Raw genomic sequence first — 72,089 nt, forward strand, 5'->3', positions numbered from 1 at the left:
AATGTTTTACCGCCAACCAAACGGAGCCTTTTAAAGAAAGTATATTAACACTTCGTTTGGAAAGCAATCATAACAGGAAAGGTAGGGGAGGGCAAGGAGACGGAAGGGAAAGAAATACAAGGAAAAGGAAGAACGAGCTTCTATTTTCCTTCCAAAATGGATATCAAGAGGATAGGAAAATGGATCCTTCCCTTCCCTTCTCCCATGTTATATTCAAACAACATAAAATCAAGACCTCCCTTTCCCTCCAAAATGGACCCTTGCCAAACACACTATAATTTTCATTGAAGAATGTGTCATTTGTGGTTTTGTTACATTTTGATAGTTTAGGATATAATCGACACAGACCAAAATTTCCTAAATGCTCATTGCAGCGATTTTTGTACATAATTAGCTACAAACAACTCATGTTAATTACAACAGATCGAAACTTATCACCAACCATCATAAAGTCCCTGCAGAACTTCAAAGTTAAAACAACTAGAACGCAGAAAGAAAGGGGGACAAAATCATCTCTAGGCAGTTGAGTAAAAACTAAACAATTAAGATATCCTCACAAATGCTGTACTGCCAAGACAAATATCAAACTACGCCTTAAAGAACTGCGCACAGATACTCCAAGCCACATTCAGACATTCTTCCACAAGATTATCAGTAAAAAATTCATAAAATTCATGGTATCTGAAAGTTAAACATGTTATTTTCTTATTTAGCAGTACTGAAAAACAACTTGCTGAGAAATAAAACTATAAAAGCCTAAGCCAAATCAAAAGCATCAATAAAAATGTAGCAATCTTCTTGATATATTCAAGAATGATGAGTCATGAACCTACAGTTCATTCGTGGTCCTCTTCATAGTCAAGCCACATGGAAGATTTTAACCAATTAATTTGAGAATGACCTAATACCCTTTGAGACCCATTAGTAAATGTGTGAATATAAGAACCATCAAACTCAATCTTGCAACTTTGAGAGCTCCTTGAAAACATGTTCGGGGCTATTGTTCGAGTCGAAAACAAGATATATGTTAAGATGCTCCAAAACATCTGGATTACTTAGAACATATTTCAACGGCCTAACATCGTTTCTATCCCCATGAATTCCGGATATACGTATCCTCTTGAGCTTAGGTAACAATGCTGAGGGTATTGAGGGACCCCAATTCATACGTTCGTTAGAAACACCCAATCTAAGATCGGTCAGATTATGAAAGAGTGACCAAATATTTCCATCCATATGCTGAATGATATCAATTATAGGAAAACTATTCAGTAGGTGAATGGATCTAACACTCGAAATTCCTCGAAAAAGCTCCGGAATTTGAACAAGATAATCATTCCCTTCTCTATAACGAAAAGGCCACTCAATACATGCTTTCCTTAACATACATGGCTTCTTGACAAAGTTATAAAACGCACCAGAATCATGTAACGCAATCTCTTCCAACAAAGGCACATCAATCATAAAACGGCTCGCAGTCGATGATCCAAGCAAATAAATACTCAAATACTTCAAATTATGAGCTGAGATTTCTATAACTTCATCCTCCATCAAGTTTAGCTCTAAGAACAAATTCTCCAAAAGTGGGCAACACTTAAACAACGTTGTCAACCCTAGAGTGTCAAAGTTAACACCACACAAAGAAAGCTTTTTCAAATTAGGAAGATTAACAATACCAGTTTCAGGTAGCTTGCATTGAAAAAAACCGCGCAATTTGAGGTGTACAAGTGATGGTGTTTGAAAAACACAAGTTGGTAAAGAAATGAAATGCCCACAAAATTTCAACAAATCTAAGCATACATCGAAGTTGACAGGATTTCGGGCGCAAATAAGAGGAACCCATGAAGTAAAAAGAGCAGAGCAAAGTTGAAATTCAAGAGCATCTGAGATAGGGTGATAATAATGGAGATAGAAAGTGTGGTTTTGCGGGGAAGTGAGTTGCGAGAAGATGTGATTTACGGTGGTGAAGAATTTTCAGCGGTGGTGGTATCGGTATGTAAAGGGTGGTCGAAACCGCTGAGAAGAAGGTGGGGAAGGTGGGTCCAAAGTGGGACCCAACGTCGGGATAAGGCGGATGTTGCGGCGGCGGATTTAAAAGGGAGGAGAGAGAGAATTTCGATCAAAAGAGAATCTGGGAGAGAGCTTAATCTGTCTTCTTCATCACTATTGTTGTTGTTGATGAAATCGACTTCTTCAGCCATTTTTTCTTTTGCGTGAGTTTCTAGGGATTGGAAGTTGCGAGGGGTTTGAGTTTTGATCATGAGAAAGTAAAACATGGGAGGAGACTAGTTAATTTAGTAGGTTATTATACTTTATGTGCCAAGGTTTTGGGTCAGGTGGCGTTTGGTTCGCAAAAATATAGGTATAATTAGGTTATCAAAAACAGACTCGATTTACGGGTCCATTCGCATTCGATATGTTCCGATCCTAGAGAATCAGAATTCCCAATCAATTCATTTCACTTTGGAATCAACCTAGACCGGTTTTACCTGAACATATCGGAATCCAACCTAATTTCTTACTGACCCAAACTTAATTTGAGTCCAGTTAGACCCGAATACCAAAATCCGAACACAAACCTCATTTAACCTAAAGTCAACTCGAACTCAAGCAAATCCGAGAAAACCCATTTAGACAAACCCGTTGTAACTTGACTCATGTCAAACCAGCCATTTATCGACCTTACATTATGAATCAAATATGTTTTGCTCATAACTTTAGTTCATATTCTTATAAATATTTCTATATAAGATATTGAAAAATTGTTATTAATGAAAATTAAGGACATATTTGACAATATGATTATATTAACATTGGACAATTTTATTAAGTTGTTAATTACTTTATTGTGTAAAGTGATGTTAACTATGATTAACTTTATTTAATATATGCAAAAGTCAATAATCAAACATTGAACTATTACATATATAAAAAATGAAACAATACTTATGTGTAGGAAATTTTGGGGTAATAATGTGGAAAGATTAACAACAAATAAGTGGATATAAGAATTAAAGTGTTGCTCACATCTAAACACTAAACACACTTATATTATTTAGTGATAGAACACTCTTACATGAAATTCATAGAAATCATTCCTTAAATAGGTCTTGACAACATAACTTTTTCTATCCACTTATTTTCCAGGAATATATTTATGCATTTGTATATGATCATGATTTTTTTTGTGTGTGTGGAAGTTAAGTAATATTAAAGCTCTACAAAACATACAAACTAAGATTACCTAAGCAACCACCATCCTATCTGGACATGCCCAGAAATTTACAGACTTTCCACCCAGTTTCTATCTCTATCACTAACTTTACTGCTAAGTATTTGCAAACATCTATGTTTAACACTATTTTTAACTTGCTGTACTACATGCTCTATCATATTAACAGTGTGCTCCCAATAAGCTTGATTCCTATTTCTCCATATAAAGTAAGTAGCAGGAATAATAGTAGCTAATACTACTTGTCTTTGAACTCTGGTGCTCTTGTATATGTCTGTCATCCATCTGCATAAGTGGTTCATGTCCCTTCCTCTCCAGGGCACATTGAGCCATTCCATCAGACTGTTCATACATTGCTTACTGAAATGGCAAGCAAACATCAGATGCTCTACACTTTCTGTCATGGTTCCACAGACAACACATATATCATCCTGGCTAATCTGCATCTACTTTAGCCTAGCTTTAGTTTTAAGCCCGTTTTGCATTGCTAGCCATTGAATAAACCTGTGCTTAGGCTGAGAGTATCTATTCCAGACACTCCTACACCATTGCATTCTTTCTCCATTGCTTCGGAGCTTCAGGTAGTGCTTGCTGATGCTAAAGCTAGCATCTCTCATCCAGTGGTCACCTTGTAAGCTTGCACTCAGCTCATTTTTTGCATTAGTGATATACTTCCATGCCAACTAGCTGTATTTGGAGCTACATATGTACTCCATGATTGATCCTTAACATAAATCTCACTGACCCACTTAACCCAAAGGTTATCTTTCTTTTGTGCCACAGACCAAGCTAATTTGCCAACTGCAATTAAATTCCACAAATTAGTATCTCTGAAGCCAAGGCCCCCTGTTGCTTTGGTTTGACACAGCTTCTCTCACTTCACTACCCCAACTTTTACATGATTATGAACCCCAGTCCACAAAAAACTCCTACAGATGCTATTAATCTCCTTCATACACTCTTAGGGAGAATGAATAGCTGACCCCAATACACATGCATACTCATTAATACACTATTAATGAGTTGGCTTCTTGCTGCAAAAGACATATGTCTGGTACTCCAAAGCCTTATTCTACTTGTCATCTTTTCAATCATGACCTGACAATCTTTAGCTTTCAACTTAGTGATGGATATGGGCACCCTTAAGTATCTGAAAGGTAGCTTAACCACTTGGAAACCACTGACATCAGTGACCCTTTGGATCTCATTGTTGCTCATCCCTGCATAGTATACTTCTGACTTAGCCTTATTGACATCCAGTCCAGAAGCATGAAAAAACATCTCAAATCCTTGTAAAATTGTATAGATGGACCTAAACTCTCCTTTACAAAAGAGTAACAGGTCATCTGCAAAGCATAAGTGAGACATTTTCATATCTTTGCATTTCACATGGAATTTAAAACCTTCCTGATCCCCCACAAACTTCAAGACTTTGTCAAGGTAATCCATTCCTAGTGCAAATAATAGGGGAGACATTGGATCTCCTTGTCTCAAACCACGTTGAGCCCCAAAAAATCCAACAGGAGACCCATTAACCATGATGGAAAAATTGGGAGTGGTGATGCAGGTCATAATATGCTGTATAAACCAATTAGGAAATCCCACACCTTCTAGCATTTGCTGGATAAACTGCCACTTGATGGTGTCATATGCTTTTTCCAGGTCTAGCTTCATCATACAGCAAGCTCTGGATGATTTCCTATTGTACATTTGCACTAAATCCTGACATATCATCACATTATGCAGTATGCTCCTACCTGCTACAAATGCTCCTTCGCTAGGGGATACTATATCAGGTAGGATTCTATTCAGTTTTTCACTAATTAACTTAGTGATGCACTTATACAAAATGGAGCAACATGTTATGGGCCTGTATTCAGTTACATTTGCAGGGCAAGTAACTTTAGGAACTAATGTAAGAGTGGTTACAATAATTACCTGGAGTAATTTTCCTGTCTTGAAAAAGTCAAGTATGGCTTCAGTTACCTCCTCTCTAATCACATCCCAACTGAACTTGAAGAAACAACTATTAAAACCATCAGCCCCTGGGGCTTTCTCATCAGGTATGCTGAAGATAACCCTCCTAACATCCTCTCTAGTGTATTGAGCATTCAAGATTCTCAAATGATGCTCACTTAACATCTTGCCCCTCTCCATCAGAGTGTTTAGTGTGGCTTGTTGTTGCTTTTTTTTCAGCAAAGAGATTTTGGTAGAAGTCTAAAAAATCTCTATTCACCCCTTCTGCAGTTTTAACCCATTCCCCATCTTCTTTATGCACAACATGGATCCTGTTTTGCATTCTCCTAGCTTTTATGGCTTGATAAAATGTCTTGGTGTTTTCATCCCCATAATTTAACCACTGCAATTTTGCCTTCTGTTGCAACATAGAATAAACATTCTTTTTGCATTTGTATATCTCTCTCTAGCCAATTTCTCCTTGTTCTTCAATTCATCATTACTTGGGTCTGAGTGCAGCTCATTTTGAGCCTCAACTAACCTTTCTCTAGCTGTTATTTCCTCCTTTTCTGTATCCCCAAACCCTGACTTCTTCAATCTCTGCAGTCTAACTCTTATATTCTTCAGCTTCTCCACCACTCTGTACATTAGACAGCCATGAATCACTTTACTCCATTCCATTCTCACCACATCTAACAGCTCAGGGTAAGAGCACTAAGCATTACAGAATCTGAAAGGTTTTTTCCTTTGAACATCAGGGTACACACAAAGGAGTGTTGGTGTATGGTCAAAGTTACCTTCTGGAAGGAAAGTAGCTTTAGCTAACTCAAAGTTTTCCATCCATTTGCTATTAACCAGGACCCTATCAATCCTTGAGAACACTCTAGAATCCCCCTCCTGCTTGTTGGTCCAAGTATAGAACCTACCATTGGCCTTAATATCCATTAGTTCACACACACTCATACACTCTACCATAGGGCCTATTCAGACAACCTCATAGGGCTTCCCAGCCTATCATCAACACTGGATATGGCATTAAAATCCCCTAGTACCACCCATGGCCCCTGACATTTCCCAGCAATATCTTTTAGTTCTGCACACAGCTCAATCCTACTTTGGCTATCATTAAAGCCATACACAAAAGTACACCAAAAGTTACTTGGACCTTGATTAGGTGTAACAATACAATGAACATATTGGCTTGTCATACTTACAATGTTTACATGAAAAGATCCAGGCCACCACCCTATCGTAATTCTGCCATTTCCATGGTGAGCATTATAGTGAGTGAAGCACCACCCTGGGCATAAGTTTAGATATACTTGCCCATATTGTGAGACTTCACTCTTGTTTCAAGAAGGCTGAATAGTTTGATGTTGTGAGAAGATATAAACTGCCTCACTTCCTTCTGCTTCCCCAGACTATTCAACCCTCTTGTGCTCCAAGCTAATATATTATCCATTTGGCAAAGGGGTTGCCACCCCCTGCCCCTCCCATGTGTCATTCCCCACCTCATTATCATTGCTCTTCCTATTATCACCATCTAGCACCATAGCTTCCTCTTCCTGTTCTGAAGTGGTTATATGCACTGGCACAACAATCTTCTCTTGAGGCTTTTCCACTCTCCTATCTCCCACTTGCTGAAACCCATCTTGATCCACTGCTCTTTTCTGTTTAGGCACCCATATTTTTCTCCCTTCCCCTCTCCTGCATTCATCCTCCTTATGACCAATCCCAGAACACTTCTTTTACACGCACTATGGGCCTCCATTCATACTCAATCTTTTGCTCCACTTCAGTTCCATGTTCATTACAAAAAACTATATATCATCTCTGGCAACTCCTGTTTCATCTGAACTTCCACCATCACCCTGGCATAATTCAGCTTATCTCGAGCTTTTGTAGCACCATCTACCTTCATAGGTTTCCCCACAATACTTGCAATCTTGAATAAACTCCTTTCTCCCCAGTACTTGATTTCTAACCCAGGCAGTTTAATCCATATAGGTACTATTTCAACATTTGTTTTTTCCATTGGCATATCAGGGTCCCAAAGCCTAGTAATGAGTGATTTTTGATCAAAATATTGCACACCATCATTAATTACCTTCAAACTCGCCTCTACATTGTTAAAACGAATTAAAAATATACCTCTCCCAACCATAGCTATCTTATCAATTCCCAGTTTTCCCTAGATCCTTCTAAAATATCCTTCCATAACACTCAATGGTGGGTTTGCCCCTAAGACATAACTAATAACAGCCGATGACCAATATTCAACTTCTTCTTGTATATCATCAGCTTCAATGGTGATTACAGAGGTTTTAGTGTTTACCTGGACCTGTTCAACTTCATCCGCCCAGGACATCCTTCTTGCTGCGATTGGGTCTTTGGAACCACTATTCATCACATTCAACCACTCAGAGAAAACTGCTTTTTCAGTTTTGTGCTACACCTTCTCTTCTAATGTCGCTGGTTGAGAAACCGTCGTCATCCTCTCTATTTCCTCCTCTAGTTCCACCACCTTTTCCTTTGGAACAACTATCGGTTCTACTCCCGTAACCTCATCGACCGTTTTCATTTTCTTCCCTGGGGACGATGATGAAGGACCATTGTTCTTACCTTTCCCTTTCCGAGCACTCTTTTTTGCTCTCCCTCTTGCCATGGCGTCAACGCAAATTCAAGCTTATCGTGCGCCGAGAGAGAAAACGCAAAAAACGTGCGCCGTCATTTCATGTTTTTTACTTTATACCCTTCATTTTCATTACTTGTATATGATCATGATTTAAATAAATCGATTTTGTTGGAAAATTCGGGTAACAAGAAATACAGTTTACTAATTGTAAAGCGTTTAATTACTCGAATGTCAAATCATTTGATTCTTTTTGCTAATGATTCAGACCAAATGAAATTTTTGGGCATAAGAACAAAAAAAAGTTGTATTCGGAAATGATAACAGAAGGATTTGCAGTTATTGTGGAAATTCCATTTTCCCTTCTATTAATATCTTCCCTAGAGGGAAAAGAGATAATAAAATCTCATAATTTGCGATCAATTCATTTAATATTTCCTTTTTTAGAGGACAAATTCTTACATATAAATTATGTGTTAGATATATTAATACCTTACCCTGCCCATCTAGAAATATTGGTTCAAACTCTTGGCTACTGGTTGAAAGATGCCTCTTCTTTGCATTTCTTACGAGTTACGATTCTTTCTTTATGAGTATTTCTCTCCACTCAAGCTATCATAGTACTACTACTACTTCTTGTAGCTAACACTCAAAGTTGGCTGAGCACACAATTCCTAGATCTCGGATCGAATCGGTATATCACAATGCATACACAAGCACCTTATTTATACGAGTACATTACTATTTATTTGACAATTTTAACACTAGATTTTGTTTCTTTGTCAAAGTTTTGTAGCTATGCATGTAGGGGGTGGTGGTAAGAGTATTGGAACTCTTGTCGAGGCATTAATTTCAGCAGCCATGTTTTTACCAAAGTGAAGAAACTCAATAGAGGAGAGAGAGTGGACGGTGCACATGATTTTAACACTCCCCCTTAACGACTACTCTCTCTCAGAGTTAGTCTAGAGGTCATCCCAAGTTAGTTTCGAAACTTTTCGAACTTTGGTCCTCCAACTCCTTTTGTTTATATATCTGCAACTTAGTCTTCCGTGTTCACTTGCTCAAGTTCAATTTCACCTTATAGAACCTTCTCTCAGAGATAATGATAATGTACCTCCACATGTTTTGTCATGCCGTGAAAAATAGGATTTTTTTACTAAACGTATTGCAGACTGATTATCACACCATACCTTGATTCCCCGATCAATTTGTTGATGTATATCCTTGAGTAATTGCGTCAACCACATACACTCTTGTGTTGCCATAGCCGCCGCTCGATATTCTTCTTTTGTACTTGAGAATGACATTGTTGGTTGTCTCTTGTACACCAAGAGACTGCTCTAGCACCCTAGATTGAACATATAACCCGTAGTTGACCGACGGTGTCGAGATCACCAGCATAGTCAGCATCACAATATCCGACAACTTCAAACTCTTTATAATTGTGGTACAGGATTCCATAGTCTAGTCTTCACTTTGTATACCTATTTGCAAGAAATAGGTTGAATTTCTCGAGGCTTTGGCACTAATTCCCAAGTTTCGTTCTGGTGTAGAGCTTGAATTTCTTCTTCTATGGCTTTTCTCCAATCTTTGCTTCGAGCTGCCTCATCATAACTACTTGGCTCTTTTACATCCTCAACCATTGCAACATTTGCATATCTTGGATTTGGAATTCTCTACCTTGTGGACCTGCGTAGTGCTTGGTGAAGTTCTTCTTCTTCAAAATCTTCAATTTGACTTGGCCTTTCTTCTTCAGTGTTTCTATGATGTGCTACTATTTTCCATGGATTTTTCTGTCTTTCTTCTGATGTAGGTTGAGATATCTCAATCTCAAAATCTACCACCATCTAGACTAGACTGACCTTCATCTTTCTCGTCCATCTTTTCTTGAAGCTTTTCCTCGATCTCCTTCGAGTCTGGCAATAATACAGCTTGTGGTGACCACCATGATGATGTTTCATCAAACACCACATTTCGTGACACGTGACATTTATCTATTGTTGGATCGCAACACCTCCAATCTTTCCTATGATCATCATATCCCAGTAATCTTTCCTCTCCTCCGTTGTCGGTACGTAGGCACCGAATTTTGCAACTTCTTTTTCAACTGTTTCCTTAAACAGTTTGAACTTACCAAATGCTTCATATTTCTCTTTCATTAAATCAACTCAGACACATCTTGATTAATCATCAATGAAAGTGATCATGTAGCGTAAACCACTCACTGAATGTTGCTTTACTAGACTAAAGACATTTGAGTGAACCAACTCCAAAGGTTCCTTCGATTTGAACTTCGAATCTACATATGGAAGTTAGTGTGCTTTACCAAATTGACATCCAACACAAACTATATCTTCCTTGACTTCTAGTTGAACAAGACCCTTGAGCACCGACTTCTTCATCATTACCTTGAGCTTGTTGTAGCTCACCTAACCCAAGCGTGCATGCCATAAATCAGCTGTCTCATTTTTTCTCACCTTGTCTACATATGCCGTTTGAGCAGACATCACATAAACCCATTCAAGACGTCGTCCCTCTAAGATAGGAGAAAATTTCATTCCATCGTCTTTTACACCTTCACGTCACGAGGACCGAAAACAACATGGTGTTCGGATGCTGTCAGTTGTGAAGCTGACAACAGATTCTTTGTCATACCAGGAACATGGTAGACATTATCCAGCTGAACTTGCTTGTTAAATCGTGGAATCACTACTGCCTTGTCAAAATGGATTATTAACAATTCTGAGTTGTTTGTTGTTATCACAACTCGACCATGCTTGTACTCGGATATGCTCAGAAATTTCTCGTTGTCTCCAGTCATGTGATTGGAGCAACCAGAATCAACGATCCAATCATTTTTCTAATTGATCATCTTGTCGTTGACTACGACAAGTGCATCTTCCTCTGGCTCCGTGCTGCTTGTGCATACCACTCGACTTCACTTCGGCTTTCATGTTCCACTGAAGTTGCAGTATTCCCTTCTGCTGGTTTGAACCAATAGTCTCGAGCATAGTGTCCCTTCTTCTTGTAGTTATAACACACGACATCTCGCCGTGTTTGATTTTTCCCTTCCTTCTCGTCATGTTGTCGATCTTGTCGAGCTCGCGCTCGATGGAAGCCTCCTCTACATTTATCTTTTCTGAATCCCCCTGACTGTCTATTTGACTTGCCAGGTTGATTACTTGACTCGCCTGTCTTATCACCTCCCTTATTTGACTTCTCTTTGCCAAAAAGAGCTTTCTCTTCATCCTTGACGGAAACTCCAGACTTCTGATTTTCTAGAGCCTCCTGGTTAGCTAACACATTCTCAAACTCAATTAGAGATGGTTTTGTAGCCCAACCTCGGATCGCCATGATAAGACTACTATATCCAGGCTTTAAGCCACATACAATAATTCTGCGCATCATCGTCCCTGTGATGGGATTTTCAGGATCTGAGTTTGTGATTTGCTCACACAAAGTTTTAACTTTGGTGAAATTCTGGTTCACTGTCATGTTGTTCTACTAGAGCGACAACAACTCATTCTTGAGAAGCTGAAGTTGAGCATCGCTCTTCTTAGAGAACAAAGCTGCAAGGGTGTCCCACACCTCCTTGGGTGTCTTCGCATCCTTGATGCGGTATAGCAACTCGTCCTCGACGGTTGCTGCTAGCACGTACATGGCTCTTCAGACCCTAATCTTCCACTTCTTTAACTCTTCTGGATCAGTTGGTATTGTAGCTTCACTACCACCAACTATACCCCAAAGATCTTGTCCCAACAAATTGAAGTGCATACGTGTACTCTATATGTACTGTAATTTCCATTGTTGAGTTTCTCAATATTACTAGATGAACTAGCAATATTCGCCATTCGTGACTTGGTGTTGCCCGACAATACACAAGTAGGCTCGGTCCTCGACCAATAAGCTTCACAGTCCTAGACTATGCACTAATGGAAAATCACCTTGCAATACGGTCCCCGACCGTTAAGTTAACCAAAAATATTTTTGACTATACCGTTGAGATAATATCGGTCCCTGACCGATATTTGCTAAATAATGGTCCCGAAAAATTTAATGGAACGAATAGCTCTTGATACCAATTGTAAGATATTTTGGGGTAATAATGTGGAAAGATTAACAACAAATAAGTGGAAATAAGAATTGAAGTGTTGCTCACATCTAAACACTAAACGCAATTATATTATTTAGTGATAGAACACTTTACATGAAATTGATAGAATTCACTCATTAACAATTTCTCTCCACTCACAAATAAGGTATCGTAGTACTACTACTACTTCTTGTAGCTAACACTCAAAGTTGGCTGAGCACACAAACAATGCATACACAAGCACCTCATTTATACGAGTACATTACTATTCATTTGATAATTTTTCACACTAGCTTTTGTTTCTTTGTCAAAGTTTTGTAGCTATGCATGTAGGGGGTAGTGGTAGGAGTATTGAAACTCTTGCCGAAGCATTAATTTCAGCAGCCATGTTTTTACCAAAGTGAAGAAACTCAATAGAGGAGAGATAGTGGATGGTGCACATGATTTTAACATTATGTTGATGTTTTTGAAAAACTATAGAAGAAATAAGATATGAAAAATATGAGCTTTAAGGAAATTAGTAAGGAAGAGAAAAATGAAGTGTGTTTAGAATAAAGTTAAGTGAGTCTCTATTGATAAAGTCTGGAAAATAGAATCGTTGGTATTTTCTTCCTTGTGTTCCAACAACTAGTCATTGCAATATTTGAAATCACAGGTAATAATTTCTCTATCCAATAATAGAACGTGGCAAGTGGCGGAAAATTAGTTGCTCTAACATGTGCATTAAACTATTGGCTTTAAAAAAAATTCAATTTTATCTAACTTTTCCTTCTAAACAATGGTTTCACTCGAAGTTAGTGGATAATATAGTAAAATAAAAATAGTCTTTTTTCCCGGCTGGAAAAAACAAAAATAGTCTTAAGGAGCCACAAAGCAAATCTCATTATAGTCCCTTCTAAATCACGCTTTCTCAAAATATTTTCACACTCATGTGAGATTCATTTCGATTTGTATTTTTTGTTATATCAATTTTTTATATATATAGAGTAAACACAAGACATAAATGGTTCTTGGTGTATCATTATATTTGTCTTAGTAATCACATTTATAATTATAGTCTTGCAAATTGCAATGTTTATTAGTATAACTGAGAGTAATGAAAAGAAGTTCATCTTAAAACATTATACAAGCCAAATAAAAAATAGAAAAAGAAAAGTAGTATTAATATAGCCCACGATTTCAATACAATAAGTTTTACTCTCTGGTTGACATAGCAGCATATTGAAATTGAGCTCTATTTACTCCAACCAATGTCATAAAGTAGCTGCTGCGTCTTTTGCAGTTTAACCGTTTTATCTTCACTCCACGAAGATATTGAAAGCTCCAACTTGCTGGAAATAGAAAAAATTCGAAGCTTGGTTAGATGAAGTTTGAGTTTCTTTGTTTGCTTTATTTGCAACCATTTGACTTTCGTAATATTTATAAATTTCTGTTTTAATTTGATTATCTTTAATGATTTGTATGTAAAAGGAAATTTAATTACATGAGATCTTATATATAAATGATTATTTATGATGATTTATATATAATAAGACATTTAATTTTCTCAGTTATAGATGATTAAAGATAGAACTGGACCAATTATATATAAAAATAATAATAATAGTCCAACCTTTGCATTTGCCAAAAAAAAAAAGAATAACAAAGTATTAATTTAAAAAAAATTTAATTGATAAATGAGATAAGGCAATTAATAGCACTCATCACTATATGATTTTGTCATAAAGTAAATTTCTAAACTAATACTCCCTCCGTGTCAAAAAGATGTTCTTATTTCGAATCTTGACACTGTTCAAAAGTTGAAAGAATCTTTTAAATTATTTCCAATGTATTTCCTTTGTTTTTTTATATATATCAGGACTGACTTTTCTTATTTGGAAATATCACAATAAGTGATTGATTTATCTGAATGGCGATTTTTAGCGAGGATCGATGGGATCCACCACAGAACTCAACAGTTCATTTAGCTGCTGCTATCATCAAAAATTGCCATCACAAAAATGATCTTTTTTAATATTATTGGTCCCCCAATTTCTCTTTTTAAGTTTCTTAAGAATTGTGTCATTTCTTTTTTAGTCCCTGACTAAAAGACGTGAGGAGGTATACGAAAAAACATAGTCATGTGAGGTCTTATTTGTTTCGTCTCAATGGATACATAAAAAAAAACTTTTATAATTCTAACTGTTGGTGCAGAATCAGTTCGTTGACCTTGCAAACACGTCAATGAACACTCAATAGTTTGGTACTGAATGCCTTGGGAGACTTAGTGCCTGGGGGGTTACCAGTTTTGATTAGATAAAACCTTGCTAACGTAGTTTGTTGCAATTTAATTATTGATCAAACTACAACAAATTAATTTCAGGCAAAAAAATAAATAAATAGGGCAATCAGTAATCAATCTTTTAATTAAAATATAAATTCCCGTAAATGCCACAAACTTAGAGATGAATTTTACAACATACAAAGGATAGGCCATGCTGGACAACTTAAAGAGGAGACACGAAGGTTGTTACCTCCATGGTTCCTTGCTTCAATTGGAGAATTTGATATCTTGCCTAATGGCGCCAGAACATGTATGCCTGGATGCCTAAGCTAAATCTAAGGAACTAAACTATAACCTCGGGAGGGGGTTAGGCTATGCTAGTGCTAGTTGCGCTAGAGCATTGAGAAATGCTAGAGTTTGGTGGATTGTGTCTTTTATTATATAATAGTTTCTCTATTTATAGAGAATCGTAATATGTAACTTCCATGCATGTTGGGGAGGGAAAATGTTTGAATTATATTTGATTCAAACCTTAATCGTTTTATGGCACTGAATAACTGCTGCTCTCTAATGCACGTTTATCTTCATGTTAAACTGTCCTCTGATTATCTTCTTTCTGATTATTATTCTTTGAATTTCATCTCTTGATAATCTTGATGACCTTCCTTTAAATTTTGTTGACTTTGACCTCTGATGACTTTGCTTAATGGGCTTTATACTTCTACGGGCCCTTATGTTAAAGCACAAATTAAACCTTTTCAGGTTCGACTAAATGTACCACAATAAATGTTACATGTCATCCGAAAATGGTAGTAACAAACTCCCCCCTAATTTGTGGAGTGATGCACTCAGCACTACAAAAATTATAAGCATAAAGGGACTTCTAATGGTTATAACCAATATCCTCCGGTAGTATTCTGAATGTGACTTCTTTCATTGTTCTAATGTTATTAATAAATGTTGTTTTTGGATGACTAAAAGTAGTTACGAAGAATAACCTTTCATGTACTCCTTCACCTTTCTTTTTGGCTATTGTGAAATCTATTAAGAAAGTTTCTTCAAGATTCACACTTGCAAGGTTATTTGGTGATAACCAACAACGATTTACATTGTAGGTCATGAGATCATACCAAATCTGACATGCACATTTGTATTGTACTAAGACTCTTGATGATGATCCATCCACCATTCTGTAGACCTTAACCTTCTTTTAGTTCCTTTGACAAAGAGCCTTTTCATATATTTCAAAGGGATGTTAGGCTTCCATATCTCTTATGTGATGACTTTGCCCTATGATTTACAAACTAGAAGAGACGTCACCTGATCAGTCCTTTCAAGTTTCGAAAATATCAATTCTTTTACAAGATCTAGATTAGAACCTATTTGGAAGGCCTTAGATTCTCTTCTATTATCCGAGTTTTGTTGCATAACATGATTGTCTCCAAAGTATTTTTGAATAGAGGAAGTCCATATTATAGACTCATACTTACCAAACTCATTCCTATCTACAGATATGATATTCAATGCTTTGTGGTGATTCGAGCATTTTAATGGGTATGGCATATCTTTTGGAGCAGGTTGATAAAACATGGGAAGATATGTATAATCCATTTTGGTTTAAGCCTAAGATTCTTTGACGGTCGCCTATATAAATACTTAGGTGCTTTAACTGTTTGATAGTTATTTCCAAACTGCTTAATTTCGTTGGAAACTAAAAACAAGTTTTTAGGGTTTTACAGTTAATAAATGGGCTTATGACTGATTCAATTTGGTAAATCAAAAACTTATGCTAGAGCAAATTAATCATGTTGATTAAATATATTATTGACAAGAATATCATTTGAGGTAACATTGTTACATTTGTACTTTTATTTATCTTCTTAAGATAGTGTCACTAAGAATATTTTAATTAAAAGGAATTGTATCTAGAGACAACATTTTGAAATGTTCCCGACATAATATTTTTATCATCATTCTGTACTCTCTAGCATCTAACTCATAACCTGCATTGTTCCTGTTAACTCCGAAGTAATAGCCTTCTTCAATGGAGTACTTGAACCTTGCTTCAAAGAGATTTCTTTGGTGACTGTCATCCCAAGCATATCTCCTATCAATCAGCTAGTGAACATCTAGGAAGAGAAGTGTCTCTCTTGGATAAGCAGCTTCTATAATTCACACAAACACTTAAAATAAATTATTCTCCCTTGATGTTCATTATGACCCTCTTCCATCCTAACCACTTTGAGGGAGGATTTGATACCGGAAAGAACTAGTGTCTTTGTATACATTCAATTCATTCTTTGAGGTCTTGGGAAGTTGAAAGTAGCGGAGATCTCCTCCCCTACTTTTTGCAAACTGTTAGTAGTTTATCTTTTGGTTTTTCTTCCAACTTAGGCTAAATGTAGGTGCATAAGATATCCATGTTAGAACCAACCTTCGTAGCGCTTGATTCGACTACTTCAGGGTCTTCTGGCTCCATGATAGATTCATCTCCAAAAACCCATGCCGTATTTTCTATCCATCTGGGTCTTTGATTTATAATAAAAGATCCCTTAACTTTTATGTCATTAAAGGCATAACGATGATTAAAGCAATCATCATCAAATTCAGCCGCCAAATTTGCATATGCTTCATTATTCATCTTAATTTGTTTTGATGAAAATGCCATGATAGTGTGTTGTGGTACGTTTAACTTTTTAAAGAAATTTTGACTTTCTCGAGGATGAAGATGCGACTTATGACCAGGGGTATTTCTATGGATATGTCCAGAATATGGAGGACAATCAATCAATGGAGCCAATGGAGCATATTGGCCTTTTTAAAAGAGCTACAAGAAAGAGAGATTACAATTGCCTCTCTTCTTCCAAGGACATTCTATGATATCCATGGGGTCAATGGAGCAGACCGACCCTTTCAAAAGAGCTGCCAAAAACAGAGATTACAATTGCCTATCTGCTTCTAGACCTTGAATATATTCCAGCAGGAAACACCCTAAGTTGAAAGCTTCTTCTGAAGCACAATAGTATGTAATCTCTTCTGAGGAAGATGATGCTAAGCCAATATCTCAAAATTTTTCCTAAAAGGAAACTCATAAGAGTCAAAATAGGTAAAAACACATTCCTTACTCTTTTTAGAAGAATTTTACTCTTTTGTTTAGAATATTGACTATTTAATCTTAGGTCCTTCCGGCGGTGATGACATCGACCCTAAGACTCCTAGTGATCCTTCTTATGAGAAGTCATCACCTCTTAGCTCTACTAGCCTTCCTTTTGCTTGGGTGGTAGCTCTGCTAGCCATTTCTTCAAGCGATGCTGCCCCCTAGTTGGAAAATATGGCTACTCTATCTTTGGAAGGAAGTGTTCCCCCCCCCCCCTAGAAGATGTTCATTATCTCCACGTGGATTCTCCTGATGAGGGCTTATTTCATCAGTTTAATGAAGACCACCTGGTGCCCAGTCCTTTAAATGTTGGAGCTCCAAGCGTAGATGCTAATTCAACAAATTTCAAAGCAATGACTTTTATTGCTGGGAGTAAAATCCCATAAGATGTTATTCCTTTATATTCATGCCCTTAAGGAGAAACCCTGAGCTTTTGGTTACCTCTATGTGCAAAGGTTCTTCATCAACTTCACAATCTACTCCTGGAACTAGTTTGCCTTTCTTTCCTCATGGTTTCGTTTTAGACTTCTATATGGGTCCATGTTCTCATGATACCAGACTTCACTCTTTTTCTAACTTGGCTTCTCTACTTTATGATGTAGAGGGAGGCATTCAAGAAGCAAATGTGATGAAAGAGTCAGATGGAGGCAAATAAGCTAATTTGCAAACAGCTATGATTGTGATCGATCAGCCTATCATTACTAGCAGTGACCATTCTTTCAGTGTCCAATCTTATAAACATATTAGACAGGAAGATAGAATATGGGAACTCTGCTTAACCTTAACAGATAACCCTTATGATTAGGCTTTTGTAGAGACACTTAAAAAGATCTTGGAATCCCTATAATTTCTTAAGGTTTTGGGTATTGAATACCCTGTCTTGACTATGTCAAAGAGATCCCTCTTCTCAAACAATGTAATGCTGAAACAAGAGTTCAATCTCCAAAGTTCTCAGCTTAAAAAATTCAAAAAGAGGAAGCCTCTTTGAAAACTCAAGCCAAATCCTTCAAAAACTTCATTCATAGATTCAAGATTCTTTGAGTTCTTTTGATCGGAAACTGAAGCTTCTTTCCGAGGAAAGGTAATCCTTACAAAACCGCCAGGCCGAGATCAATAAAGAGGAAATCAACATCATTAATGAGAAGTATTCACTTTAGAACTCCATTGATACCGAGGAGAAAAAATTACACCGAGGACGCACCAAGCTTTCCAATTTGAGGCAAGTGATGTTCAAAGATATGGATATACATTAGAGCTTGGTTCTTGAGAAGGAAAAAACTTTGTAATGCTTGGTCAACCGTTAAAAACCTTAGTTTAGCTGTTAGACAATATTGGAATGTTCAGGACATAACATTTTATCATGTTGTAATTTAATTGGTCCTTATTGTTTGGAACAATTGTACATGTTTTTGTTGGAATATAAGATCATTTTGTTCTCATATAGATGGGTGATATTTCTTTAGAAATTTGCCATTCAAGGCTCTATCTTTTATGTTGCCATCTATATCCTTTAACATGTATGCATTTCAAGACATTCTCTTGTGAATGATAAAGGGACCTTGCACTTAAGTGACCATTTCCCTAATTGTGGATCTTTGTAAGTTGCTTTTGGCAGAAAGATTTTCCAAAATTTATCATTCTCCTGGAATTATTTAGGCACTACCTTTTTATTGTTGGCTCTAGTAACCCTTTCCTTTTGGATTCTCATTTTGGCTAGAGCCTCTTTCTTAGCCTTTAGAGCATCCATAATCTCAATGTTCATCACCTATGAATAGTCATCTCCTGATAGTCCGATTTGTTGGGCCACCCTTGATGATCTTACATTCACTTCAGTTAGGATGATTGGAGTGTATCCATAAACTATGCTAAAGGGGGTAACTCCTGTTGCTCCTTTTAGAGGTCCTGTAGGCCCATAGGGCATATAACAGCAACTCATCCCATTTTCTTAGATTGTTATATATCAGTTTTGAGATCCCTTTTACTATGATCTTATTGGTAGATTTATTTTGACCATTTGCTTGAGCATAGTAAGGTGTTTAATGCAACTTAGTGATCCCAAACTGATTGTGGTAATCCAGCAGGTCAAGATTCCTAAATATTGTGGCCTGATCAAAAGTGATAGTTTATGGAATTCCAAATCTTGTATATATTTTCTCTTCCAATAAGTTTATTACAACCTGGGTATTGAACTTGTTGAAAGCCCGTGCCTTTACCCATATAGTGAAGTAATCGGTCACCATTAAGAATGTATGAATACTTCTTAGAAGATGTAGGGTTAATTTCCCCTATGACATCTACTATCCATCATCATAAGGGCCAAGGTTTATGAATGTACTTGAGTTCCGAGGCTGGTCCCCTAATGATGGGTCCAAATCTTTAGCATTTTTTGCAACCTTTAGCATAATCTATACAATCTTTTTTCATGGTGGACAAATAGAACCCATGCTCGTGTAACAACCATCTCATTTTTAGGTCGTTTTGATGAGCTCCACATAACCCTTGGTGAATTTTCGCCATGAGGGTTAGAGCTTCTCTAGCATCCACACATCTTAATAATAATCCTTCTGGATCCTTTCTATGTAGTTCACCAAATTGTATACAAAACTTAGTTGTTGCCAATTTGACTCTATTTGGCACTTTTGTCCCAGTTGGGTTTCGGAGATATTGGATAATTTCATCCCTCCAGTCCTTTTCCTCTCTTAATATTGAGATTTTATAGACTTCCACTATATTTTCAGATCCTTCCTTATCAATCTCCTGGATAGGCTCTAGGACTTTCTCCTGAAGAATGATATCTTCAGTTTTTGAAGGTATCTCCTCTCTAGCAGAGGCTATTTGAGACAACTGATCTGCTTTATTTTCTCTCTGAAAATATGTATGAAAGTGATTTTCTTAAATTGTTTAGACAATAATGTGCTTTTTTTCAACATTTCTGTGATACTGATGATATATTCTTAAATTCTTCATTCATTTGGTAACCAACCGGGAATCCCCATATATCTTTGCTCTTTTGGCTCCTAATTCTAACAGCATCTCTAGTCCAATTATTAAAGCTTCATATTCAGCTTTAGTATTGGTACATGAACCTTTGAGGGTTCCTGCTAGCTTAGTTTGGATCCTACCATGAGATAGGACATCTTCATCGATAGAATTATGAGTCACAAAAAGGATGGATTGCCAAGAAATAAGCTAGAGCCTGACCCTTTACCGCTTTTATGGCACATATATTAGGTCAAATTGTAGTAAATGTAAACTACATTTACTTAACCTTTCTTTTATAAAAGGTTGAGATATCATATATTTTATAACATCTGTTGGAGATACTACTTTTACTGTAAAGGTCATGAAATAATGTATGAGTTTGACTGATGCATCATATAAACACAAACACCATTTCTGTGCCATGTTATACCTTTTTTATGTATCATGCAGGATTCTACTTAGATAGAATGTGGCATGCTCATGTCCTTTTTCATTTTCTTGAGTAAGGAGACCACCAATCGAATCTTCACAGGCAAATAGATATAGTCTTAATGATTTTCCATTTTGACTTAGAGAAATCAATACAGGAGGACTTGCCAAATCATGTTTGATTTGGTCAATGGCCTTTTGATATTCATCTTCCCATTTGAATTATGATTCATATTTTTTACTTAGCAGATGTAAAAACTTGTTAGTTTTTCAAGTTAAATTAGCCATGAATCTTCTAACATAATTGATATGTCCAAGGAATCTTTGTAATTCCTTTTTATTAGAAGGTGACTTGGTTGCCCATACTACTTTTTCCCTTATTCCGGTAAATTTTCATTCCATTCTTGTGGATGAGGAATCCTAAAAATTTACTAGCTTTAGCTCCAAATGCACATTTGAGTGGATTCATTTTTAGGTGATATTCTCTCATTCTAGTGAATGACTTAATCAAATTCTCTATATGTCCTAAAAAATCATTTGACTTTACAAGTATGTCATCCATATAAACCTCCATGATTTTTCCAATCATGTCCTTAAAGATTGCATTCATCGCTTGCTGGTATGTGGCTCTAGCATTTTTTGACCCAAACGACATGGCCACATATTCAGATAAGCCCAATGACTTTGGACATCTGAAGGTTGTTTTGATATAGTCTTCATGTGCAATACTTAATTACTGATATCCTACATAACCATCCATAGAAGATATATATTCATTTCTTGATGTTGCATCTATTAACAGATCAACTACTGGCATGGGATATTGGTCTTTAGGTGTAGCTTTATTTAGATCCCCAAAGTCAATGCAGATTCGTATTTTGCCATTTTTCTTAACCACTAGCGCTATATTGGAGATCTAGTAAGCATATTGACAGGGCCTTATGAACTTTGCCTTGAAGAGTTTATATATCTCCTCTTATATAGGATTTGTTCCTTCAGGCGCCAATCTTCTAGGGCTTTGTGCCACAAGCTTAAATTCTTCCTTAATAGGGAGTCTATGCTCCACTATTTTCCTATCAATGCCAGGCATTTCATGATGTTCCCTTGTAAAAAAGTCTATTAAATCCTTTTAGAATTTATATTAGTTCCTATTTTTCATAGTGAGTGAGGAGCTTACTTATGTAAGTAACACGCGATTTTCATCATCCCCTAAATATACTTCTTCTAGTGGATCATGAACCTCCTGTTTAATATCCTCACTCTTCACCCATACTTTTTCATCCTCCTTTTCTAAGGGTTCATTTTCGTACAAAGTTGAGCAACATGCATTAGAATTTAGAAGAAAATCCTCTTGATATTTTGTAAAAACCAAATATCTCATTACTTGATCAACAATAGGGGTAAACCCCTTACAACATTGTTCTTGGTTAATAAACATAATAAACGTATATGAGAAAAATACATCCTAACTCAATAAACTAATGAGAGCTAAGGGTTGATCATAGTTTGGCGCCTGTTAGAGCATATTCATATTTTGATTGAATGTCTTCAACTTCTGGGATGTCCTTGACTAATTTAATGAGGATTGCACCCGAGTGTTTCATCTCTTGATGAGTTTGTGATTTAATGCAACCTTAATTTTGATAGTAGGAATTGACTTCAAAGAGTCCCTGATAAAAACAGAATCAGGAGATGTAATTAGACAAACATATTCATCTGCTTGAACCATTTCATAAGTGTCACCATTCCACAAAATTAAAACTTGGTGGAGTGATGATGGAATAGCATAGTTACGGTGTAACCATCTCTTCCCATGCATTATAATTAGTGTCAATTTCGACTATAAAGAAACGAGTAAAAGTAGTTTTAGTTCCTATTATAATTTTAAGGATAGCCTTTCCTTTCACTCTTTCTAATAAACCAGAGAAACCGATTATGTTGATTTGTATATTATGCAAATCCCTTCTGGTTTTTCCTAACTTTTTAAACGTAGAGAGTGGCATAATATTAACAGTTGTCCTGGTGTCCACCAATGCTTTGCCTAAACGAACTCCCTCAAAATCAACATTTAGAAATATTACTTTAGTATGCCTATTGTCAACATCGATTGACCTAAAGTTTTTATCTATGATTAATTTCTCTAGGTTGGCTTTTAGAGAAGTCTTATTAGGCACTTTGTGAGGTGCATTTAAATAAGATGACAAACTTCGTGAAGAAGATACTTTAATTTTACATTCCCTCTCTTCTTTGTCAACTTCATCTACCCATGATGTGGTGTTGGTCTGGAATTCAGATTGATTTTCTGGCTTTTCAAACTCTGTTGGTAGCATGATCACATTATATTACATGTTCTGGCTCTCTCCCATTTATTCTTAAGGCTCATTCATCAGCTGGTCCCCATCTAACATCAAGTCACTGTATGACACTAGTAACTCTAAATCTTCAGACCCAAACTCTGAACCATATTCCTCTTTATTAAAGCCATTTCCTGGTAATTCATTCATAAGAAAATCACCTCATTGAGGCTGTTGATCATCATTTTGATCATTTTTTTGTAGATGATTCACCACATTGTTCCTCCTCCACAGGTAACAATTTATTAATGTCAGCTTGTAGGGCCTCTTCATCAATTATTACATTTGCAATGAGGGATTCCTGCGTATTTTAATTGCTAATTTGAGTCCTTGTTGTAGCAACTTTTGCACTTAGCTCTCTCATCTTTAATGTCCTACTCTTTGGTAAGTTGTGGACATCTTGTAGGGGCAATGGATTAACAGTGGGATTGATTTTTATCTCCCCTTGGTCCTATGGGACTTCGCCTCTCTTTTGAGAAATTTAAGAACAGGAGTATGACTTCGCTTCATTTCTTTTCCGTTTGAGGAAGAGCCTAAACTGGAGCTATCATACTTTCTTGTTCCTTGACTTCTAGACCTTTTTTTTTTGAAATGGACGCTGATAAGCAGGCACATAAGTGGGATCATTTTGAATGATCTAAGTTCTAACCATTTTGAAGGTTAGCCTATTTGCACATAGTGAGCACATTCCATTCCTTAGAGCCTTCAACCCTTCGATTCCCCTAGTCTGCAATGGGAATTTTTGCACTGCTTGCTTATAGGTTTTAGCTCTTTCCTCCTGCATTACTAGGTTTGGTGTTGGACTGGACTTAGCAGACAACTTAGCTTTGGCTACATTGGCCTCATATTCTTCTAGCTTCATGGCGTGTTGTTCCATGTCTGAGACAACCAATCTTTTAATATTCAATTGCCTAATCAGGAATCCTCTGAACACTTGGCAGTGGTCTGTTGTATGTGACCCATTCAAGTGTCATCTGCACATATCTTCCAACCCTTCTTCATTGGCTATTTTTGGCATAACCAAGATTTCTTCATCCCGCAATCTGTTGAAGAGCTGGTTACCTATTTCAGTAGCTTGAGATGTCTGCAAGCTAACAAGTAAACACACTATTAACCACTATCATACCACAGAAAAGTTCAAATGGTTCATCCATTCCAACTACATTCACATCTTCATTATCAGGACACATGATATTTTTCTTATCAATTTCATCCTGGATTTTATTTCTAAAAATAATGCACTCAGAAGTATCATGGGTTACTACATCATGTAAATTACAGTATTTTTTACCCTTAACTTCTTCAGTAGTTCTTACTCTATGTCTCCGTACCAATTTTATCTTTTTGTTAGATAACAACGAGTCAAAAATAGCATTAGATTTTTTAGCATCAAAAGTATATGTCCTCTTTTGTCCCAATTATATATCCTTTTGGAGCCCAAAACTCTTTCTTCTCTAAAAGAGAACATTTATAAGGTACTTCATGAATGATTTCTGCCACGTCCACTTCTTGTGCAGTTTCAAAGTAGAAAGGTTCGTCATTCTGAGCAAAGAAACTCTGGTGCCTTGCTGCACTTTCGCTTGTAGATCTCTCTCGTATCTTACAGCTAATTTCGCTAATTCAACAAAATCACCAAAGGTATGACCATCAAACCTCTTTCTAAACTAAATCAACATTCCTTCAGGTTATGCTAAAATGACACATAATCTTAGCCATCTTGAATCTAGATATGTAATCTTCCATAGACTTCCTAACTTCTATTGGATTTTGGCCAGATCACTTAGGCTCACTCTTGGTTCAGTGCGTGCAAAATGATTTGTAAATTGCACATGCATGTCCTCCAAGGAATGAATAGAATTGGGTGGTGAATTGGTGTACCACCAAAAAGCAGTCTCAGTAAGAGACATGGAAAACATTCTAAGTTTTAAGAAATCATTGCTAGCTGCTTCTCTACACTAACAATTGAACCTAACTAGACGTTCTTTAGCAGATTCTCTATCATGTCCAGAGAACAAAGTAAAGTCAGGTATCTTAAAAGTTATAGGAAATGGATTTATCTTATCAATCCATTCTGGGCAAGGTTTTTGGCCTATCTGTCTTTGATTTCTCCTAGAGGTATCACCCACTAATCTCTGAACTAGTGTATCAACCTGCACCGCCAATGGATTCTGCCTTCGTGGATATCCCATATCCCATGTTTCCTCCATGATCATATGTAGGATTAGAATTAGGGTTGAAAGGTTGGTTTTCATAATCTCTCATAGGAATTTCCTGATTGTGTATGAAGGTATGATTGGCTGCTCCTTGTGCCATTTGTGGCGGAGGTGTGTTTTCATTTGTGGGCATCCCTTGATAATAAGCACCAGTTGCTTGAGCAAATGGGGCTTGGGGCTGACCAAACCCCAGAACATTCCTATAATAAGAAGTACCAGTCATAGAGAGTCGGCTAGGAGGTATATAGGCATATGGTACGGTGTACTATTGTTGTTTGCAACAAAGTTAGCTTGCCTCTGTCCTCCTTATGACGATCCAGGTTGGTGTGCGTTGTCACTAACTTGTCCACCATCCAGGAAAAATGTTGGTTGATGATGTCCGGACGCCTGGTGTCAGCCTGGTTCCACGCCCGCTGCCATTCCATCACTTCTCCTAACATTTCCATAATTACCCTCTCCATGGCTCATGGGTACTGCCCTTAGCTTGTTTGATGCACATGAGAGGAAGTTTGTGGATCGCTTGGGATAATTGGATCCCTAGTTTTAGGATGGAAGAAATGTACCCTTAGAAGGCTAGTGGAGGAACGTCTGGCAATCCATAACTTCCCCTTGCTCTATTTAACGGAACCTCTTCTAAGGCATCAACTAGTTTCTCATTTAATTGATAGTGTTTTTCGACTAATGGTTCTAAGCGAGAAACTACTTCATTAGCAAGAGATTTAGACATTGGTGTGAAAGTTGCACTGATAGTATCATTGATATCCACAAGGATCCTATCAATATGCCTAAAGTTAATATCTCTATTCTCTTCACTTATCCTTTGGAGGATATCCATGAAGACTGTGGCAGACTCATAAGCTAGAGTTCTATACTTAGAGTAAAATTGTTGTCTCTAACTCTCTCTGACTTCTAATAGTAAATTATTTATTACGTCTGTGAACTTTTCATATATTTGGTGTATAAGTCCACGACCAGTACTACTTGGAGATAAGTCATCCCTTGATGCGATCTCTCCAACCGACTCCTCATGACCATAGTGAATTGGTTCATCGTTGTTACCATGCACCTAGAGGTGGGCATGGGCTGGGCCGGCACAAGCCTGCTCGAGGCCCAACCCGACCCGTTGTCCGCTACGTGGGCCGCGAGCCTGTCACGGTCAAGAAATTTTATTTCCGGCCCGCACCGGCACGAGCCCGCGTGGGCCGGCCCGCGGGTTGAACGCTTTTTTCCTTTTTTTTTTTACTTAAAACTGTTAAAATACAACATAAAATATGGGCCGGCCAGCGGGAAGCACGAGCCCGACCCGCGGGCCCGTGGGCCTAGGCTGGGCTGTGGATAAATTTTTAAAATTTCAAGCACGGCCCGCCATTTACTCAAGCCCGCGGGCCGAGCCCGTGAACAGGCCCGGCCCATGCCCACCTCTACATGCACCCTTGTCTCTGGAGGGGCAGAAGAACTAGTTTCCATGTTGTGGAAATTTGATTCACCCTGAGCAACTTCTTTATTCTTCTTAGAACGTGTTTCCGACATTTTCGTAAAAATAAAAATAACCGTTTTTTTTAGTTAGTTTTCAAAAATGTGAAGAAGACTTTTCACAATTTGACCTATGAATATTCTTCTCCCATTGTGGTCGCCAAAAAACTTGTTAGTGAAAAATCAGTTCGTTGACTTGCAAACAAGTCAATGGATACCCAATAGTTTGGTTATCGAATTCCCTGGGAGACTTAGTGTCTGGGAATTACCAGTTTAAATTAGATAAAACCTTGCTAACATACTCTATTGCAATTTAATTAATGATCAAACTACAAAAAATTAATTTCAGGCGAAAAGCAATAAATAGATCAATCAATGATCAATCTTTTAATTAAAGTATAAAATTCTCATACATGCCACAAACTTAGAGATGGATTTTACAACACACAAAAGATAAGCCAGGCTGGACAACTTAAAGAGGAGACACGAAGGTTGTTACCTCCATGGTTCCTTGCTTCAATTGGAGAATTCGAGATCTTGCCTAATGGCGCCAGAACATGCCAGGATGCCTAAGCTAAATCTTAGGAACTAAACAACAACCCCATAAGGGGGTTAGGCTATGATAGTGCTAAACTACGCTAGAGAATTAAGAAATGCTAGAGTTTAATGGATTGTGTGTCTTTTTCTTTATAATAGTTTCTCTATTTATAGAGAATCGTAACATTTAACTTTCATGCATTCTTAGGATGGAAAATGTTTGAATCATATTTGATTCAAACCTTAACCATTTTCTTGAATAACTATTTCTCTCTAATGCACGTTTATCTTCATGTTGAACCCTCCTCTGATCACATCTTCTTTTCTATTCTTTGACTTTCATCTCTTGAGAATCTCGATAACTTTCCTTTGAATTTTGTTGACTTTGATTTCTATTGACTTTGCTTAATGGGCTTTATACTTCTATTGGACCCTTATGTTAAAGCACAGATTAAACCTTTTGAGGTTTGATTCAATACACCGCAATAGATGTTACTTGACATCCGAAAATGATAGTAACAGTGTAACACTAACTAATATGTACTTAAAGATATTAATTACATGCATTGACAAACTTAAAAAAAAGATTGAACATTTTTTGGAAGGGGGGAGTAACATCATATGTATGTATGTATGTATATATGTATGTATGTATGTATGTATGTATGTATGTATGTATGTATGTATGTATCTTTGTATGTATGTATGTATGTATATATGTATATATGTATGTATATATGTATATATGTATGTATATATGTATATATGTATGTATATATGTATATATATATGTATATATGTATATATATGTATATATGTATATATATATATATATGTATATATATATATATATGTATATATATATATATGTATATATATATATATTTATCTTTATATATCACTAGTGGAAAAATGAAGAAGGGCTGCGCTTTTTGACAGCAGCCCTTTACTTTTTTAAGTAGGGCTGCGCTTTTTAGGTAAAAGTGCAGCCCTTCCTACCAAAAAAAATTAAAAAAAAAAATTTTTTTTTGACATTTTTTTACTCATAATCTCACATTTTCAGAAATTAAACAGAAGAGATGAGAAACAAAACGAAAATGAAATTATTAAACCCAAAAAAAAAAAAAAAAAGAACGAAACGAAAATGAAAAAAAGGAACAAAAACTAATATACAGAAGAGAAGAAATTATAGATCTAAAAATACAAGAACATTAATCAAAACAAAGATGAAAATATAAGAACATTAATCAAAACAAAGAGAAGTGAACAAGAACAATTAATCAAAACAAAGAGAAGTATACAAGAACATTAATCAAAACAAAGAGAAGTATACAAGAACATTATAGATCTGAAAATACAAGAACTACCTCCAAACATTAACCTAATAATGTTTAAATACATAAAACAAAACCCTAATACATAATTAAGGAAAAAAATTTAGAAAAACTTAAAATGCCTATTTGGAGGCTTAAACGAACTCAGATGGCTTAAAACGCCTAAACATCACAGCATAGCGGTAAGTAAAGGTCGAATCCACAGGGACAAACAGTACCAAACACTAGGTATCTTGACTCAATTTAACTAAACATGTGACAAACAACGATGAAAAGGATGTTAACTAATTCTAACAGTAAACTATAACAACTAGCAATAATACACGAGATAAAATCAATCAATAAAAACATCCAGAATTAAGTATCCCCCACTAGCATGAGTAATACATGAATAATTCTCATCCCAAATAACGCGACCAATAGTCCAAAAGGGGTAATGTATCCTAAAACTACCAAAGACATCTCCCGAGTACCAATGTCTACTCTAATCAAGCAATCAAACCTATTCCCATGAAATTATGCAAGAAAAGAAACATTAAGCAAGGCATCACAATATAAATTTCTAGTAATCCTATCTACTTATTCCCATAGAGATAGTCATACCCTTGATTGAATCAACCAATCCATCTAGATTTAATTTCCATTAAAAACAAGACACAAAGACTCAATTTAATATCATCTATCCCTTGTATGATAATGAAAATAAATGCAATTCAATCAAACAAGGACAATTAATCACATTAGATTGAGATTTGGGGAGAATTCATGCATTAAACATTGTTGGGGTTCAACTTAACCCTAGATTATAGAACTATTCACTCATAATTGCAATAACAAAACAATTCAATAAATAAAATAAAAACATGATAATAAATACGATTTTTTCACCATATACCCCTGACATTTTTTTTTGCACCGTATACCCTTTCAACTTTCCAAATTTACCATATCCCCCCAACATTTCAAAAAATACATCAACATGCCCTTTTGACTAACGGTGTTAGACTTCCGTTAGTCATTAACCCTTAATCTTCCCTTAAATCCTAATTAATTATCCTAAACCTAACTAATAAAAAATCCTAACCCTAAAAGCCCATTAGCCCCTACCCACCCCCAGCCCACTACCCCATCCCCATCCCCATCCCCATCCCCATCCCAGCCCACTACCCCAACCCACAACCCACCCATCCCCCTAATCCACCCTAACCCTAACCCACCCTAACCCTAATCAGCACCACCACCGGACCCACCACCTGACCGGATTTTCGCACTCACCACTTGACCCACCACCACCTCACCGGATTTTCACACAGCCTCAGCCCACAGCCCACCCACCCTTCCCCCTCCCCCTTCCCTCCCTCTTCCTTTTCCTCGCAGCTCCCCTCCCCCCTTCCGCCACTCGCAGCGCATCTCCCCTCCCCTTATCCCGATTTCAGTCGGCACTCCCACCCCAACCCAACCGGATTGTGATGATGCGGGTCGGATTGTGATGTTGTGGGTTTTGCGATGCTGCGCGAAGGGGGGGGAAGGGGATGAGGGAGGGGGGCTGCGCGATGACGAAGGAGGGGGAGGGGGTTGCGCGACGACGGAGGAAGGGGAGGGGGGATGCGCGACAACGGGAGAAGGAAGGGGGGCTGCGGGGAGGGTAGAGGGGGGGCGGGGTTGCAGGGGAGGGGGGTTGCCGGGGAGTGGGGAAGGGGTGGTGGTGAGGAGGTGGTGGTGGTGAGGGGGTGATGTGGCAGTGGGGGTAAGGTGAGGGGGTGATGTGGCAGTGGGGGTAAGGGGTGAGGGTGATGTGGCAGTGGGGATTAGTGTTAGGGCTTAATTTAGGTTATTAAATTAGGATTAGAGGGGATTGGAGGTTAATGACTAACAGAAGTCTAACACCGTTAGCTAAAAGAGTAAGTTGATATATTTTTCGAAATGTAAGGGGTATATGATAAATTTGGAAAGTTGAAAGGGTATATGGTGCAAAAAAAAAATTTGTCAAGTATATATGGTGAAAAAACCGTAATAAATAAAGAGAGAGAATTAGAAAACTTAATCTTGTACTTCAATGAAATTACTCCACGGTAGTCAAAGTGTAGATCTCAAAGTTAGAATGGAGTTTTCTCTTAAAAGATCTCTAAAAACTGAATAATAAAACCTAAGTGCCGAAATAATATTACTAAGAAGGTATTTATAGTTTCCTAAAGTAATAATAAAAACATCGGTTTTTTCACCAAATACCCCTGACAAAAAAATTTATTCACCAAATACCCCAACTTTTTTCAAAATTCACCAAATACCCCTAACTTTTTTCAAAATTCACCAGATACCCCAAAAAATTCACCCCCTCCCCCCTTTCCCCACCCCCCGCAGCCTCTTCCCCTTCCCCCTGCAACTGCGCAGCACCCCCTCCCCCCTTTCCCCACCCCCGCAACCCCTTCCCCTTCCCCTTGCAACTGCGCAGCACCCCCCTCCCCTCCCCTTCTCGGGAAGCCGCTAAACCCCAGATCTGAAGCACTCGTTTGTTCTTCGTCGGTGTTGATGGAGATCTGAAGCACCGCCGGTGGATGTTGCGTCGATCGAGTCTTGCGACGAGGGGGAGGAAGTTTCGTTGCGACGAGGAGGAGGAAGTCCCGTTGCGTGAGTGAGGGAGGAAGTTTCGGTGCGTGAGGGAGGGAGGAAGTGCCGGTGGTTGCGCGAAGGACGGGGAAGGGGAGGGGGCGGCGCGACTGGTTGTGCGGAAGGGGAGGGGGCTTCGCGACTGGTTGTGGGGAAGGCGAGGGGGCGGCGCAACTGGCGGGGAAGGGGAGGGGGGCTGGGGTTGTTGGGGGTGGTGGGTTAGAGGAGAGAGAGGGGGTTAGGTTAGTTAGGGTTTTTAGGGTTTGTTTTAGGTTAATTAGAGTTTTTTAGGTTTTTTTAGGGCTAATTAACACTAATGACTAACGGAGTTAACTGTCGTTAGTCATTAAGGGCATTATTTGTCATTTTTTTAAAATTTGGGGTATCTGGTGAATTTTTTAAAAAGTTAGGGGTATCTGGTGAATTTTGAAAAAAGTTGGGGTATTTCGTGAATAAATTTTTTTGTCAGGGGTATTTGGTGAAAAAACCGTAAAAACATAATAAAATCCCAACGGAAAAGCAGGTCGACACGAACCTGTTAAAAGTGACACGAACTTGTCGACCTGATAATACAAAATCAATCGCAAAGCCAAAGGTTTTCGATTTGGGAAAAAAGGAGCATCTCGAACGTGTCACACATGACACGTGCGTGTTGCCTTGGATAGCTGATATCAGTTTCAAACTGATTTGTGCAGTGCAGCGTGACACAAACGTGTCAAATATGACGCGGACGTGTCACCTTGAAATCAGACTTCCAGCAGCTAGTGCTTGTAATCCAGCGAAACGACACAGATGTGACAAATGTGAGACGCCCGTGTTGACCTGCTTCTGCCCATCTTCATGTCCATGCCATCCCCAACTCACCTCAAGATGGTCAATATGTTTGATTAACTTCAAAATTAACTCAAACACCAATGAAGTAACATGGAACTAAAAAGGGCCAATATAATGCAAGAGTTACTCCTAGATGCTCTAAACTAAGCTAAATGAGACTTAAAAATGCACATTAAATATGAACTATTATTGACTTATCAACATGTAACCAAACAACGGAAAACTAATTTTGGAATTGTGTTTTTATTGTAAATTGTTTTCCATGAAAATCATTTTACGCTGAAAATATTTTACCGCCAACCAAACGAAGCCTTTTAGAGAAAGTATATTAACACTTCGTTTGGAAAGCAATCATAACAGGAAAGGTAGGGGAGGGCAAGGAGACGGAAGGGGAAGAAATACACGGAAAAGGAAGAACGAGCTTCTATTTTCCTTCCAAATCATTGTAACACTGAAGGGTTTTAGTCATATCAAGAGGATAGGAAAATGGATCCTTCCCTTCCCTTCCTTTCCCTTCCCTTCCCTTCTCCCATGTTATATTCAAACAACATAAAATCAAGACCTCCCTTTCCCTCCAAAATGGACCCTTGCCAAACACACTATAACTTTCATTGAAGAATGTGTCATTTGTGGTTTTGTTACATTTTGATAGTTTAGGATATAATCGACACAGACCAAAATTTCCTAAATGCTCATTGCAGCGATTTTTGTACATAATTAGCTACAAACAACTCATGTTAATTACAACAGATCGAAACTTATCACCAACCATCATAAAGTCCTTGCAGAACTTCAAAGTTAAAACAACTAGAACGCAGAAAGAAAGGGGGACAGAATCATCTCTAGGCAGTTGAGTAAAAACTAAACAATTAAGATATCCTCACAAATGTTGTACTGCCAAGACAAATATCAAACTACGCCTTAAAGAACTGCGCACAGATACTCCAAGCCACATTCAGACATTCTTCCACAAGATTATTGTTAATTTTTAGATTACATGAAAATGGGCCTGGGTAACCCAATAAGGAGGAGGAGAGTTTAGCCCACTAACAAGTTAAGACGTTCCATCCTAAAACCAATTGGTGATAGGAGGAGTAACTCCTTATCTTATAAAGTGGCTTATTCTTTCCTCTTCCTCCAATGTGGGACACTCACAAGTGGGTATTTCATGAGTTTCAACAATTATCAGTAAAAATTTCATAAAATTCATGGTATCTGAAAGTTAAACATGTTATTTACTTATTTAGCAGTACTGAAAAGCAACTTGCTGAGAAATTAAACTATAAAAGCCTAAGCCAAATCAAAAGCATCAATAAAAATGTAGTCAATCTTCTTGATATATTCAAGAATGATGAGTCATGAACCTACCGTTCATTCGTGGTCCTCTTCAGAGTCAAGCCACATGGAAGATTTTAACCAATTAATTTGAGAATGACCTAATACCCTTTGAGACCCATTAGTAAATGTGTGAATATGACAACCATTAAACTCAATCTTGCAACTTTGAGAGCTCCTCGAAAGCCTGAACAAATACCTGCAGAACTTATATTCCTCCCATAGTCTCTGTTCGGGGCTATTGTTCGAGTCGAAAACAAAAAATAGGTTAAGATGCTCCAAAACATCTGCATTACTTAGAACATATTTCAACGACCTAACATCGTTTCTATCCCCATCAATTCCGGATATACGTATCCTCTTGAGCTTAGGTAACAATGCTGAGGGTATTGAGGTACCCCAATTCATACGTTCGTTAGGAACACCCAATCTAAGATCGGTCAGATTATGAAAGAGTGACCAAATATTTCCATCTATATGCTGAATGATATAAAGTATAGGAAAACTATTCAGTAGGTGAATGGATCTAACACTCGAAATTCCTCGAAAAAGCTCCAGAATTTGAACAAGATAATCATTCCCTTCTCTATAACGAAAAGGCCACTCAATACATGCTTTCCTTAACATACATGGCTTCTTGACAAAGTTATAAAACGCACCAGAATCATGTACCGCAATCTCTTCCAACAAAGGCACATCAATCATAAAACGGCTCGCAGTCGATGATCCAAGCAAATGAATACTCAAATACTTCAAATTATGAGCTGAGATTTCTATAACTTCATCCTCCATCAAGTTTAACTCCAAGAACAAATTCTCCAAAAGTGGGCAACACTTAAACAACGTTGTCAACCCTAGAGTGTCAAAGTTAACACCACACAAAGAAAGCTTTTTCAAATTAGGAAGATTAACAATACCAGTTTCAGGTAGCTTGCAGTGAAAAGAACCGCGCAATTTGAGGTGTACAAGTGATGGTGTTTGAAAAACACAAGTTGGTAAAATAATGGAATGCCCACAAAATTCCAACGAATCTAAGCATACCTCGAATTTGACAGCATTTCGGGCGCAAATAAGAGGAACCCATGAAGTAAAAAGAGCAGAACAAAGTTGAAATTCAAGAGCATCTGAAATAGGGTGATAATAATGGAGATAGAAAGTGTGGTTTTGCGGGGATATGAGTTGCGACAAGATGTGATTTACGGTGGTGAAGAATCTTTCAGCGCTGGTGGTATGTAAAGGGTCGTCGAAACCGCCGATAATAAGGTGGGGAAGGTGGGTCCAAAGTGGGACCCAACGTCGGGATAAGGCGGATGTTGCGGTGGCGGATTTAAAAGGGAGGAGAGAGAGAATTTCGATCAAAAGAGAATCTGGGAGAGAGCTTAATCTGTCTTCTTCATCAGTATTGTTGTTGTTGATGAAATCGAGTTCTTCGGCCATTTTTTTTGCGTGAGTTGTTAGGGATTGCGTTAAATTTAGGTTAATGTTACGTGTGATCATCTCTTTCATCAATCAAGTATATATATACATCCCTGCATCTAGAGTCCTATTAAGGATAACATTTTATCCCTCAAGTCTATCTTAAACCTATAAAGATAATTCCTAACACCCTCCCTCAAGTTGGAGCATGTAAATCACGGATGCCCAACTTGGACAATAAAAATTCAAACTGGGTCCTACCAAGTGCTTTGGTAAAAATATCAACCATCTGAAACTTAGGCCTGTTCTATTTGACATAAAACAACTGAACTAAACTAAACTTATTGGAGCTGAACTGAACTGAACTTACTGGAGCTGAACTGAACTGAACTGGACTGAACTGAACTGAACTGAATTGAATTGAATTGAATTGAATTGAATTGAATTGAATTAAATTGAATTGAATTGTATTAAATTAAATTAAATTAAATTAAATTAAATTGAATTAAATTAAATATAATAAATATATAAATAATATTTTAAACAATAATAATATTACAATATTAAATAATAATTATAATGATAAGTAATAATAATGAATAATAATAATAGTATTTTCGATATTTTTAAATGATAGTTATAAATAAATAATATTAATAATCATAAATTAATAATAATTAATGATAATAATGATAATTAATAATAATAATTATTTTATATTATTTGTATTAATATATTAATACTTGATGATGATATATAATAACAATAATATCTAAGAAGTAAATTAATATTACTATTTTAATAATTAGATTTAATAATATAAAAATATTTAGTAATAAAAATAATGATTGGGTTGGACCGCAAAAATTACATCATAAAACGTCTTGACGCGATTTGATTGGTTTATGGGCTAAAAAAAGTGGGTTTATTTGTGTTTTGACCTAAACCATGTCATGTTCCTCCTAATAATAATAGTAATAATAATGAGTACAGGTATAATAAACAAAATAATAATACTTAATAGTAATGATATATATTTAAACAATAATAATAATAATAATAATAATAATAATAATAAGAGTAATTAGTAAAATAAATTATACCAACATAATAATAATATTTAACAAAATAATTATAAAAGAATGGAGCTGAGCTGAATTGAACTGAACTGAACTGAACTTATTGGAGCTGAACTGAACTGAACTAAACTGAAGTGAATTGAACTGGAAATAAGCTGGGTAGAACAGGCCCTTAGTAGGAACATAGGACGGACTCACAAGACCTTCAGTCACAACATCACGAACGAAATGACAATCTGCCTCAATGTGTTTTGTACGTTCATGAAACACCGGATTATGGGCAATATATAAGGCAGATTGGCTATCAGAATATAATCGCATTCCTGCAGGATGTTGAATTCCGAGATCACCTAATAACTGCTTCAACCACTTTAATTCACACACAATAGCAGCCATCGAACGATATTCTGTCTTTGCAGATGATCGAGAAACTGTAGGATGCACTAGTAGAATAAATGCTATTTGCTGCGGTGATATTGCTGCGGTTTTACCCCTACGCAGCAATATATCACGTAAAAAAAAGAAAAATATAAAATAACAATATTGCTGCGGTTTTGGCCGAAAACCGCAGCAATATGACCAGATATATTGCTGCGGTTTCTGATAAAAACCGCAGCAATATATTAAAATAATATTAAAATATTTTATTTGAACTTATTGCTGCGGTTCCTACAAAAAAACCGCAGCAATAGGCGTTTAAAATTAATAATAAAATAATCCACCCCACTCTTCACGCCTAAATTAAACCCTAAATGTTCTCACTCTCTCTCCTCCTCTATCAATCTCACGAGTCACGCCTCTCCTCCTCCCCCTCATATTCTCTCTCTCTCTCCTCCTCTATCAACAATCTCACGCCTCTTCTCCTCCCCATCATATTCTCTCTTTCCTCCTCTATCAATCTCACGCCTTCTCCTCCCTCATCCCCTCTCTCTTTTTTCCCTCGTCGTTTCCGCCAGATTTCGCCGAAAACCGCCCAGATTACTACGGAGAAACGCAGCGTCTCGAGTTCTTCGTCGGCTGTTCTGTTCGCCGGAAACCGCCCAGATCTGTTCTTCGTGGCTGTTCTTCGTCGCGCGTCTGCTTTCTCTTCATTGGCTGTTCGTTTGTTCTTCGTCGGCTGTTCTTTGGTTCTTCGTCGGCTGTTCGTTCGCGCGTCTGTTCGTTTTGTCGAGCGCCCAGATTCCTACGAAGATCGAGGCGTGAAGATGGAAGACTCCAAGATCGAGTTCGAAGATTGAAGACTCGTCTTCTTTCATTTTATTTTTTTTATCTTTTCTCGTTTTTTTTTATTTTGTTTGATTTTCAGATTTTTTTTTTCGTTTTTCAATTGTATTTGTTTATTTTTTCGTTTTTATTATTATTTCACATCAGTTTTTTTTTTAATTATTTCAGATGTGTTTTATTTCCTTTTATTCTGATGTAATATAAGTTTGTCTTTTTATTTTTTTGTTTATGTGTTAGAATTAATGTTAAGTTTTTATGATGTAATGTTATGTTTGTCTTCCTGTCAAAAAAAAAAATGTTATGTTTGTCTTCAATTTTTTTTCGTTTTGTAGCTAGATTTTGATGAAAGTTTATAAATTTGGGCTATTTTTCTGAATTTTGTTCAATTTCGAATTTAATGGCAAAATGAAAAAAAAAAAATTTTTTGACCTAATGGAGTATATTGCTGCGGTTTTTAAGGAAAACCGCAGCAATATACTCAATTTTGCTAATATATAAAATAAATATATTGCTGCGGTTTTACAGGTAAAACCGCAGCAATATGTTAAAATATTGCTGCGGTTTAAAACCGCAGCAATATATTAATTATCTATTGCTGCCCCCTTAATTGCTGCGCGGCCAAAACTGCCGCAATAGGCCAGTTAATCACCGCAGCAAATAGCATTTATTCTACTAGTGATGCTTCTTAGTCTTCCAGGAAATAGGAGAATATCCCAACAATACAAACCACCCACTCACAAATCTCCTAATAAGAGAACAACTAGCCCAATCCGAATCACACCATCCCTCCAAGCGGAGATCACTGTCAGAACGAAATAATATGCCCTATCCTGGATTTTTCTTCAAATATCGAACTACGCGTAACGCGACCTTCCAATGAACCACCTTAGGCACCTGCATAAACTGTGATAAAATGTGAACAGAATATGCCACATCAGGTCTAGTAACAGCAAGATATATCAATCTACCATCAATCAACGATATTTCTCTGGTTCATCAGACACAGGACCCTCTGCCACAGCCAGCTGATGGTGCTGCTCCATAGGAAACTCTGTAGGTTTTTGCCCCAAGTAACCCTGCCTCCGCAATGATATCCAATGCATACTTCCTTTGACTCATAAAAAATCCCTGTGACCCCCTGGCAATCTCAAAACCAAGGAAATATTTCAAAACTCCCAAATCGTTCATTTTGAAACATTTCCCAAGGTAAGCTTTGAAGTTCAGTAAAGCTTTTTGATCATTTCCTGCAATAATCATGTCATCCACATAGATGAGAACATTCAACTGAATATTATTCCTAGTAAACGATAACAAGGAATAATTATAAATAGGATTGCTTAAACCCATATGTTTTCAAAGCAGTGGCCAATTTTGCAAACCAACATCTATGTGCGTGCTTCAAGCCATACAATGATTTCTTCATCCTGCACACTAGATTAGACTTATTTCCCTGAAAACCAGGTGAAATTTTCATGTACACTTCTTCCTCCAAATCCCCATGTAAGAAGGCATTATGGACATCCATCTGATGAATGTAGCATTTCTTGACTGCTGCAACGGCCAGGAAAGTACGAACAATAGTCATTTTTGCTACTGGGGCAAACGTTTCGTTATAATCAATCCCTTCCACCTGATGATGGCCAAAGATAACCAATCGTGCCTTCAGTCTCTGAAGGTTTCCTTTCTCATCATATTATTCTGTATACACCCACTTACTCCCCAAAGCCTTTTAACCTGGAGGAAGTGGTTGTAATTCCCATGTGCCCTGATTTTCCAGAGCGTGTATCTCAACTCCCATGGCCTCACGCCACCTTTCATGTTTCATGGCCTCTTTAAATGATTTTGGAGGACTCCCTGTAGTCATAGCAACTAGAAACCTGCGATGGTTAGCAGAAAACTTTTCACAGCTAACATAATATGTAATAGGATATGGGGTACCTGAGGACGTTGTCGAAGCAGGTGCCTGAGTTGATGAACTTTTCTTTTTCACTACCGTATGAGTAACAAAATCCTGTAACTTTTTATTCGGTATTTTGGTTCGTTTTCCTCTTCCCAAATCCTCCACATCTCCTGTTCTACACCCTCCTTGGACAAGGGCCGGGTCATTTCCCACGGTAGGCGCCACCTCCGGCCGCCCACCGTCCGTTGGAGGTTCCGCCAATCCCGATGTCGCCCCACCCTCCTAGGCTCCAAGAGGACCAACCGCCGGTCCTGGTGTGTCCACAAGAGGCATACTCATCTCCTCCTCATAATAAACCACATTATCAGGAAATGTAGGTGACACAGGTATAGGTGCAGGCTCACTAAAGGGGAATTTATGTTCAATGAATTTCATGTCGCGGGAAACAAAGTATGTATGGGTGTCTAAATCATATAATTTCCAGCCCTTTTGAGTATAAGAATATCCCAGAAACACACACCTTCTGCTCGTACTAGCAAATTTATCACCCCATGTGAAATATTATAGGCATAACACAAACACCCAAAGATCTAGATATCGGTCATGGTAGGGGGCTTATCAAACAAGCACTCATAGGGGGTTTTATAATTAAGGATGACAGAGGGGGTTCGATTTATCAAATGACAAGCTGCCTGCACACAATCCCCCCAAAATTTTAAAGGAAGATTAGCCTAAAATCTCAATGCCCGGGCAACATTTAAAATATGGTCATGTTTTCTCTCCACTCTACCATTCTGTTGGGGGTTTTAACACATGATGTTTCAAAGATAATTTCTTGTTGCAAAAAATATGGTTTGAGCCAATTAAATTTTGTGCCATTATCACTGCGCACATATCTAATTTTCTGGTCAAATTGGCGATCAATCAAAGCCACAAAATGCAAGAACATTGTTTCAACCTCCAATTTATTATATAGCAAATAAGTCCATACAGAACGAGAATAATCATCCACTAAAGTAAAAAAATAAGAAGCACCACAAGTAGACTTTGTTCTATAAGGACCCCATAAATCACAATGAACTAATTCAAACATCCGACTAGCTCTACTAGTACTCCTAGGAAAACTCGTTCTAGGTTGATGAGCACGGAAACACACATCACACCCATCTTCATTGCAACTACTAACATCAGAATGACTCACACACGGTAAATGCCTCAAAACTTTCTCCGAAGGGTAACCCAAACGCTTATGCCAGATATCAATAGATGCCATGCCCTCCACAACATTGATCTTCACCTTTGGAACGCCCCGGAAAAAGAAAAGCCCATCTTCCCGCTCACCCGCTCCAATCAGCATTCTTGTGCGGTCCTGTAATACACACAATGTTTTAGTGAACTGAACTATACAATTCCCGAATCAACTAACTGCGGAATGGAAATCAAATTACAATCCACGTTAGGAACAAATAAAACATTATATAGTTTCAGATTTCCAGGAAGTATAACATCTCCCTCGTGGGTAGCTTCTGCAGAACTACCATCTAGCAAACCAACTGGACAACCAGTAATTTTTCGTGCAACACATAACTGCGAAAACTGGCCTGTCACATGATGTGTAGCACCCGTATCAATTATCCACAAACACTCACCAGTCATACGATCTTTCGATTTAGGCATGTTCAGCAAGTCTAAGAGATTCTTCCACTGGTCAGGCGAGATTCCTACCAATCCTGCCCCAGCAGGGTCGAGCGATTGAGAAGCAACACCCCCCCCCCCCACCGCCGGTTTTTTCCTGAGAGCCGCCACCCGCCACCGTCTTATTTGCACGGGCTGGTGGTGTACCTCGGCCTCCACGACCACGGCCCGCCCGGCCACCTCGCCGGCCTCGTGGTCGGTCCCCCCACCATTCGGGGTATCCAATCAACTTAAAACAGCCACTGCTCTCATGGCCTTTAAGATTACAGTGAGTAGAAACAAGCAAATCCGTAGGGAAGCGGGATTTTGAGCGAGCATCAAGTTTAAACGCCAAGGCATCACCTGGCGCGGAGGAAGGGCGTGCACCCCGCAAGCGCTCCTCCTAGGCTATGATCTGATAGGCGCGAGCCACCGTGGGAAAAGGTGTCTGCGCGAGAAGATGAGAACGAAGAGGCACATAACAATCATCTAGGCCAATCAAGAAACGATGCAGACGATCATCTGCACGTTGTTGTTCAAGGAAGTGAACCACCTCACAGTGAGTGCCCCCTTTAGAGCAGTGAGGCGCCACCTCCTGGGAGGACAACTCGTTCCACAGGCGAGTCAAGCGGCCAAAGTAGTCGGCCAAAGTTTCCGTCTTTTGCTGTTTACAGTCACTAATCTGCGATTTTAGGTGACAGATTCGAGTGCCATCCGAAACGCAATAAAGTTCCTGCAGATGAGCCCACAATTCATGTGTCGTTTCATAGAAAGAAACTGAATTGCGAATAGATGGGGAAATCGTGTTGAGGAGCCACGACACAAGCATAGAGTGAACAGTGCTCCAGTCAGCCAATTTTTTGGGGGTCGAAGGCTTGGGATAGTACCCTGCAAGAAGCCCAATTTACGTTTAGCATTCAGAGACATGCGAATTGCACGTGCCCATTCATCAAAGTTGTCATCTTTCAACTGAATCAGAGTGATTAAGTTGCTTGGATTATCATTGGAGCCAAGAAAATAGGTGGGATCTGGTTTGGGAATATTGGTTTATGTAGATTCTGTCATGGTTGTGAAATATAAAAAATTCGAAGATCATGTTGTATTTGGTTTTTTTTGGTTCGAGTGGTTTAGGGTTTCGGTATTTTGATTTTTTGAATTTTTTTTTTTCTTCTCGCCGATCTGTTTGATCGATTTTAGGTCGTGGGTGGAGAGGATTTTTCTCAACCTCTGGCTCTTGATACCATGTTAAATTTAGGTTAATGTTATGTGTGATCATCTCATTCATCAATCAAGTATATATATACATCCTGCATCTAGAGTCTTATTAGGTATAACATGCTATCCCTCAAGTCTATCTTAAACATATAAAGATAATTCCTAACAGATTGGAAGTTGGGAGGGGTTTGAGTTTTGATCATGAGAAAGTAAAACAGGGGAGGAGACTAGTTAATTACCGTATGATCTGATTTTGCTTTCCTAATTTCGTAGGTTATACTTTATGTGCCGAGGTTTTGGGTCAGGTGGCGTTTAGTTCGCAAAAATATAGGTATAATTAGGGTATCAACAAACTCGATCCATGGGCCTACCTGCATTCGATATGTTCCCATCTTACAGAATCAGGATTCCCGATCAATCCATTTCAATCCGGAATCAACCTAGCCCGATTCTACTCGAATGTATTAGAACCTGGCCTAATTTGTTAATGACCCAAACTTAATCCGAGCCCGGTTAGATTTGAATACGAAAATCCGAACACAAACCGCATCTGATTTAAAGTCAACTCGAACCCAAGCAAACCCGACAAAACCTATCTAGACCCAACTCATTGTAACCCGATCCATGTCAAACCAGCCATTTATGGACCTGATGTTATCAATCAAATATGTTTTGCTCATAACTTTAGTTCAAATTCTTATAAATATTCTATATAAGATATATTTAAAAAATTTTATTAATAAAAATTATGTACATATTTGATAATATGATTATAGTTAACATTGGAAAATTTTATTAAGCTATTCATTTATGTATTTCTCGCGGTGTCGCGAACACAGATATGCGTGTGACGATCCGAATTTCGATCTATATATATCGATAATGACTAGAAACTAATGGACTCAAATATAATGGACCATTCCAATTACACCTGAATCCAACTTGATCTGAACCAACTATATCCAAACACGACCTGAGCTGTCCCAAGTTCATCGGAATCCTCGGCACAGACTCATTTAGGACCCGACTTATGCCTACCCAACATCGATTTGAGTCGAGCCAAAATGATCCAACCCATACCCAACTCGCATCCGATTATAAATTGCTCGGACTTGATTTAACCTAAGTGGGTCCGACTCAACCCACATTCGATCAGAGAAAAAAGGTTTGATCAGTTACAATCTGACAACAAACACATCCGACCCAGCTCGAGCCAACCCAGACCCATCCAATAACCCATATTGACACCACTTAAGGTATGAGTTTGGAATGGAGTGAAGGTATATCAAGTGTTTGGTTAGTAGAATTCTCATTTTAAAACGAATACCTTAATACATGATGTATGAGGTTTTGAAACCCTTGGGTGGAGGTGGATTTGTTTTATACCAACAATTATGTATCAATTATTTATTTGAAAAAGAAAAGAGATATATTGAAGAAAAAAAAAGTAAATAATTGTTTTCTACTTTTCTGTAAAAATAAACTGGAGAATTCTTATTGGTACACTTGTGGTCTTTAAGTTTCTCAATTGTATCTTTGTACTTTTCATATTATCACTAATGCCTATGAATTATTGTTTAGTTTATAAATGTAACTTAACTTGCCTAATTTCTATTTAATCAACTTATTTTCGGTTAAGTAGAGCATCTTGCTAACTAGACATACTTAGTGGGGTTAGTATTATCTAATTTCCCTCAAAATCCAATTACCTTTTCCCCTCCCAAATATAGATATTTCCCGAACCTCCCCCCCCCCCCTTTTTACGTCTCTCTTTCTTCTCTCATAAGTCATATGCTTATACTTTCTATGATAAGCTAGCAACCCATGTGCACGTTTATAGACCTATCAATCGTGTGATCCCCTGTAAATTATTTATGAATTAAAATATATTTTAGTGTTTGTATATTTATATTTAAACATAATTTAGTTCGAAATGATTTATTTACTTAAATAAGGTTGACCATTATTAAAGTCAAAGTAATTATTTTAAGGAAGTTAAAATATTTTTGTTAAGACATGCTTTGAAATAAATTGAAATACTAATTGGATTTGAAAAAGAAGTTTAAATGGGCTTGAGGAACCCAAATTCTAGGTAGATTAGAAAAATGATTTCTATTGATATTAGAAATTTTAAATCATCAATCATATTCATCATAAAACTATATTCAAACCCAATTGGTTTTTCCTAAGCCCAAAAGGAAAAGCCTACATACAAATATCTTGAACCCAATTGCTTTACCACACAAAATTCTCTCTCTCCTCACATCTCCCCAACCGGCGTCCCTATCTCTCTCTCTCTCCTTCACGTTTTTCTTTTGTTCTTCTTTCTTTCTTCTTCTTCAAGAAACACTTTCTTCTTCGCCAAGAAACATCGCCACACCATCACAATCGTCACCATCACCGCCACCCTTGCTGCCGGTGCTATTGTCCTTGCCGACACCCTTTTTCCTTCGTTCTCTTTGATTTGTTGGTTTAATTCTTTTCTTCCTCCGAAAGTTTTAAATAAATATTATGTTTTTATGTTTTGTTTTAGTACTAGTTATGATTAGTAACTTTAATTTACCGTTTTAATGATGAATTTATTATTACATAAATTATGTACTAAAAGGATAAAATTTTTAGATTTGATTATTATATTTAGATTGAGTTTTAATTATCAAAGCATGAACTTTTAGGGTGTTAAAGATTGGAAAATCATAGTAGCATGTTATAAACTATAAAATTGATTTAACTTAGGAATTTAAGCATGTTTAAGTATGTTTAAAAGGAGTTTTAATATTTTATAAGTTGCTAAAATTTTAGAAATTAAAGGTTGTTATTAATGAAGTTTTATAAATTTTAATGATTAGTATAGTAGTACTATGCTATTTAAAATAAGTAATTGAAGTTTTATTGGTAAAACCAACTTTTAAATATTTTTGAAGAGGATTTAAAGTATTTTAAAGTTGTTGGAATTCATATAGATTATTGATTTTGGATTATATTGGTTGTTTTAGGCGAAGATTGCTCAGTAGGCGATTTTAAGGTGATTAAAGGAAGCCTACCAATTTTTTTACACAAGGTATGTACATACCTATGTATTATGTGATGTAGTATCATGATTTTAGGAAGAAAAATTTGTAGTACATGTATAGGAACTTTGTAAGTTCATATGTGATTTCTATTATGATTGGATTTTACATGTTTTATGCATGTGCGCAAACATGTTGATTATGAGATTTGATTATGAGTTGAATATCATATTTGTATGGAATATTGATGCAAGCATGTTAGTTGGGAACTTTATTTATTAATTCACATGGGGGAATTAATATATTTATTGAGTTGGATCATGTTGAATCATGTGTTCCATTGTATTATTATTTTCACTGCTTTATGAGGACCGTGGGCCTTAATTATTTGGTAAGTTGATAATTTATGCCTTTGAAAGGTAAGTTGGTGTTTGCTAGGTTCATCAAATAAGAAAGATTGGAATAAAAAAAAAATTAATCTTGGGTTGTAAGTTGTATGATCACTTATTTAATCCTAAGATAAAAAGGAGTTAAGTTGTGAATGTTTGATTATATAGGTATGTGTTACTTGTGTGTCATAACAAGTAATAAATTAAAAAAATCACGTAAAGTGTAACTTGGATAGTAATAAACTTTAGACTGCTACACATTTGAAGTTGGACAATCAAGAGTTGGAGTACATGGTGGTAGCCCATGGCTTTTTCTGGGAAACGGATTGATCACAGTTCCTATTTTCCAAAGGTTCATCGATATCGCAGGTCATTCTAGAATACGGAGTCGCGCCCGTATTTCGTCTTCCTAGGTGAAGGCATGTTTTGGTAGGAAAACCTGGTCCAATAACTATTCCATTAAAGTAATAAAAAGATGGTTAAAGTTTAGTTCAGTAAAAGCTATCTGCAGAATGTTAGATTGTTATATTATTATTTATCCCTGCTTATTATTTATTAGTATCATGTTATGAATGTTTATGTATTACTATGTAGTACTTAGCTTTGCTGATTACGTGCTTTGTTTTGTGTATGTTGATCATGGCTTTGCCTTATTGATCCTATGATGATCCGTTTTTGGTGAGCAGATTCTTTAGAGCATTGACATCTACAGGTTTGCAGATGTTGCATCATGGGGATCTGGGAATGGAGACCTTGTGTAACATATTGTTTTATCTATTGCTTTAGTAGGAACATATTATTAAGTTTGGTTTGAAGTTAACCTTTATAGTGTGTTGGTTTTAAGTGCTTTGTTTATTTATTATATTTAAAGTTTGAAGTTTAGTTATATATGTTTTCCGCTGCAAAATTCTGAATAAGCCGATATGTTATCACATGGGCGATAATGCTTTGGTAATTTTCTATGTTTTATATTGAAAAGGTATTTTTGGAAAGAGTGAATTATCAGGATGTTACAAATCTGACCAATCGGATCGGATTCGAACCGGATCAATTCAGATCAGACCATTTTCGGATCAAGTTGTATTGGGACCAGACCAGATCAGACCGAATTTCGGATTGTGTTTTGGATCATCATCATTGGTATGCTTTAAGGATTTGACGATTGTGGATCGGATAATGGATTGTCTCATCTTTCTTATGTATGGAGCTGTTACTCTTTTGCTCTGATGGTTTCTTTGACTATGAGCTTTTGTTATGTATAAATGAAACTGCCACTCTTTGTGTTTCTAAATGTATACATAACTAATTTGCATAGTCAGAACTTGTACCAAAGAATACTTGTGATAATTGTTTTTTTTTTTTATAAACAGGTCAATTTCGGGTGCTTCGGATCAAAGCCTAATGGAAGCCAATAATTTCTTATTACTTTGGGATCAGGTTACCTTTGGATCGGATTGATTTCGAATAGGGCAATATCATATCGGGTCATTCGAATTTCGGATGAGTTTCAGATCAAGATTATTTCGGACCGAATCGTTTCTTTGATGTTCAGACCCATATCAGACCACATATCGGATATTTCGGACCGAATTTTCGAATCAGGACCAACTTTGCCAGGTCTACTTGTTAATTCGCTTTAAGCCAAACATGTTTTTTTGCTTCTTTGATGTGTTTCTTCCAATTCCTTGAGTTCCAGATTCTCCACCACTCTTCCTCTTACTTGTTGACGCAATTGTAGAGCTATCACCACCACTTTTAAGAGTGTTTTGAGCCTTCTTTTTCTTAGTTGTTGGACCTCCTTTACATGTTATATTGTTGTGACCAAATTGATTACAATTGTCACATCTCAAAGTTTTACTTCTTTTACCGTTCCCTTTTTCTTCTTCTCCTCTCCTAACCTCTTTTCAACACCAGAGGCTCAATCGTAGGTAGAGTAGTGTCTAACTGTTGCTCTTTGTTAGGTAATGACTTGATTCAATTGCCCATAAGCTAGCTTGATGCCATTGACTTAATTCGGGCTTGGCCATGCAGACTTTTTCGGTCATATTCGGGTTGGGGAAAAAATTAACCTATATTTTCATATTCAAGTCGCACGTGCCCCGATATTTTTGTCCAAAAAATCGGGTCGCCCCCCACCGCGGGCCGAAAAATCATGCACAAAACCCGCTCATTTTTCGAGCCGGTCCCATGTTGATTACCTCTAGGTCTAACTAGATATATAATTGTACTGAATTTTAGCTTAAGGCATCATTGTCAATAATATTTGGAAAAAATATCCTTTTCTCTCCTAAAATATATTGCCTTCGTCCCCTAATACACTTCTCATTTCTCCTTTTCATGTTTCCTAATGCACATTTTGTATCATTAACTAGTATTTTGGCCCCGGGGACACTGCAAATAAGTTACAATTATCAAATATATTATTATTCATAAATTTTACAATTGATTTTATTACTTTTCGCAATATTCTATCTAATGCGAAATTGAAAAATGGACATTATGGCATGATAAGTTGTTTTAAAAAAAAACTTCTAAATAATTGGGGATAAAAATAACAATATTAGTGGAATAGGGTAAGAGAATTTTATTACTTAATAAAAGTGTTAGATATCAAAAAGCTCGTGTATGTATTTACAATTACATATAAGACTTTATTGTATTTTACTTTGTAACATTAAGCATTGAAACTATAATATATTAGTGGTTAAACTCTCACATGTTATTTCAAAGGTCATGTGTTCAAATCCTAATAACTACACATTGTTAATATATTTTAATGAGATTATAAACATGTGTATTAGAAGCTTGAGAAGAGTGTCATGTGGCACTGTTCCCTTTAATAAAAACACCTTTTAATATATTTGTATTGATATCTTTAGTTACATATTGTAAAAATTATAGAAATTTGATTGTAGTAATGTAATCGATGAGACGAATCAAAAAAATATCCCACATGACTATGTTTTTTCTTATATATTAGAGATTATTTTAGCAGATTTTCCTTGTACTCAAGAATAGTGTAAAAAATAAAAACGAAAAGTCTATTGTGGGATGGAGAGTCTATATTTTTCTATAAAAAAATTTCAATCTATCTATACTAATATATTAAAAGGCGTTCCTAAGCAAGGAACGATACCACGTGGCTGCTTCGTTTGGAATATTTTATGTTATTTAATCCAAATACACTAAAAAAAATAAAAAATACAATATGTAAGATTCGATCTCGAGATTATAAGCATAGATACTAATGTCTTAACCATTAAACCAAGTGATACTTGATGTTATTATTTCAAAGTAAGATATTAATAAACAAAAAATATAATTATCCGAAACATAATTCGAGCCTAAAAATTAATTATTTTATTTAAAACACTGCTAAAAAAAGATAAAAAGATCTTTCTCTTTTATTTTTGACCTTGCACACCATATTTCTTCATCATCCACTTACCATTATACATGTTGTTTATAATTTATTTCTTAGTTATAGCTTAATAACATGGAATACCCATTACTATAATTGATAACCAATGGAGATAGTTATTTTACTTTGTTGTGTAATTAGTGATGTTAACTATGATTGACTTTATTTAATACTCCCTCCGTTTTCTAAAAATCTTCCTTGTTACTGTTCCTACAGATACCAAGGAAAATTCACTTGTGTGGGGTGTGGGGTAGGTAAAGTAGGAGAAAGAAAGGTATTAAGATAAATAAACAAATAAAAAAGGATTAAAGTAGGAGAGAGAAAGGGAGTAAAATTGAATTAATAATGTAATGGTGGAAATAGGGACATGAGAGGGTAAAAAGAGGAAAACAAATTCCAAATAAGAAATAAAGTAAAAGAGGGAAGATCTTTTGGAAACGCACCTAAACGGAAAGAGGGAAGATCTTTAGGAAACGGAGGGAGTATATGCAAAAGTCGATAATCAAACATTGAACTATTACATATATAAAAATAAAACAATAATTATGTTGATGTTTTTGAAATTATATAGAAGAAATAGGGTATGAAAAATAGTCACTTTAAGGAAATAATTAGTAAGGAAGAGAAAAATGAAGTTTGTTTAGTACTCTAAAAGTTAAGTGAGTCTCTATTGATAAAGTCTGAAAAATAGAATCGTTGGTATTTTTTCTTTGTGTTCTAACAACTAGTCATTGCAATATTTGAAGTTACGGGTAATAATTTCTCTATCCAATAATAGAACGTGGCAAGTGGCGGAAAATCAGTGGCGCTGACACGTACGTTCAACTATTGGCTTTAAAAAATTCAATTTTATCGATCTGAGTTTTCCCCTCCAAAACAACGAGTTTTACTCGAAGTTAGCGGATAATATAGTAAAATAAAAATTGTCTTTTTTTTTTTGGCAAGGAAAAAATAAAAATAGTCTTAAGGAGCCACAAAGCAAAATCTCGTTATAGTCCTTTCGAAATCACTCTTTCTCAAAATATTTTCATATCACACTCATGTGAGAGTCGTTTCGATTTGTATTTTTTGTTATATCAATTATTTTTAATATAGAGTAAACATGAGACATAAATGGTTCTTGATGTATCATTATATTTTTCTTAGTAATCACATTTATAATAATATAGTCTAGCAAATTGCAATGTTTATTAGTATAATTGAGAGTAATGAAAAGAAGTTCATCTTAAAACATTATACAAGCCAAATAAAAAAGAGAAAAAGAAAAGTAGTACTAATATAGGCATATAGCCCACTATTTCAATACAATTAATTTAACTCTCTTAACATAGCAGCATATTGAAATTGAGCTCCATCTACTCCAACCAATGTCATAAAGTTGCTGCGTCTTTTGCAGTTTAACCGTTTTATCTTCTTCTCCACGAAGATATTGAAAGCTCCAACTTGCTAGAAAAAGAAAAAAAATTCGAAGCTTAGTTCGATGAAGTTTGAGTTTCTTGCTTTATTTACAACTGTTTGACTTTCATAATATTTATGAATTTTAGTTTAATTTGATTATCTTTAATAATTTATACTATGTAAGAAGAAATTTAAATAAATGAGATCTTATATATAAACTAGTTATTAGGCTCGAGCTATGCTCAGGGTAAGAAAAAATTTCATTTATTAATATAATAATTTATGATAATAACACTAAATACAACTTAGTCTAGCTAGTGGTTATAGCGTCACGTGTAGGGGTGATAATGAGCCTGACAAGCTCGCGAGCAGCTCGGGCTCGACTTGGTCAAAGCTCGGTCAAAACTCGGCTCGTTGAAGCTCGTCGAGACTTAAACGAGCCAAGCCGAGCTAGGCAAAGCTCGGCTCGTAAAGCTCGTGAACAACTCGATTATTATTTTATACTAAAAAAAAATTATATTAAAAAAATATTTTACATTAAGAACATTTAATACAAATTTATATTTTAATTTAGATTAAAAATTATATATATTTTAATTTGTGATCCAACTTCACCTCTACTCCACTAGGCACTAAAGTTCCACATTGGTTAAGTAAACAAGGATCAACCTTATTTTCTTTATAAATAGCTACTAATCCTTACTTCAACTTAAAGTTTAATTTTGTATCTCCTTGGTTGGAAAACAAAAACTATACTTTATTTTCTTCACAAAGGGAATGAAGTATATTTTTAAATATTTGATTATTTAATGCTTAAAATATTTGATAATTGTTTATTAAATGCACTTTAGAGTGTTAATGGTGCAAATATGATATTTTTTTTTCATAAAACATGAAGTCCCACATTGAAATTTTAACAATGCTAGGAGGGATACCAAGTTATAAAAGCATATGTAGGATGAGTTTATAAACAAAATATGGAGTCTTACATTAAAATCTTAGCTAGGGAAACCATGTTATAAAAGCATGGGTATAATGAGTTTTTTTTTGCTTTAAGAAAACATGAGTCCCACATTGGAATTTTAGCAATGCTAAGAGGGATTTCAAGTTATAAAAGCATGTATAGAATGAGTTTGTTTATCTTAAACAAAACATGGAGTCCCACATTGAAATTTTAGCAATACTAAGAGGGAAACCAAGTTATAAAACATGGGTATAATGAGTTTGTTTTTCTTTAACAAACCATGGAGTCTCACATTGAAATCTTAGCAATGCTAAGAGGGAAATCAAGTTATAAAAGCATATGATGGGTGAGTGAACAAGCTCACCTATTTGACGTGGGCCTCACGTGGGCTACACGGTTGGACTTCGAACTTAAACGAGCTTACTAGTCGAGCTTAACGAGCTCACGAGCCGAACTCGAGCCGCAAATTCTAATCACGTACGAGCTCGAGCCGAGCTCGGCTCCTCCAAGCTCGGCGAGCTCACGAGCCGAGCCGAGCCCATGAAAAACTAAACGAGCTCGAGCCAAGCCCAGTACTATTCGAGCTCGGCTCGCTCGATAAGCACCCCTAGTCACGTGACATAGTTTCTTGTTTTTCCACGCCTTTTAATATATTTGTATAGATGATTATTTTTGATGATTTATATATAAGAAGACATCTAATTTTCTCAGTTATAGACGATTAGAGATAAAACTGGACCAATTATATATAAAAAAGATAATAAGGTCCAACCTTTGTATTTGCCAAGAAAACAAATAAATAAACGAAGTGTTAATCTAAAAAAAATTAATTGACGAAAATGAGATAAGGCAATTAATAGCACTCATCACTCTATGATTTTGTCATAAATTAAATTTCTAAACTAATACTCCTTCCATGCCAAAAAGATCTCATTTCGAATCTTGGCACTATTCAAAAGTTGAAAGAATCTTTTAAATTCTTTCCAATGTATTTCCTCTGTTTTTTATATCAGGATTGACTTTTCTTATTTAGAAATATCACAATAAGTGATTGATTTATCTTAATAGCAAAAAATATCCCTTTTTTAGGGAGGATCAGTGTGAACCGCATAACTGATCAGCTGTTTATTAAGCTGCTGCTATCACCGCATAACTGCCATCACAAAAATGATCTTTTGTATACTACTGGTCCCCAACTTTCTCTCTTTAAGTTTCTTAAGAATTGTTGTCATTTCTTTTTTAGTCCCTAACTAAAAAACGGGAGGAGGTATAAGAAAAACATAGTCATGTGAAGTTTTATTTACTTTTTGCCTCAATGGATACATTAAAAAGAACTTGTATAATTCTAATTGTTGGTGCAAAATCAGTTCGTTGACCTTGCAAACAAGTTAATGGACACCCAATAGTTTGGTACTGAATGCCTTCGGAGACTTAGTGCTTGGAGGTTACCGGTTTTAATTAGACTAAACATTGCTAACGTAAGACATGTTCTCTCCAGCTTATTTTCAGTTCATTTCAGTTCAACTCCATTCTTTTATAAACATTTTGTTAAATATTATTATTATTACGTTGGTCTAATTTATTTTTCTAATTACTCTTATTATTATTATTTATTTATTTTTATATCATTATTATTAAGTATTATTATTATTATTATTATTATTATTATTATAATTATTATTCCTATATATCATTTTGTTTATTATAGCTTTACTCAATATTATTACTATTATTATTAGGAGGAACATAATTTAGGTCAAAAGCACAAATAAACCCACGTTTTTTAGCTCATAAACCAATTAAATTGCGTCAAAACGGTTTATGATGTAATATTGTGCGGTCCGACCCAATCATTATTTTTATTCCTAAATATTATTATTTTATTAAATCTAATTATTAAAATAATAATATTAATTTACTTCTTAGATATTATTGTTAATATATAATCATCATCAAGTATTAATATATTAATGCAAATAATATAAAATAATAATTATTAATTATCATTTTTATCATAAATAATTATTATTAATTTATGATTATGAAATATTATTTATTTATAACTATCATTTAAAATATCCAAAATAATATTATTTTTATTCATTATTAATTATTAATTATTATTACTTATCATTATAATAATTATTTAATACTCCCTCCGTTTCCTAAAGATCTTCCCTCTTTCCGTTTAAGGGTGTTTCCAAAAGATCTTCCCTCTTTTGCTTTATTCCTTATTTGGCAAAACAAATTTCCCTATTTACCCTCTCATGTCACTATCATATGGTCCACCATTACATTATTAATTCAATTTTATTCCCTTTCTCTCTCCTACTTTAACCCCTTTCTATTTGTTTATTTATCTTAACCACTTTCTCTCTCCTACTTTACTCACACCATGCCCCACACAACTTGATTTTCCTTGGTATCTGTAGGAACAGTAAGTGGGAAGATCTTTAGGAAACGGAGGGAGTATTCATATTATTATTGTCTAAATATTATTTATATATTTATTACATTCAATTTAATTCAATTCAGTTTAATTCAATTCAATTTAATTCAATTCAGTTCAGTTCAGCTCAGCTCCAATCAGTTCAGTTCAGTTCAATTCAATTCAATTCAGCTGTTTTATGCCGAAGAGAACAGGTCGTGCTCTATTGCAATTTAATTAATGATCAAACTACAACAAATTAATTTTTATGCAAAAAACAATAAATAAAGCAATCAATAATCAATCTTTTAATTAAGTATAAAATTCTCGTATATGCCATAAACTTAGAGATGTATTTTACAACGCACAAAGGATAAGCCATGCTGGACAACTTAAAGAGGAGACACGAAGGCTGTTACCTCCATGGTTCCTCGCTTCAGTTGGAGAATTTGAGATCTTACCTAATGGCGCCAGAAAATGCCCGAATGCCTAAGCTACATCTAAGGAACTAAACTACAACCCTAGAAGGGGGGTTAGGCTATGCTATTGCTAACTTGCGCTAGAGAATTAAGAAATGCTAGAGTTTGGTGGAGTGTGTGTCTTTTTTTATATAATAGTTTCTCTCTTTACAGAGAATTGTAACATGTAACTTCCATGCATGCTGGGGAGGAAAAAAATTTGAATCATATTTGATTCAAACCTTAAATCATACTTGCGCTAGAGAATAATTGTTGCTCTCTAAAGCACGTTTGTCTTCATGTTGAACCGTCCTCTAATCATCTTCGTTCTGATTGCTATTCTTTGAATTTTATCTCTTGATAATCTTGATGACTTTCCTTTGAATTTTGTTGACTTTGACCTTTGTTGACTTCGCTTAATGGGCTTTATACTTCTATTGGGCCCTTATATAAAGCACAAATTAAATCTTTTGAGGTTCGATTAAATGTACCACAATAAATATTACTTGACATCCGAAAATGGTAGTAACAAATAACCCCCCTTATTTGTGGAGTGATGCACTCAGCATTACACAAATTATAAGCAGAAAGGGACTTCTGATGGTTATAGTCAATATCATCCGATAGTATTCTTAATGTGACTTCTTTCATTGCTCTAAGGTTATCAATAAATGCTCTTTTTGGATGATTAAAAGTAGTTAAGAAGAATAACCTTTCATGTATTCCTTCACCTTTCTTTTCGGCTGTTGTGAAATCTATAAAGAATGTTTTTTCAAGATTCACACTTGCAAGATTATTTAATGATAACCAACAAGGATTAACATTTTAGGTCATGAGATGATACCAAATCTGACATGCACATTTGTATTGTACTAAGACTCTTGATGACGATCCATCCACCATTCTGTAGACCTTAACCTTTTTTTTAGTTCCTTTAACAAAGAGCCTTTTCAGATATCTCCAAGGTATGTTAGGCTTCCATATTTCTTCCATGATGAATTTGCCCCATGATTTACAAACTAGAAGAGACGTCACCTGATTAGCCCTTTCAAGTTTTGGAAATATCAATTCTTTTACCGAGATATAGATTAGACCCTATTTGGAAGGCCTTAGATTCTCTTCTATTATCCGAGTTTTGTTGCATAACAGGATTATCTCCAAAGTATTTCTGAATAGAGGATTTCCATTTTATAGACTCATGCTTAGTAAACTAATTCCTATCTCCAGATATGATATTGAATGCTTTGTGGTGATTCGAGCATTTTGATGGGTATATGACATATCTTTTGGAGCAGGTTGATAAAACATGGGAAGATATGTATAATCCATTTTGGTTTAAGCCTAAGATCCTTTGACAACCGCCTATATACATACTTACGTGCTTTAACTGTTTGATAGTCATTTCCAAACTGCTTAATTTCGTGGGAAACTTTAAACAATTTTTTAGGGAATAAAATTAATAAATGGGCTTATGATTGATTCAATTTGCTAAATCATAATCTTGTGCAAGAGCATATTAATCATGTTGATTAAATATATTATTGACAAGACTACCATTTGAGGTAACAATGTTACATTTGTACTATGATTTATCTTCTTGGAGATAGAGTCACTAAGAATATTTTAATTAAAAGGAATTGTATCTAGAGACAACATTTTGAAATGTTCCCGACACAATATTTTTATCATCATTATGTACTCTATAGCTTCTAACTCATACCCTGCATTGTTCTTGTTAACTCCGAATTAATAGCCATCTTCAATGGAGTACTTGAACCTTGCTTCAAAGAGATTTCTTTGGTAACTTCCATCCCAAGCATATCTCCTATCAATCAGTCAGTGAACATCTAGGAAGGGAAGTGTCTCTCTTGGATAAGAAGCTTCTATACTTCACACAAACACTTAAAACAAAATTATTCTTCCTTGATGTTCATTTTGACCCTCTTCCATCCTAACCACTTTGAGGGATGACTTGGTATTCGAAAGAAATAGCGTCTTTGCATACATCCAATTCATTCTTTAAGGTCTTGGAAAGTTGAAAGTAGTGGAGATCTCCTTTCCCCACATTTTGCAAACTGTTAGTAGTTCGTCTTGTGATTTTTTTTTCCAACTTAGGCCAAATGTAGGTGCATAAGAGATCCATGTTAGAATCAACCTTCGTAGCGCTTGATTCGACTAATTCAGAGTCTTCTAGCTCCATGACAGATTCATCTCCGAAAACCCATGCCATATTTTCTGTCCATCTGGATCTTTCATTTATAATAAAAGATCCCTAATCTTCTTGTATGCCATTAAAGGCATAATCATGATTAAAGTAGTCATCATCAAAATCAGCCACCAAATTTGCATATGCTTCATTATTCATCTTGATTTTTTTGAGATGAAAATGTCATGATACACTACTAGAATAATTGCTTATTGCTGCGGTGGTATCCATACGCAGCAATATATCACGTAAAAAGAAAAGGTAAAATATAAAATCACTATATTGCTACGGTTTTTGGCAAGAACCGCAGCAATATATTAAGAAAAATAATATTTTAATATATTGCTTCAGTTTTTGTCAGAAACCGTGGTCAAATAGACAGTATTTGACCAGACATATTGTTGCGGTTTCTGACAAGAACCGCAACAATATATTAAAATATTTTTTTTTCTAATAATATTTTAATCTATTGCTGCGGTTTCTTAAAGGAACCGCAACAATATCCCTTACAAGTTGAGCAAAACTTAGGGTTAGTCACGCCTATCTCACGCCTCTCAAACTCTCTCACACCTCTCAAACTCCCTCAGTTTCAAACACACACACACTCTCTCTCTCACGCCTCTCAAACTTAAGGTTTTTTTATATCCTTCGACCTCTCTCGCCCTCTCTCATCTCTCTCGCCCTATCATCTCTCTCATCTCCTCTCTCACACTTCGCTCTCCCTCTTCGCTCTCCTCAACGTACAGAGAAACGCCGTCATCCGGTTCGCGAAACGCCGTCGCGCAAAAAGTCCTCACCACCGAAATGAGAAATGGATGTCCTCCACTTCGCTTCTCTGTACGTCGTCATCATCCGGTCCATTGTTGCGCTTCTCGAGGATTTTCAGAAGGTACTGACAAACGCCGTCGCACCTAAAGTTCGATTTTTAGAAGGATTTTTGAGGATTTTCATGGTGAGGTCGGGGTTTCAATTTTGTTGGTGAGGTCGGCAGTTCGATTTTGTTGGTGAGGTCGACGATTCGATTTTCAGAAGTTCAGATTGTTTTGTTCTTCAGAATTTTTCGCTTTTCAGATTTTAGGAGTTTTTTCATATTTTTTTGGTTTTTTTTTTGTTTTGCTTGCACCTATTGCTGTATTGATTTTCAGAATTTTCCATTGTTTTGTTTTTCAAAAAAAATTTAGGAGGTCGGGATTTTTGTTTTTTTTAGGAGTTTTTTCAGAATTTTTTGTTTTGGTTTTTAGATTGTTTTGTTTTTGGTTTTCAGATTTTTTAGGAGTTTTTTTAGATTGTTATTTTCCATTTCTTTTAAGTTTGTTGTATTTTTTGGTAATTATTGTAAGACTATGATGTTTATTGAATATATGAATTTAATGTGTAGTTTGTTGGAGTGATTTTGTGTTCTAATTTTTGTTGGGAATTACTATAATATTTAAATTTCAAAAACGATTTTTTTTTGCTTGCACCTATTGCTGCGGTTTTCCCCAGGAATCGCAGCAATATGGTTTATAAATATGAGATAAAATAAATGTATATTGTTGCGGTTCTACCCAGAAACTGGAGCAATATGTTCAAATATCGTTGCGGTTTAAAACCGCATCAATATATTAATTAACTGTTGCTGACCCCTTAATTGTTGCGTGGCCAAAACCGCCGCATTAGGCCACTTAATGACCGCAGCAATAAGCATTTATTCTACTAGTGATAGTATGTTGTGGCTATGCCGTTTTAAATAACCAAGTGGTCTTCACATGCAAATAGATACAATCTTAATGGTTTTCCATTTTGACTTAGAGGAATCAATACAGGAGGACTTGCCAAATCATGTTTGCTTTGGTCAAAGGCCTTTTGATATTCCTTTTCCCATTTGAATTCCGATTCATGTTTTAATCTTAGTAGAGGTGGAAACTTATTAGTCTTTCAAGTTAAATTAGCCACGAATCTTCTAACATAATTGATTTGTCCAAGAAATCTTTATAATCCCTTTTTATTAGAATGTGGCTTGGTTGCCAAATACCGCTTTTGCCTTATTCTTGTTAATTTCCATTCCATTCTTGTGGATGAGGAATCCTAAAAAGTTACTAGGTTTAACTTCAAATGCACATTTGAGTGGATTTATTTTTAGGTGATATTCTCTCATTCTGGTGAATGACTTAATCAAATGCTCTTTATGTCCTAAAAAATCATTTGACTTTACAAGTACGTCATCCACATAAACCTCCATGATTTTTCCAATCATGTCCTTAAAGATTGCATCCATCCTTGCTAGTATGTGGCTCCAACATTTTTTAACCCAAATGACTGGCCACATATTCAAATAAGCCCAATGACTTTTGACATCTGAAGGATGTTCTGTTATAGTCTTCATGTGCAATCCTTAATTGCTGATATCATGCATAACCATCCATAGAAGATATACATTCATATCTTGATGATGCATCTATTAGCAGACCAGCTACTAGCATGGGATATTGATCTTTAGGAGTAGCTTCATTTAGATCACTAAAGTAAATGCAGATTAACCACTGACACTATATTGGAGATCCAGTCAGTATATTAGCAGGGCCTTATGAACTTTGCCTTGAGAAGTTTATCTATCTCCTCTTATATATGCTTTGTTCCTTCAGGCGCCAGTCTTCTAGGGCTTTGTGCCACAAGTTTAAATCCTTCCTTAATAGGGAGTTTATGCTCCACTATTTGCCTATCAGACATTTCATGATATTCCCTTGCAAAATAGTCTTTAAATCCTTTTAGAATTTCTATTAGTTCCTATTTTTCATAGTGAGTGAGGAGCTTACTTATGTAAGTAACACGCGGATTTTCATTATCCCCTTAATATACTTCCTCTAGTGGATCATGAACCTCCTGTTTAATATCCTCACTCTTCGCCCATACTTTTTCATCCTCCTTTTCTAAGGATTCAGTTTCGTACAAAGTTTAGGAAAATGCATTAGAATTTAGAAGAAAATCCTCTTAATATTTTCTAAAAACCAAATCTTTATTCATTACTTGATCAACAATAGGGGTAAACCCCTTACAACATTCTTCTTTGTTTATAAACATAATAAACGTATATAAGAAAAATACATCCTAACTCTATAAACTAATGAGAGTTAAGGATTGATCATAGTCTGGCGCCTGTTGAGCATATTCATATTTTGATTGAATGTCTTCAACTTCTTGGACATCCTCGACTTATTCAATAAGGATTGCACCTGATTCTTCCATCTCTTGGTGAGTTTGTAACTTAGAGCAACCTCAATTTTGATAGTAAGAATTGACTTTAAAGAGTCCCTAATAAAAACATAATCAGGAGATGTAATTAGACAAACGTTTTCATCTGCTTGAACCATTTCATAAGTGTCACTATTCCACAAAATTAAAACTTGGTGGAATGATGATGGAATAGCATGGTTATGGTGTAACCATCTCTTCCCAAAATTGCATTATAATTAGTGTCACTTTCGATTATGAAGAAACGAGTAAAAGTAGTTTTAGTTCCTACTCTAATTTTTAGGATAACCATTCCTTTAACTTTTTCTGATAAACCAGAGAAGCTGGTAATGTTGGTTTGTTTATTATGCAAATCCCTTCTGATTTTTCCTAGCTTTTTAAACACATAGAGTGGCATAATATTAACAGTAGTTGTGGTGTCCACCAATACTTTGCCTAAACGAACTCCCTCAAAATTAACATTTAGAAATAAAGCTTTAGTATGCCTACTGTCAACATCGACTGACCTAACGATTTTATCTATGATTAATTTCTCTAGGTTGGATTTTAGAGATGTCTTATTAGGCACTTTGTGAGGTGCATTTAAATAAGATGACAAACTTCGAGAAAAAGAAACTTTAATTTTACCTGCCCTATCTTCTTTGTCAACTTCATCTGCCCATGATGTGGTGTTGGTCTGGAATTCAGATTGACCTTCTGACTTTTTAAACTCTGTTGGTAGCATGATCACATTACATTGCATGTTCTGTCTCTCTCCTGTTTCTGCTTGAGGCTCATTCATCAGTTGGTCCCCATCCAACATCAAGTCACCGTCTAACACCAGTAAGTCTAAATCTTCATACCCAAACTCTGAACCATATTCCTTATTAAAGCCATTTCCTGGTAATTCTTTCATAAGAAAATCACCTCCTTGAGGCTGTTGATCATCATTCCTTGTAGATGATTCACCACATTGTTCTTCCTCCACATGTAACAATTTAGTGATGCCAACTTGTACGGCATCTTCATCAATTCTTACATTTGCAATGATAAACTCCTAGATATTTTGATTACTAATTTGAGCTCTTGTTGCAACAGCTTTTGCACGTAGTTCTCTCCTCTTTGATGTCCTACTCTTAGGTAAGTTTTGGAAATCTTGTAGGGGCAATGGATTAACTGCGGGTTTGATTTTTATCTCCGCTTGGTCCCTATGAGACTTCACCCTTCTTTTAAGAACTTTAAGAACATGAGTATGACTTGGCTCCCTTTCTTTTCCTTTTGAGGAAGAGCCTAAACTAAAGCTATCATACTTTCTTGGTCCTTGACTTCACTCAAAATGGACGTTGATAAGCAGGGACATAAGTGGGGTCATTTTGAATGATCTGAGTTCTAACCATTTCGAAGGTTACCCTGTTTGCACATAGTGAGCACATTTCATTACTTAGAGCCTTCAACCTTCTATAGCCCAAGTCTCCAATGGGAATTTTTGTACTGCTTGCTTATAGGTTTTATCTCTTTCCTCATGCATTACTGGGTTTGGTGTTGGACTGGACTTAGCAGACACCTTAGCTTTAGCTATATTAGCCTTATATTCTTCTAGCTTCATGGCGTGTTGTTCCATGTCCGAGACAACTAATCTTTTAAGATTCAATTGCCTAGTCAGGAATCCTCTGAACACTTGGCACTGGTCTGTTGTATGTGACACATTCAAGTGGCATTTGCACATATCTTTCAACCCTTCTTCATTGGCTTTTTTTCGCATAACCAAGATTCCTTCATCGAGCAATGGTGAAGAGTTGGTTACCTATTTCAGTAGCTTGAGATGTCTGCAAGGTAACAAGTAAACACACTATTAACCTCTACCATACCATAGAAAAGTTCAAATGGTACATCCATTCCAACTACATTCACATCTTCATCATCGGGAAACATGATATTTTTCTTATCAATTTCATTATTTCTAAAAAAATGCACTCAGAAGTATCATGGGTTACTACATCATGTCAATTACAGTATTTTTTAACCTTAACTTCTTCAGCAGTTCTTACTCTATGTCGTACCAATTTTATCTTTTTGTTAGATAACAACGAGTCAAAAATAGCATTAGCTTTTATAGCATCAAAAGTATGTCCTTTTTTGTCCCGATTTCATATCCTTTGGATCCCAAAGCTCTTTCTTCTCTAAAGGAGATTTATAAGGTACTCCATGAATGATTTATGCTACGTCCACTTTTTGTGCAGTTTTAAAGTGAAAAGGCTCCTAATTCCGAGGAAAGAAACTCTGGTGCCTTGCTGCACTTTCAGCTTGTAGATTTCTCTCATATCTTACGGCTAATTCTACTAATTCAACAAAATCACCAAAGGCATGACCATCAAACCTATTTCTAAACTGAATCAATATTCCTTCCTAAACCATTTGTACAAATACCCTTTCAGGAATGCTAACATGACACCTAATCTTAGCCATCTTAAATCTAGATATGTAATCTTCCACATACTCTCCTAAGTTCTGATGGATTTTGGCCAGATCAGTTAGGGTCACTCCTGGTTCAGTGCGTGCAAAATAATTCATGAATTGCACATGCATGTCCTCCAAGGAATGAATAGAATTGGATGGTGAACTGGTGTACCATCAAAAAGTATTCTTGGTAAGAGACATGGAAAACATTCTAAGTTTTAAGAAATCATTGTCAACTACTTCTCTATACTGACAATTGAACCTAACTAAATGTTCTTCAGCAAAAACTCTATCATTTCCAGAGAACAAAGTAAAGTCAGGTATCTTAAAAGTTCCAGGATATGGATTTACCCTATCAATCCATTATGGGTAAGGTTTTTGACCTATCTACCTCTGATTTCTCCTAGAGGTATCACCCACTAATGTTTAAACTAGTGTCTCAACCTGCGCTGCCAATGGCATCTGCCTTCCTAGATATCCCATATCCCGTGTTTCCTGCATTACCATATGTAGGATTAGGGTTGAAAGGTTGATTTTGATAACCTTCTATAAGAATTTCCTGATTATGCATGAAGGTATGGTTGGCTGCTCCTTGTGCCATTTGTGGCGGAGGTGTGTTTTCATCTGTGGGCATCCCTTGATAATAAGTACCAATTACTTGAGCAAATGGGGCTTGGGGCTGACCAAACCCTAGAACATTCCTATAATAAGGAGTACCAGTCATAGTTGGTTGGTTAGGAGGTATATAGGCATATGGTGTACTATTGTTGTTTGCAAAAAGTACCTTGCCTCTGTCCTTCTTATGACGATCCAGGTTGGTGTGTGTTGTCACCAACTTGTCCACCACCCATGAAAAGCGTAGGCTGATGATGTCCTGACCCTTGGTGCCAGCCTAACTCCACGCCCGTTGTCATTCCATCACTTCTCCTAATATTTTCATGATTACTCATCCATGGCTCATGGGTATTGCCCTTGTTTGATGCACATGAGAGGAAGTTTGTAGATCGCTTGGGATAATTGGACCCCTAGTTTTAGGATAGGAGAAATGTACCCTAAGAGGGCTAGTGGAGGAACGTTTGGCAATGTGCAACAACTTCCCCTTGCTCTATTTAATGGAACCTCTTATAAGGCCTTAACTAGTTTCTCATTGAACTGATAGTGTTTTTCGACTAATGGTTCTAGGTGAGAAACTACATCAGTGGCAAGAGATTTAGACATTGTTGTGAAAGTTGCACTGATAGTACATAGATATCCACAAGGATCCTATCAATTTGCCTAAAGTTAATATCTTTATTCTCTTCACTTATCCTTTGGAGGATATTCATGAAGACTCTGGCAAACTCATAGGCTAGAGTTATGTAGTTAGAGTCAAATTGTTGTCTCTAACTCTCTTATGCTTCTAATAGTAAATTATTTACTACGTCCGTGAACTTTCGATACATTTGGTGTATAAGTCCACGACCAATACTACTTGGAGATGAGTCATCCCTTGATGCGGTCTCTCCAACCGACTCCTCATGACCATGGGGAATTGGTTCACTGTTGTTACCATGCACCCTTACCTTGTCTCTAGAGGGGCAGAAAAACAAGTTTCCATGTTGTGGATATTTAATTCATCTCGAGCAACTTCTTTATTCTTTTTAGAACGTGTTTCCGGCATTTTAGAAAAAACAAAATAACCGCTTTTTACATTTAGTTTTCGAAAATATGAAGAAGAATTTTCACAATCTCACTATGAATCTTCTTCTCCCACTGTGGTCACCAAAAAACTTGTTGATGAAAAACCAGTTCGTTGACCTTGCAAACAAGTCATTGTACACCCAATAGTTTGGTACCGAATGCCTTGGGAGACTAGAGTCTGGGGGTTACCAGTTTTAATAAGATAAAACCTTGCTAACGTACTCTGTTGCAATTTAATTAATTATCTAACTACAAAAAATTAATTTCAGGCGAAAAGCAATAAATACAGCAATCAATAATCAATCTTTTAATTAAAGTATAAAATTCTCATACATGCCACAAACTTAGAGATGGATTTTACAACATGCAAAGGATAAGCCAAGCTGGACAACTTAAAGAAGAGACACGAAGGTTGTTACCTCCATGGTTCCTTGCTTCAATTGGAGAATTTGAAATATTGCCTAATGGCGCTAGAACATGCCAGGATAGCTAAATCTAAGGAACTAAACTACAACCCAAGAAGGGGGTTAGGCTATGCTAGAACTAAACTACACTAGAGAATTAAGAAATGCTAGAGTTTGGTGGATTGTGTCTCTTTTTCTTTAATAAAGTTTCTCTGTTTATAGAGAATCGTAACATGTAACTTCCATGCATGATGGGGAGGGAAAATGTTTGAATTTTGTTGACTTTGACCTCTGTTGACTTTGCTTAATGGGCTTTATACTTCTATTGGGCCCTTATGTTAAAGCATAAATCAAACCTTTTGAGCTTCGATTCAATGTACCACAATAGATATTACTTGACATCCAAAATGGTAGTAACACTAGATATGGCACTAAGTAATGGACTCTACCCGGATCCGTGGATCCAGATCCATTTTTGACGGATCAGGGTCCTCAAATTTAGGACCCTATAAATCCGGGTAGGATCTGAATTCTCCTTGAAAAAAACGGCTCTAGATCGGGTCCTATATTATTAACCGAATTCAGATCCGTTAGTTTACCCTTTTTTATAATATTATTATTTAATATTATATTATCATAATAATATAATATTCGGCCGCCGTTCACCGGGGCTTCGGTCTTTGGACGGAAGGAGAAGGGAGCTCCATCATCGAGACTCCCACAGCTATTACATGCAAAACGGATTTTCGCTTGAATTTCGAATTATTGTTCTAATTAATGTGTGATTTTTGTGCTAATTTACTGGATAATTGAGTTCGAAAATTAGGCTGATAACTAATCTACAATTTGATAATTGAATAGTTGTAAATAGTTGCAATGGTAATTTTTCAAAAATTAAATGTATTTTTTGGTTGATATTAGATGACTTTATTTTTTAAAAATCTTTAATTATTGTGAAAATTAGGATAGTGAAGACAATAGGCAAGGATCTGTTTTGAATTCGTTTAGGACGCGTATTCGAAGGATCCATATGGATCTGGATCCTCATTCTTATTACCCAGTGAATTCGGGTAGGATTTGGATTCTTGCCTAAAACATGGAACTGGATCTGGATTCTATCGGAACCTGTCCAGGTCCTATCCATTGTCAAGTCTAAGTAACACTAACTAATACTCCCTCTGTTTTTTTTGTATCTTTCTCACTTGGAATCTTGACACTATTCATGCATAGAAAGAATCTTCTCAAATGTTCTCAATTTATAAGAAAAAACATAGTCATGTGGGGTCTTGTTTGATTCGTCTCAATTAGTACTTTATTAATATTCAATCGTTATAATTTTTATTAATATATAATGAAAGATATTTAAGTTTTAAAACGTGCATTGAAAGACGCGTACAGAAAAGTAGGAATGATAAAAAAAAAACAGAGGGAGTACCTATGTACTTAAAGATATTACATGCGTGGACAAACTTAAAAAAAGTGATTTGAACATTTTTTGGAAGGGGGAGTAACATCATCATATATATAATGTTTATATGCACAAAACCGATTAATTAATTGCTTCATCGATAATTCTAGTTATGCTACGATGAAAATTTAAAGAAGAAAGTCAGAATTCAAATTAACCTGCAGATTCCAGAACTTATATTGTGACACTATCATGGAGCAGATGATAAAATTTCATTTGTCAATCTGCATTGCAATTGAGAGGAATCAACCAACTTCCCGTCACCAACCTGTAGGCGCCCAAAACTAGCATTACCATCCACAACTCAAATAACCAAAAATTAAAACCAATGAATAGAATTAGTAGTTTTACATTCTACTGACTAGTGACTACTTACCTTAGTTCTAATATATATTCAAAATCATTTCTATACAATTATTCTCTAAAAGAAAAAAGTCAACTTTACAATAAGAATCTTAAGTATAGTCTTTTGATCATTAAACCTGACTTTTAAAAGTTCATCAAGGAACTAGAATGAATGAAAAAAAAATTATCCATAAGTATATAATAAAACCTTAAACCTAATGCTTGGCTTTGTAACACCAAAATAATGAAATTCTTAATAGGTGTCGGCTGATATTTAATTTTTAGACAAGAATGAACGCTATATTGCAATCCACCAAGTTTTTTTTTTTTTGGAGCAATCCACTAAGTTGGTACACATACTTTTCAATATAATAATAATAAATAATAATAATAATAATAATAAAATAATAATAATAATTAATAATAATAATAATAGAATAATAATTATATTATTATTTAGTTTAGTTTTCAATCCTGTGCAATGTAAAGAACTTGATCTTTAAAAAGGTGCCAAAATTGTTTAATAATATTTCCTCATTTCTTTTTCTAATTGCAATTGTTTTATATTAATTGCAACATTTTCTTATTTGTTAATATTATCCCTATCTCTCTTCTATCAGAATGATCATATTTTTTATTTATATCTATCTTTCTCCTCTTTACATGATTTTTTAAAATAAATAATATGTCAACGAATTCATTGCGATTATTATAAAACGGAGTAAATATGTCATATTTTAAAGAACTATATGTTGGAATAATGATAGTTGGTTACGTAAATACCAGAAGCCATATACTTATATTAGGAACACTAATTGATTCTAAACCTGATAAGAAGTGTTTAATGAAAGAAAAAATACAACATAGATTTAATTTGTGGCGTCAAGGGCCTGTGTTACAGAATAGGAGTACTAAGGGTAGGAGTTAGCTCAAGTAGGTAGAGCGCTCCCCCTTGGCCCTTGAGGTCAGGGGTTCGATCCTTACTCCCAGTATTATGCTGGGGTATTTCCTTTGCATGATATGCATGCCTTATCAGGCAATGTGCTGGTATTTTCTACATGCTAGTAGTCTTGTAGGGGTTAGCCCTTGGGCTGACTTAATTTCCTAATAAAAAAAAAAAACATAATAGGAGTACTAGAGTAAATATAGATCCATAAGAATTATCCACCGAGTTGTATAGGAATTGTAAATTGATCAAAATTAACTAACTAATTAATCATACACTAATTTTACAAGTAACAGGTAACATATAATGTTTCTATCAAAAAAAAAAGGTTACTTGAAGTGATTAGATAGGAGTACCTGACAACGGATGACATGCACCCATCTTTGGTTAACTTTGGAGTATGCACAATTAACAATTGTAAGACCTTCTTCAAGTTGTACTACTTTGAGCACCTTAGATAAAGGAAATACACCATCCTCTTCAACCATGGCGTTAATTTCGATCTCTAATTCTTTAGAAAACGCCTTGATCTTTACATAATTATCATTAATGGAAGGATTAACACTACTAATTGACGATTGTCGTCCAATAATATTTGGTGTTTCAGATAAAGAATTGTGTAGCTTTTCTCTCTTATCTTGAAGCTCCTTAATACTTTTCTCCAAATCTTTGATGTAGATTTCTGCCACTTCTATATGATCACATACTGAGGAATTTCCCTGAAAATATCATGCACGTTAGTGAATCTTTACGCAATTGTTATGGACAAAACAACAATACTTTAGCAATTAACTAATAATTATAAAGAATTAATAATGATAGTTTCAATTTCAAGAAATTGAATAAAATGATGAGAAATTAATTACTTTGATATTTTCATAAGGAAGAAGAGAGAGAAGTGAGGAGTAAAGGGGATCAGACATTCTATTCTGAAAGAAAGAAAGCTACAATTGGTTGGGCCTCGACTTATGTTATTTGAGATTTAATTTACCTTTTTATAGCATAAGATCAGTGCTTAGAATTAATAAGACTGCTGACATCATTTTCTCTGTTGATAGTCGTCATTAAGAAAAGTCATCATGACTATAGTCTAATTCCCTTCGGTTTTTTTTTTTTTTTTTGACATCACAGCGTTTTTTTGTTTTCAAAAGCTAAGTATGGTTTAATTTGACGACTATTATTAAGAATAGATGCGGCGGTAACACCCTAAAGGTTTGGTCAGATATTTTAATGAAAAGTGAATGTTTATAAAGTTTTAAAACCAAAGTTTTTATAGTATTTCTTTTTTTTAATTGGGCAATTAAATGATCAAGTAGGCTCAACCCTCATGAGTTAGGGGTAACAAGGAGATTCCACCCATAAAGAAACTTCTAAAGACTGGAAAGCGGGGATTTATACCCACAAGCAAATATTCACACAAACACACTAAATTTAGGGTTAATGAGAATCGAACTCCATGGTTGGAGCAAGGCCGTAGTTGTGGGTGTGCAAAGAGCCCCTCCGCACAGGGCCCCCAATCTAAATTTTATTTTGGTTTTATTTGAAAGGATCCCATCTAAAAAATATCATGCTTTGTATAAACGGCAAACGATCCACATCTTCGTTTCCGGACTCCATAATTCACTTATCCCCTATCATCTTGCTCAATCTCTTTCACCAAAAATTCAACTTTCCATATTTTTAACTTTAGTACTGTCAGCAATACTATTTCATAATTATCAATAATAAAATCAATCCATCAATTAGTATTGATTCTCCCTACTCTCTATGGAAAAACTATGGTCCTTTTTTATCACTAAGGGGAAAAAAGGGCCCAATTTAATTCTATAAAACAAGGCCCCGTAAATATCCAAGACGGCCCTGGTTGGGAGGTGGAAGCTCCAGCCATTAGGCTCCCACGTGATTCTCATTTTTATAGTATGATAGATGAAAAATTATACTATTAAATTCATCTTAAAAAGATATGCTTAATTCGATAATATATTTTATTTTATTAATATATTTAGACTTTGAGAGTAACTAAATTAAAGTATGAACTCCCCGTCAAAAAAAAAAAAAGTTTAAAGTATAACCTTCATTATTGTATGTTTTTCTATTATTGAAAACATGAATTACCCTATTGGTCTGGATTAGCAGGCTAGATATTTTGAGAGTAATGAGGGGAAAATAAGGGAAAATCTCTATTCTCAAAGTGACCCTAGTGAAAATTGAACCTCCAACCTCTAGATTGAAAGACACAACCTCAACCACTAGGCCAAGCTTTATTTGGTTGCATTATTGTATGTGGCTTTTAATAAAATAAGAAATGGATCAAATACTAATGATATGTTCTTTTTATTACTTGCATCATCTAAATTGAGTATACGCGGTTCCGATATGATCTCTATTATATAAGGGAAGGGGAGAGCAATGATGTCCTCTTTTGAAATGCCTATTTTACCCCCCCCCCCCTTCTCTTTCTAAATTACAAAAGAAATGTCAACATCAAAATCGACACTCAAAGAAAACTACTGAAAATTAATTTACAACACTCACTCACAAATAATTTAAAAGAAAAAACTTTACAAATACTCATACAATTGACAAAATCACGTTATAAAAATCATGCAAATCACTCAAATAATCAGGATACATTATTAAAACTTAAAATTAACATACAAACTAAAACTAATAACCTAGAACGTCAATACATACAAAAATAATTACACAAATTTACTTATAAATCACTATTCTCAAGAACCATTCACAATTAATGGTGGGTCATGATAAAAAATAGAGGTGTATTTGTAGTGACATCAGAATCTAGAAGTTAGACAAGGAAAATAATTATTTACTTTTTATAGCGTTTCCTATATATAATGAAACTTTTACATATATTTGGACCTATCTTTTTCTATTATATAATAACGATTAATTATCAAGGTAAAAAGATTTTTGTAAAATATCATTCAAGAACTAAAGTACAACATATCTCTATTATATAAGGGAAGGGGGAGCTATGGTGTCCCCGAATGAAGAGACTATGTTACCCCCTTCCCATTCTAAATTACAAATTCACTTACAAATCAAAGGGGGTTTCAAAAAAAATACCAAAAATATAATTATAACAATCACTCACAAGTCAACTAAAATCATAAAATTGCATAATTTACGTTATGCAAATTACTAAAACGAGGAAACTTTACAAAAACTTAAAAATTCACTTACAAACTACAACCTATGAAAAAATTGACTTGAAATTAAAGTGTCCACCTTTACAATTTATGAAGTAATGTACTTAATTTAAAAATCAACTAAAAAATTATAATATTAAAAATCATAAATAAATTCAATAAAATTTCTATTTTGTTCATAGAATTTAACTTTGAAAAGTAAAAAAAAAAACAAAAAGAATGGTGAGAGACTTAAGTGACAGAAACTAAACCAATCAAATTTTGCAACTAAAAACAATTATACTTCATATGTCTAATGTTCAAATTTGGACTCTTATGCCGAAGAAAATTGGGTTTCTGTTTCGAAAAAAATTCAAGCACGCATCGCGTGCAAAAAATTCTAGTATTATTATAGGCAAACAGACAAGTTAATAAAAATTAACATTACAATTAGAAGGAAGAAGTAAGTTATTAAGATTTGAATGATATAATTTTTTTTTCATTTACAATATATTCTCTTGTCTCTTCCTTATTTGAAATGGGTGTCGAATCGTATGATACAAGTAAGAAACGATAAGTGAAGTATACTTTTTTCTGTTTTCATACTTGTTAAACTTATATTTGAACTATCTACTCTTTGCGTTCCCAAGTTTTTTCTACTTTCCGTTAAGGGTGTTCATAAAATTTTCCAATATCTACTTTATTCCATTTTTTACAACATAATATTATTTTTCTATTACCTACTTACCCCATCTTATGGACCCACTATTTTTACCCTCTCTCACAACCGCGTTCTCTCTCATATAATAAACAATAAAGTATCCACTTGTGCACACACACACTCTCTCTCTTATTATTAGAAAACAATAAAGTTCCCACTTGCACGCTCTCTCCTATTTTTCTTGGTTTTGGAGTTACAAAAAATGTATAGGTTCTATATCTAAAGGAGATAGTACATGTTAGAAAGATGATATTTTGTAGAATAATATTTGGATTAGTTTCATTTGTATATTCTATACATTAATTTTTATGATTCTAATAGATAATTAAAGATATTATTTGTTTAAAGTTGTGTGTTGACAAGTCAATTAAAAGTCAAATATTGTAACTATTTGAAAAAAGAGAATGTATTCAGAAATTATTATTAAAAAGAAGAAAATAATAATATATAGTCCAAATGCTAATTTCGATTTTAAACTTCTCTTAAGTTGTATTAGATTTTAATGATAATTTTTTTTTATCCATATGAGCCACGAAGGCAGTACAAAGTACAAAGAAGGGGAGTAGGAATTGAACTTGTGACCTATCGTTCACAACACATCAATTTTAACCACTAGGCCAAGACATCCTTGGTAGATTTTAATGATAGTTAGTTAGTCTCGTTGTGTACTTGAAGTTCTAACTTTTATTTTGTATTTGTATACAACTAAAATATCATGAGTACCTTATACATTAAGTACAAGCTAATTACCAAGTAGTACTTGGTTTAGTGGTAAGGAGATCACCTTTCCAACCTCAAGGTTGGAGATTCATTCCCCACTAGGGATTCCCCTTATCCTCCCCCCTTACTCTAAAAAGTCTGCCCCATTAAGATCGAGCAGAATTCGGGTCACTTCTTCTTAAAAAAAAAAAAATACAAGCTAATTTTTCTTAAAAGAATAAAGTTATTATTTAAAATGAAAATTTTCAAAAAGTGGTCATAAGGGGGAAAACTCTAATTATGTGTTTGAACTAAACTAAGGTACCTGATTCTATTTGGAGATCATACAAGTATTTATTTTTGGACCATGTATACATACACTCCCATCAGATTTGTTCATTTCCTATAATTGATGATATATCTAGAGTCAATTCTAGAAAGGCCCTCTCACGGCGCAAAAAACGTGGAAGGACAAGTTGTGCTCCTCGTTATTACTTCTTTAATGGACCGCTTTCTTTATGGTTGGTGCAACATGGAGGGAGGTGGTGTACTCATTACAAAATTTCTGATACATCGGTAGCATTATTCGATGAACATTGAACAATGCCATTTGATGCTGATCGAGCTCCCGTGACAAACTCATCCTTTCTTTCTTTTAATCGTCAAAGAAAAAGAGCATATACACATAATTCATTTATAAATTTGGGGTAAGAGATAAAAAAAAATTGGGGGTAAGATTACAAGTAATTTGTTTTTTTTTTATGGATAAATTTAACAAGTGATCCTCTTATTG

The 72,089-nt window shown here is 35.6% G+C and overlaps 3 protein-coding genes across 5 annotated transcripts; all 3 read right to left on the reverse strand.

Moving 5' to 3' along the window:
• Positions 1-678: 678 nt before the first annotated feature.
• LOC130591340 (uncharacterized) lies at positions 679-1,971 on the reverse strand (the record flags this gene model as incomplete). The annotated part of the gene is made up of 1 exon (XM_057394618.1): positions 679-1,971. A coding segment is annotated over one exon (1,017 nt), but the record flags the coding sequence as incomplete, so codon positions are not given.
• A 31,337-nt stretch (positions 1,972-33,308) lies between these two features.
• Positions 33,309-34,908, reverse strand: LOC104892842 (FBD-associated F-box protein At5g60610-like). The gene has a single exon (XM_010678855.4). The coding sequence runs from the start codon at positions 34,866-34,868 to the stop codon at positions 33,468-33,470; it is 1,401 nt and encodes a 466-aa protein (XP_010677157.2). The 5' UTR covers positions 34,869-34,908; the 3' UTR covers positions 33,309-33,467.
• A 15,018-nt stretch (positions 34,909-49,926) lies between these two features.
• Positions 49,927-67,729, reverse strand: LOC104892841 (transcription factor bHLH125). 3 transcript variants are annotated; one of them, XR_008969360.1, is made up of 5 exons: positions 67,591-67,729; positions 67,081-67,443; positions 65,592-65,701; positions 60,073-61,250; positions 59,189-59,505 (listed from the first exon to the last, which is right to left on the reverse strand). XR_008969360.1 is itself a non-coding variant. In XM_010678850.3 (4 exons), exons 1-3 carry the CDS (start codon positions 67,645-67,647, stop codon positions 65,624-65,626), a joined length of 498 nt encoding a protein of 165 aa, XP_010677152.2. In that variant the 5' UTR covers positions 67,648-67,729; the 3' UTR covers positions 49,927-50,206; positions 65,592-65,623. The 3 variants fall into 3 exon arrangements, 2 of the variants coding, with proteins under 2 accessions (XP_010677152.2, XP_010677154.2); XM_010678850.3 differs by lacking the exons at positions 59,189-59,505; positions 60,073-61,250 and adding an exon at positions 49,927-50,206; XM_010678852.3 differs by lacking the exon at positions 60,073-61,250.
• Positions 67,730-72,089: the final 4,360 nt, after the last annotated feature.

This window comes from Beta vulgaris, chromosome 5 (assembly GCF_026745355.1).
Source record: "Beta vulgaris subsp. vulgaris cultivar EL10 chromosome 5, EL10.2, whole genome shotgun sequence".
NCBI classification, from domain to species: Eukaryota; Viridiplantae; Streptophyta; class Magnoliopsida; order Caryophyllales; family Amaranthaceae; genus Beta; species Beta vulgaris.

Excerpts from the sequence above, each read along its gene's own strand:
- LOC104892841 (XM_010678850.3), bottom strand. The coding sequence starts at position 67,647 with ATGTCTGATCCCCTTTACTCCTCACTTCTCTCTCTTCTTCCTTATGAA. Across the intron at positions 67,444-67,590 it reads TTCCTTATGAAAATATCAAA|GGAAATTCCTCAGTATGTGA; the intron begins GTAATTAATTTC and ends TGATATTTTCAG. Across the intron at positions 65,702-67,080 it reads TGCATGTCATCCGTTGTCAG|GTTGGTGACGGGAAGTTGGT; the intron begins GTACTCCTATCT and ends GGGCGCCTACAG.
- LOC104892842 (XM_010678855.4), bottom strand. The coding sequence starts at position 34,868 with ATGGCCGAAGAACTCGATTTCATCAACAACAACAATACTGATGAAGAA.